At 35.0% G+C, this 72,089-nt stretch overlaps 1 protein-coding gene across 2 annotated transcripts; it reads right to left on the bottom strand.

Moving 5' to 3' along the window:
* Nucleotides 1-22,937: 22,937 nt before the first annotated feature.
* Nucleotides 22,938-48,980, bottom strand: LOC145271007 (uncharacterized). 2 transcript variants are annotated; one of them, XM_080126572.1, is made up of 3 exons: nucleotides 48,875-48,980; nucleotides 34,979-35,095; nucleotides 22,938-27,788 (listed from the first exon to the last, which is right to left on the bottom strand). In XM_080126572.1, the coding sequence occupies exon 3, from the start codon at nucleotides 27,180-27,182 to the stop codon at nucleotides 25,980-25,982; it is 1,203 nt and encodes a 400-aa protein (XP_079982698.1). In that variant the 5' UTR covers nucleotides 27,183-27,788; nucleotides 34,979-35,095; nucleotides 48,875-48,980; the 3' UTR covers nucleotides 22,938-25,979. The 2 variants fall into 2 exon arrangements, with proteins under 2 accessions (XP_079982698.1, XP_079982697.1); XM_080126571.1 differs by lacking the exon at nucleotides 48,875-48,980 and adding an exon at nucleotides 43,328-43,436.
* Nucleotides 48,981-72,089: the final 23,109 nt, after the last annotated feature.

The following is a 72,089-nucleotide window of genomic DNA, read 5'->3' as shown; positions in this document are numbered from 1 at the left end:
CATTATAGTTCCAAAATATTGCAACAATGGTTTATACACAAAGTTCATTAATACGATGAGGGAGACAATGTTCATATAAAGACTATTACACATTACCTTCAATTTGATAGAATGGCGACACGAAGACTGCTGTTACAAAATATGATGTGTTCTTTTATTACATTCGACCGGTCACAATGATGATGACATCCAGGAATTCAAAGTCGAATGCATGATTAAAACTTTCTAACCCTTCGCTTCCAAAGGGGGACCCTCCTCTGATTCGATCTGATTCTGTCTCCAACTCAGTCCAACTCTCTCTAATCTCCTAAAACTAGCAAACTATATTAAGAATTCCTTTTCTCCTATGACGTCATGTATGGCTTCAAACACGTGCCACACACACACACACGTGGGAAACGCACGTGGGTTAAACATGCATGGTTCGCACATGTCCAAACCATTTCTGCAGACAAAGAATTCTTCTAACCTATTTTTCAACCTAACTTATTTTTCATCATATTTAAATTTGCCATTGTTTGTTCTATTAACGGACCTTATTTTAATTTAGTTTTCATAAAAAAGAATTGAACAATCAACATTCCTTTTACACAAACATATCTACTATTTTATATTAAATTGAACAATGAGATGGGTATATATGCTGATGACACCACACTCTATAGCAGGCACGACAGGAAAACAAATGAACATATATCTAAAGTAATGGCAGAAACACTAGAGGATGATCTCAAATCAGTAGTGGAATGGGGACAAAAATGGATGGTAACGTTCAATGCCACCAAGACAAAACTGGTTTCATTCAATAATTACAAGAAACCTTCTCTACCACCTATAGAAATGGCCAACAACTCTTTAGCTGAGAGTACGTCTTTCAAGCTCCTTGGCCTAACGTTCACAGGAAACATGAGCTGGAACAATTACATCGAGGGCATTGCCAGGGCCGCTGCGAGGAAGGTGGGCTCTCTCTACCGTGATAGAAAACTTCTAACACCCGAAAGTATCCTGTACCTCTATAAGGCCACTATTCGCCCATGTATGGAGTATTGCTGTCATATTTGGGCCGGTGCATCTTCTACTAGTCTCTCGCTCCTTGACAGGGTTCAAAAGAGAGTCGCAAATCTGATAGGCCCTAAACTGGCATCAAAACTTCAGCCTCTGTCCCATCGTCGAAACGTTGCATCCCTCTGCCTGTTCTACAAGTATTATAATGGTGAATGCTCTGAAGAACTGCAAGCACTTGTGCCCCCACGACGTGAACACCCTCGACAGACCCGACAAGCTACAAAATCCCACCCCCACACTGTAGAGATCCCTAGATGTAAAAGATCTTTCTACTCCAGTAGTTTCTTCCCCAGAACTGCTAGACTTTGGAATTCCATTCCAGGTCACTGCTTCCCCAACTGTACTGACATGCATAAGTTCAAGTGCAACGTGAACTAACATCTCGCTGCCCTAATCCCTACATAGTACCCCAGTAGATGTTTCCCCTGATAGTAGCCCCCTACATTAAAGTGGCAATGTGCCTTGTTTGGGGTGAAAATGTAATAAAAAAAAATTTTAAAAAATTCTATATTCTATTTCCGACTCTATTTCTGAACCTATTTCCGAACCTTGTAAGCAAGGTTCGAATCTCGGTCTATCTAATCTCATTTTTACTTATTTAATGTTTTTCTTACTTACAAGAAAAGGGGACCTTTCTTGTAACATTACACTATGCATGCATATTTGTAATGCCATCGTTCGACCATCACCTGGCAAATTCCATTTTTTCATGTTCCAGATTTTCCACTGATTTTCCTCGGTTAAAACCCAGATATAAAGTTTAGCATGGGTTTGAATACCCTATATATGAAGTTTCGGGTTTGTATTACTGTACACATAGATTCGAAAAAGTTGTCAAAAAACAAATATATAATAAATGTTATCAAAGGCAAGATAAGTTACTTTTCTACCCAACTGGATATGTTTTTAGTGTTTTTTATTCAATGTAACATGTTTATTCAGCTCGAAAAACATAGTGTTTACCGATGTATTGGAAAATTCAAAATGGCGGCCGACTCTCTCTCTCTCTCTCTCTCTCTCTCTCTCTCTCTCTACCAAACACTCTATAGCAGGCACGACAGGAAAACAAATGAACATATATCTAAAGTAATGGCAGAAACACTAGAGGATGACCTCCAATCAGTAGTGGAATGGGGACAAAAATGGATGGTCACGTTCAATGCCGCCAAGACAAAACTGGTTTCATTCAATAATTACAAGAAACCTTCTCTACCACCTAACGACTCTTTATCTGAGAGTACGTCTCTCAAGCTCCTTGGCCTAACGTTCACAGGAAACATGAGCTGGAACAATTACATCGAGAGCATTGCCAGGGCCGCTGCGATGAAGGTGGGCTCTCTCTACCGTGCTAGAAAACTACTGACACCCGAAAGTATCCTGTATCTCTACAAGGCCACTATTCGCCCATGTATGGAGTATTGCTGTCATATTTGGGCTGGTGTATCGGCTACTAGTCTCTCGCTCCTTGACAGGGTTCAAAAGAGAGTCGCCAATCTGATAGGCCCTGAACTGGCATCTAAGCTTCAGCCTCTGTCCCATCGTCGAAACGTTGCATCATTTATTCACCTCGAAAAACATGCAGTGTTTACCGATGTATTGGAAAATTCAAAATGGCGCCCGACTGTCTCTTTAACATTGTAAGTTTGGGAAAAGATGTTATAAATAATAAACTAGACAAAATACTATTAAAAAACAACCGAATATATGTCAACTTATGTCACGGTAACATATATTGAGCGAATTTCTAACAGTATTTCGTCTAGTTTATTATTTATAATACCTTTTCCCAAACTTATCCTCTCCGAGAGAGAGTCGTGCGCCATTTTGAATTTTCCAATGCATCATCGGTAAACACAGTATGTTTTTCGAGCTGAATAAACATGTTACATTGAATAAAAACACAAAAAATATATCCAGTTAGGTAGAAAAGTAACTTATCTTGCCTTTGATAATATTTATTTGTTATATATTTGTTTTTTGACAACTTTTTCGAATCTATGTGTTCAGTAATACAAACCCGAAGTTTCATGTCTGTAAACCAAAAACTGACGGAGAAGATTGGTAGGCAAATTTTTTATAACAAATATGTAGACGCATACATAAATATATATAGCAAGAGGTGTGTGTTTACTATAAGCTTTTTACGCAAATATTATAAAAGTACATACCATGTAGAACATCTGCATGAATATAATTACACGTAATACTTAACTAAAGATGATCATCCCATAAGAAAACCGGAAAAAAATTAATAGGGAATTAATTAAAATGAATATGCAAATTAGCTAGATCTTTTGCAGAATGGATGCAATTCCACGACCCATATATAACAAAGTTGTATTTACATTTTAAATACGTTAAATACGGTTACACTATTCAGCTACTGCTAAGATGGGCGTGTGAATTAACAATGTTCAAACATTGTCCAAATAATGGTTTTCAAATTAATCCCAATGAAAATAAGACACAAATTTTAGTCTTCGAACCGCGATATTTATCTTTCAATGCAGGCACAAGGTACAACTTTTTTTAATTACTTATTTTTTACTTAAAAAAAAAAAAAAACAACAAATTAATAAGTTAAATGTTACTATAAATCATGTTCATTATTTTTCTCTTTCAATTTAATAAAAAAAAAATTTCATCCTTTTTTATTTTTCAAAAAGCTGTCATCAATAGTCTGGCAGCTCGACCGATCTTGCTTGCTATGCGTGACGTCATTTCCAGTTAAAAAGCCTGGGCCTCGCAAGTCATGTCATCAACCGAGAAGATAGGTTTGATGACGGAACCCGATACTCGGACACGAGCCAGAGGCCAACAAGGCGACGACTATTTTTAAATTAAAGGCGCTGTTTTACATTTACATTCCAATCTCCAATCTATGGTCCCCCCTCGCCAATCTTTCACGAAAAACACCCGTGCGTCTAGCTGAATCCACTGTGAAAAATTTCCCCCACTCTATACCTGTGCCTAAATCAAAACGCGGATTCCATGAACAAAGCTTCTTTCTTAGAACTGCACGCCTGTGGAACTCTATTCCGTCTGCCTGCTTCCCACCGGACTACAACTTGGATGTCTTCAAGTCCAATGTTAACAAATTCCTAATGAACCGCCCCCTTAAGTAAATACTTCATCAAATCTCCACACTAACGTAAGTACTTGCAATAACCCTTATCCCTGAGTGGCTTCCAGGCCTTGATAAGTGGTGATCACTGTGTAAAAAAGAAAAAAAAACACACAAGGTCACTGTGTAGAGGGAGACGACTGACCATTTCTGAGTGGTATGTAATGGTTTCGCTCCTTATTGTCTCTGCTCGATGTTGTAGGCAGCGTGCGATTCCATATTTGATACTGTATGGGTGATGGGAGTTGAATTTAAGGTATTGTCCGATGAAGGTAGGCTTGCGATATACAGATGTCTTAAACCTATGCTCTGTGCGTGATATGAGTATATCAAGGAAGGCCAGTTGGTTATCTTTTTCTTTCTCCATTGTGAACTGTATCGATGGTCTTATTGAGTTCACATGGTCTAGGAGAGCCTGGATGTCTTCCTGATGGGGCCAGAGTATGAAGGTGTCATCAACGTATCTTAGCCACATGGTGGGCTTTAAGGGAGCTGAACCTAAGGCCATGTCTTCGAAATATTCCATGTATATGTTCGCCATCACTGGTGATAATGGTCAGCCCATAGCTAGCCCCTCCTCTTGTCGATATAGGTCAGTACCCATTCTGAAGTAGGTTGTTTCTATGCAGAATATCAGCATTTCCATTAAGTTTGGCAATGGTACACATGTGCCTCTTCTATGGAGAGGTCCGCAGCTAGTTTGTCTTGAATTACTGCTAGTGCCTCACTAGTTTTTAGTGAACAGACTAACCACATCTAGGCTTACTATTTGGGTTGTACTGATGGGTGCTCCCTTGATCAGTTCCATGAAGTGGGCAGAATTCTTTACTTGCCTGCTAATGTTGAATAACAACATAGGTTTAACATTAACAAAAACCAACTAAGAATCGTCCTAGTGACATATGTCGAGCGGTCCTAGACGTTGTATTAAAGTTTACAGTTACCCAAAGGTGCTGAGTTCAATCCTGAATGAAGGCAGTGAAAAGTAACATTCAAAACAGAGAATCAGCAACTATGTCCCAGAACCCCGTAATAATAATAAAGGGTTGGGTTCCAGTCTCCTAACAAATGGTTCCCCAGTTCGACACGAAACATCTGATGAAGGCCGGAGGGCAAAACGTTGAGACTATAACAACCAAGATGAGGAAGTCAGCCCGACAATCTCAATAAATAACATTTATTTGTTCATTTAAAAAAAGTAATACTCCTCCTCCCCCACAAAAAATCTTACCGTAACATGTATTTGTTCATTTAAAAAAGTAATAATCCCCCCACAAAAAATCTTACCATAACATTTATTTGTTCATTTAAAAAAGTAATACTCCCCCCCACAAAAAATCTTACCATAACATTTATTTGTTAATTTCAAAAAGTAATACTCCCCCACCCACAAAAAAGATCTTACCATAACATTTATTTGTTAATTTAAAAAAGTAATACCCCCCACAAAAAATCTTACCATAACATTTATTTGTTCATTTAAAAAAGTAATACTCCCCCCTCCAAAAAACTTACCATAACATTTATTTGTTAATTTAAAAAAGTAATACTCCCCCCTCCAAAAAACTTACCATAACATTTATTTGTTAATTTAAAAAAGTAATACTCCCCCCTCCAAAAATCTTACCATAACATTTATTTGTTAATTTAAAAAAGTAATACTCCCCCCTCCAAAAAAACTTACCATAACATTTATTTGTTCATTTAAAAAAGTAATACTCCCCCCTCTAAAAACATTTTACCATAACATTTATTTGTTAATTTAAAAAAGTAATACCCCCCACAAAAAATCTTACCATAACATTTATTTGTTCATTTAAAAAAGTAATACTCCCCCCTCCAAAAAACTTACCATAACATTTATTTGTTAATTTAAAAAAGTAATACTCCCCCCTCCAAAAAACTTACCATAACATTTATTTGTTAATTTAAAAAAGTAATACTCCCCCCTCCAAAAATCTTACCATAACATTTATTTGTTAATTTAAAAAAGTAATACTCCCCCCTCTAAAAAAATTTTACCATAACATTTATTTGTTAATTTAAAAAAGTAATACTCCCCCCTCCAAAAATCTTACCATAACATTTATTTGTTAATTTAAAAAAGTAATAATCCCCCCTCCAAAAAAACTTACCATAACATTTATTTGTTAATTTAAAAAAGTAATACTCCCCCCTCCAAAAAATCTTACCATAACATTTATTTGTTAATTTAAAAAAGTAATACTCCCCCCTCCAAAAATCTTACCATAACATTTATTTGTTAATTTAAAAAAGTAATACTCCCCCCTCCAAAAATCTTACCATAACATTTATTTGTTAATTTAAAAAAGTAATACTCCCCCCTCTAAAAAAATTTTACCATAACATTTATTTGTTCATTAAAAAAAGTAATACCCCCCCCAAAAAAAAACCGTAGTTGTAAAAAATCCATTTCTTTTGTAATGTTTTCATTCTATGGGTTTAAAACTTAAAGACTAATTTTTGTTATAGAACCTCACCATATTATTTACTTTTTAATAAAAATATAGTTGAAAAAAAAAAAAAAAAAAAAACATAGAAAAAGCCGCGACTTTCGTTTTCAAATGTTTTCATCTAATGAAAATATTGTTGGTTTTAGCGTCGTGAATTATGATATGAAAACAAAAACGATTCTCTTAATAGTTGGGCCCTGTCGGTGGGGCATTAGAATACGCCGACTGACCCCCCCCCCCCTGCAGAGGGTAAAAGTTCCTCAATGGGGGTCCTGGATATGACCTTAAACTATATCCAGTGGTGAGGCCCCAGCTTGTGGGCTCTGGGGAGTGTGGAGGCAGGTCCACTCTGACCCGGAGTGGTAGTACCTGTTAGGGTCCCAACTATGGGTTAAATAGAAACCGCTGTGAAAACAACAAATATATTCTATTAAAAGAATTTTTCTTAAATCTTTGGATTCGGCATTAAATAACCCGAAAATGGTTGATATGCCGTAAAACAAAAACAACCAACCAACAATCTTAATAGTTGCGTAAAGACTACGTTTTGTATTATTAATGTTATCAACTTTATTACATAAAAAAAAACGCCGCAGGTTTCTTTCTTCTTCTTTTTTTTTTTTTTTAATGTTTTGACTTAATAAAAATATCGTTGGTTTTCTCATCCTAAATTATGAGATGAAAAAATAATTTCTCTACAATTATCGTTGCATTTTCATTTTTTGTAATATATTCGATAAAAAAAACAAAAAACTGTGACATGAAAAAACGATTCTCTTAAAATACTACATTGGTCGCAGCTTTTTTTATGTTTTGATTTAACAAAAAAAAAATATCGTTATTAGTAGCGTCCTAAATTATGAGATGAAAAAAAAAAACCCGAACGTATCGTTATTTTCATGGAAAGTGTTCGACTGAGCTTCAGTCTATGGTCCCCCCTCGCCAAACTTTCACAAGAAACACTCGTCTAGTTGAAAACACTATCAATAATTCCCCCCCCACTCTTTATCTGTGCCTAAACCTAAACATAGATTCCATTAACAAAGCTTCTTTCTTAGAACTGCACGCCTGTGGAATTGTCTTCAGTTTTCCTGCTTTCCAGCTGACTACAATATGGTTGTGTTCAAGTCTAACGTAAATAAGTTCTTGATGAGCTGTTCCATATTAAAGTTATCAAATTTACCGAATTTTCATTACTAATGATTACTATATTGTCCAAGTTCTACTGTACACTCTTTAACCCTTATCCTTGAGTGGCATCTTGGCCTTGATAATGTGGTGATGCCTGTGTAAAAAAAAAAAAAAAAAAAAAAAAAAATCTCTCAGTAAAATGGAGTTGTCTCCCTCAGCAAAGTGACCTCATGTAAAACAGCGCCTTTAATTAAAGATGAGGTATAATTTGGGAAAAATCTTTCAGTTGGACCATAACTTTCCGATTAAGATGTTTCCCAAAACAAAAGATGAAAATTAAATTAAAGCTAAAAAAAATAAATAAATAAATAAATGCATTGCGTCTTTTTCTAAAAATTCCACTTTGTTTTCTCATTTCAAGAATGTAAAGAAGTAAAACTAAGTTTAATAATTCTAAAAATTGATTTTAAAAAAGGAGAGAGTGAATAGTAAGGGGAGATAGTTCATCGTCAATTTCGGGTTTAGAATAATCTGAAATACTAAACATATTTGGTGGCAATGTAAGATTTGTATTTAAAATTTACAAATCATACAGTCTTTATTGTATTCTTTCTTTTGAAACACTAAACGTATGTACAATTGTGCGTGAAGATGTCTAATCTGACAGTGAGTATTAATTCCCTTTATTTGTACGTTCTTTTTTTTTTAATTTTATAAGATATACGGAAAAGACACGAAGTAAAAATAACGAATGAACTTTATTAACTGAAGTGGAAGTGCCGTTTAAAAATGATAATCCAGCTTTGTATGTAACACGCTATATTATTTGCCCACGACGTCGTATATGTAAGACGCTTTGCCACAAAATTTTAATTTTAAATTTACAAAGTGGCGGTAATCGTGAAGAAAGAGAGAGCCTGTTTCCTCCGTTTGACTATAGGTGGCGTTACTGTCCGTCCACCCAGTTACGGAAGCACAAAATGTATATAATGCCACCCTTGAAATAAAAATAAATGTTTTTGTCATATTTTAATTTTAAACATGTTTTTTTTTTGCAAACATATTTAAGTTTTTTGTTTTTTTTCAAACATATTTACGTTTTTTTTTTTTTTGCAAACATATTTAAGTTTTTTTTTTTTTTTTTCAAACATATTTACGTTTTTTTTTGTTTTTTTTGGGGGGAAACGTATTTAAGTTTTATTTTTCCAAACATTTACGTTTTGTTGCTTGTTTATTTTCAAACATTTACGTTTTTATTTTTTACATTTTTTTTTTTTTTTTTTTTGCAAGCATAAACTTAATGTTTTTGCTATATTTTTCTTTCAAACATATTTATGGGTACAACCGTTTTTCCACGAGTATTTTTTACGCTCTTATAATAATAAAAAAATCAACGTTTTTTCTGTTATCTTTTTTTTTTCTTAATTTTTCTGCACTTATTTTACCTTTTCCGCGAGTATTTATATATATATTTGAAAAAGGATATTGTAAAACCTGGATCTTACTTGAAACTACTATTAAAAAATAGCGCGGTACAATAAGTGCATAACTTTTCAAAAAGAAAAATATTTAAAAGTTTATGCTTGCGAAAAAAAAAACGTAAAAACAAAAAAGTAAAAACAAAAAAAAAACGTAAATGTTTGAAAATAAACAAGCAACAAAAACGTAAATGTTTGGAAAAATAAAACTTAAATATGTTTGCAAAAACGAAAAAAAAAGTAAATTAAAAACCGTAAATTTAAAATATAACAAAAACATTTATTTTTATTTCAAGGGTGCCATTATATACATTTTGTGCTTCCATAACTGGGTGGACAGACAGTAACGCCACCTATAGTCAAACGGAGGAAACAGGCTCTCTCTTTCTTCACGATTACCCAAAGTGGCACGTGTACAGCTTTGGAACCGGACGTAAATCGGTTTATTTCCGGATAACTTTATGGGTAAAATCTCTTGAGAGCGTATTGTGGTTACATGACAAAATAAAGCTGTATACACATTACAAATGTTTCTTTTCTGCGCCTTATGTTATACATTAGTACATTAGGGGTCATTTCGAGTTAAAAGTTTATTTACTGCACCCATCTGAACTAGAGAAAATCCTGATTAAAATGTGTATGTCTCGTGTGAATAAGTAACGATGAATATCTAATATGGCCGACCAGACGGGTGATCAAACAGTCAGATCGAGCGTACCGGAAAACGAAATGAGACCAAATTAACAACTCGGAAATTCTAAAAGAAACAATTTAAACAAATTTTATTTTCTACTTATGCAGAATAAATGCAACAACAACAAAAGAAAATATGGAAAATAGTTATAATGAATGAATGAATTAATTTGTTTTCAAATGTTTTTTTGATTATTATTTTTTCAAATATTCTAAAAAATTGTTTTTTTTTCCAATGTTTTTATGTAAAATAAATGCATGCGATGCAACAAAGGATTTTGCTGAATTTATTTGTTCTCACTCGCTCTCTCTCCACATGAATTCATCAAGATAGGAACTAAACAGATTACCCGAAGTTCCGTATTTGTTGTTAATAATTACCTATAACTATAATTGCTGCCCCACCCCCCAAAAAAACGGCAAAAAAAAAAATCCAAGAAAATAAAACATAAAATAAGCCGAAAAGTGCAAAGTTCAAGCAAAAAAAAAATTTTTTTTTTAAAAGGCCAATTGTCAATTTGGTCTCATTTCGTTTTCCGGTACACTCGATCTGATTTATTGATCTCTCGTCTGGTCGGCCATATTAGATATTCATCAAAGTTCAAGCCAAATTGAAATTTTTATTTGTTACGTTTGAATAAAAATAATTATTAACACAAAAACAGTCGTGTTCTTGTCGAGTAAGTTTGTTTTTTTTATTCAAGAAAATAAAAGGTATTCATTTTTGTTTTCAAGTGCTCCTAATTTGGACTTGCACCAGTTTTGTTGTTAATAATTACCTATAACTATAATCTCTGGCCAAAAAAAACAAAAAAACTTCCCCCCCCCCAAAAAAAAATATCCACCAAGAAAATAAAACATAAAAAAATAATCCGAAAAGTGCAAAAAAAAAAAAAAAAAAAAAAAATTAAAAAAAAAGGCCAGTTGTCAATTTGGTCTCATTTCGTTTTCCGGTACACTCGATCTGACTGTTTGATCACCCGTCTTGTCGGCCATATTAGATATTCATCGTTAGTCATTTAGATGAGACATACACATTTAAATCATGATTTTCTCTAGTTCAGATGGGTGCAGTAAATACACTTTTAACTCGAAATGACCGCTAATGTACTAATGTATAACATAAGACACAGAAAATAAACATTTATAATGCGTACACAGCTTTATTTTCTCATATAACCACAATACACTCTCAAGGGATTTTACCTATTATTATTATTATAAGAAGGCACTTCTGTACGCAAGTGCCATGAGGCGAATATGAGTATTTTAATTTTAAGAATGGTCGATAGAGAGCGTTTCTCATCCAAAGAACTGGGGTTGATAACTCGTACCTTTCTAAAAAAAAAATTTTTTTTCTTTTTACATGGAGGTCACCACTTATCAAGGCCTGGAAGTCACTCGAGGATAAGGGTTATTGCGTGTACAGTAATCAATGGGATGGTATCGTAGTAATCATTAGTATTGGAATTTTGATAAAGTGTCTTATGTAAGGGGGCGGTTCATCAGGAATTTGTTTATGTTGGACTTGAACACATCCAAGTTGTAGTTAGTTGGGAAACAGGCAAATGGAACAGAGTTCTACAGGCGTGCACTTCTAAGAAAGAAGCTTTGTTCATGGAATCTACGTTTTGATTTAGGCAGAGATAAAGAGCGGGGAAAATTATTGACAGTGTTTTCAACTAGACGGGTGTTTATCATGAAAGATTGGCGATTTCATGCCAATTTCTCTTATAAATTTCATTTTGAAATAAGTGTCTTCAAAAAGTGTGTGACCTTTTTTTCCTTTAAATTCATGTTTGGAAACTGAAGCATGAGACACGTGGATTTACCGAAATAGGGTGTACATTTCTCTTCTCTTCTGCTCCGAGGTATTGCCTCCACCATAACACCAAGATGAAGAAAAGTCAAAAGAATTTAAAAACAAACTTACGGATCAGAATTCCTACTCTTAAGAGGCTATTTTTTTTATAGAAATATCGGCTTACAGCAAAAAATTAAATAAAAAACGATATTATCATTATATTCAGCAATTAATAGTTTTTCAAATGTCTCTTTTATATATATATATATATATATATATATATATATTTATATATATACAAGCATTTCAGACCAGCATTGCCCGGATGTTTGGAGGTGTATGCTGAGCAAAAAAAAAGAAAAAAAGCGGTCAATTTTTTTAATTTGACCCCTATTGTGACCCCTTAACATTAATTGTTTTGGGCTCAAATCAAGTTATTAAGTTAGATCCATGTCCAAGGAACCTATATCTAAAATTTCAAGTGTTTAGACCCAAAATTGTCGGAGGAGTTTGGTAGAGTTCTCAAAGGTCAAATCGTTGAACTTTGACCCCTTAACAGCCAAATTTCTGGCCGAAAATGGATTACAAAGATTTTCCCAAATCTTAGTACCCTGTATATCAAATTTCGAGTCTGTAGACATAAATTTACAGAGTTATTGCATAGGGAAATGATCCGGAACAAGGAAGTTAAGAGCTCGGTAAAAAATAGTGATACTAAAGAGAGGCTTTATAAATGTGTATGTTATGGCCATAAACCTATTTCTTTCATTTTTAAAACTATTAGATTATATTTTTAGGTTGCATAAGTTATAAATTTTATAAATAGGCTTTTGATTATTTTCATGATTTCACAGGTTTTATTTAATTGTAGATGATTTCTTTAGAACCATTTACAAACCAAATTTAATAACATATGTTTATTTTCTCTTGCTTCTTTACAGATAGTACCATCAAAAAAGATTTGTCAATATTTGAAATGATTGTGACTTCATAACTAAAAGAAGAGGATCACAGAAAACATCAAACACCAAAATATGCCGAAACTTTCAAATGAAAAAGGCAATGAATTCATCTTTTAATTGATTTTGACAACAATGCTAACTAAATCCTAATAATTTGTGTATATGTTCAATATCTTTAAATAATTTTCGCAGTGTATAGGAAAATGTAGAAATAAATAAGGGTTTCTTTTGAAATACGTGTACGGCTTTTAAACTATTCATCTTTACAATGTATATTTCAATTATAGTCTACATAAGCAAGGAAAAACAAAGAAACTATTTTATTGAGAAGAGTGATATCCTATATCATCTCAGATTTGACTTTGATTGACTGGGTCTACGTAATCCTCTTGGGAAAAAGAACTATATTTGAAATATTAAATTGTAAAGGATGTGAAATGAATTTACTTGATTAGCCATACGAAAATACACACTAAAGATAAACCAGATATAGTGATTTGGGACAGAGCAAACAAAAAAGCGACCGTAATAGAGGTCAGTGTACCCAATGATACAGGGCTTAACAGAGTTGAGAGGGAAAAGATAACAAAGTATCAAGGACTTATGTATGATATGAAACGAAATTGGAAATTAAAAGACGTTTCAATTATACCAGTCATCATAGGAGCAACTGGGCTTATGAAAAAGAACTTTAAAAAGTACATAGCAAGCATACCCGGTGAACCAAGTGCAAGTGAAATACAAACGATTGCACTGAAAGGGACGGCTAGAATCCTGAAAAGATCTCTTGGTTGGACTCACTAAAATAGGGGTATTGTCAGACATCTGGTTGGATGTCCCATCCCCTAGAAGAAAAAGTTTAAGAAAAATGAAAAAGATAAAAGAACTTGAATACCTACTAGATACTATCTTCGAGTGTCTACGGTCTCTCTGTACAAGGGTTTGCCAAAACAACCTGGTATGAGGATACGTTTCCCTAGAAGTAAACCCTGACCAAATATAGTATTCGCTGCCCAAATAAAATCTCGTTATGGCTGACTTAAATAAGCTTTTATGAGGAACGGTGCATCTTCTCCAAGTTATGTTACCTCAAATAATGACACAAAGCTCAATACTCCACCAGACTAGATAAATTTTTGTCCTGGAATCCAGTAAGACGAAGAAACCAAAATGAAAGATATACTACAACGTATGAAAATGGATAATTGGGGAAAAGAAAATTATGTTCTCAATTTCTTTACTAATTCTGTTTGAGAGATAAAGAACTTTAATGGAACATTCGAATATCTATGTATCTCATATAGAGTTCAAGTGTTAGCCCCAGGTTGTGGGCCCCTTGATTTCTGAGAACTTAGATTGAAGTAAAATAAAACAAACAAAAAAAAGATAAACCCTTTTATTGTGAAAATGACTGGCGCATTATTGCTTGGTAAAATAGGTGAACAAATAAGGTCAGAGGTTGATAAGAGTTCTGTTATTGTAAGGGATGTAGATGATGATGTTGGAGAAAAGTAATTGAGATGAAGATATGAGAACATTCTTTCAAATATATTGAAGAAAATTACACCAACGTATACTGAAACCAAGAGAGAATGTATATTATTGTTGAATATATGGTTTTACATTTTCAAGGACAAAAATACACACTAAAGATAAAAGAACTAGAATGCCTACTTGGCACTTTCTTTGTGTGTCTAAGGTCTCTCTGCACAGGAGTTTGTTAGAACAACCTGGCATGAGGATACTTTACCTTAGAAGTAAACTCTTTTGTAAAAAAAATCTTGGACGACATATCTGAACATCTGGAAATATGTCTTATCCATGTGAACAATGTGCCAAGTCATTTTCAGATCAAGAGAGTTTAGCCCATCATTTGCAAACACATGTGGTTAACAAGCAATATCCATGCGATTTTTGTGATAAATCGTTTTCATTTAAATGTAATTTAGATCGGCATATCAAAACACACACTAAAGACAAGTGGCATGCATGTAAAATATGTGGTATTTCATATTCAAGGAAAGATAATCTAAAACGACATGTTCAAACACACACCGGAGAGATGCCATATTTTTGTGAAATATGTGGAAAATCATTTTCAGAAAAACGAAATTTAAATCGACATATAAGAACACACACTGGGGAGAAACCATATTCTTGCGATGTGTGTAATAGATCATTTTCAGATAAAGGGCATTTAAAGCGACATAAGACAATACATTCTGGACAGCAACTGTATTCTTGTAAAGTGTGTAGTAAACAATTTTCAGAACTATGGATGTTAACCCGGCATATGAGAGTACACACAGGATATAAGCCATATTCTTGTGAAGTGTGTGGAACTTCCTTTACACAAAATTCAACCTTGAAAATACATATGAGAGTACACACTGGAGAAAAGCCAAATTCTTGTGAAATATGTGGCAAATCATTTTCACAGAGAAGTAGTTTAAACCAGCACATCCGAACTCACACCGGAGAGACGCCATATGCATGTAAAACATGTGGAATTTCATGTTCAACAGAAGATAATCTTAAGCATCATGTCCAAACACACAACTAAGAGACGCCATATTTTTGTAAAATATATTGTACATCATTTGCAGATAAAATAAAATTTAACTCAATACATGTGAACACATAAATTATGTACGACATGAAAAGAGACTGGAGTCTTAAGATATCACTCATACCAATCATTATGGGAGCAATACAAAAAGAATTTCAAAAACTATCTGGCGAATATACCACGTGAACCAAGTGCAAAAGAAATACAAACAATATCGCTTAAAAGGACGATTTGAATCTTAAAAAAGATGTCTTCATCGGAGTAACTAAACTAATGGGAGAATGTTTGGCATCCGGTTGAATGCCCCATCCCCAGGAAAAACAAAGTGATAAGAAAATTAAGTAAAAAAAATAGAGAACTTGAATGCCTACTAGACACTATTCTCGAGTGTCTAGGGTATCTCGTTACAAAGATTTGTCAGGTCAACTTGTATGAGAACTTGACTACAAAAAAAACATACTGACTAAATTTTCAAAGTCACATAGTATTTACAGCTCAAATAAGATCTCGGTATGGCTAACTTGCATTGAACTTTATTAGGAATAGTGCACCTTCTTCAAGCGATCTTATTTCATGCAACAGCACAAAGCTGAATATGTAATCAGACTAGATAAATTCTTGTTCTGCTATCTGGTTGCCAATCTTCATCTTCTACTGCAGGGTATCTAATCTTTACTTGGTCCCGACTTTAATAGGTTGGTGCAAAAATAATGTTGTTTTAATATATATAGTTGAATGTAAAAAAAAACATTATTTTTTCACCAACCTAATAACACTACACTGCATGTTCAACCAGACAAGATTAATTTTTGTCTTTGTGTAAAGAAACAACATATACTGGTCATATGGCAACAAAATGTACACCTATGGGTTGAATATTGGCATGTGACCAACCCATGTGTTACATTAAATGTCTTGAACATGGAGAGACAAAAAAATATATGTCTTACCCTATGCCGTCTGGATGAAGAAGAAGATCGAGAAAAGGACAGAGATTGTTGGATTGCGTTCTGATTGTTTATTTCCGTGTATCTTTCTGCTTACGGTTAAATCACCTCCTGGCCATATGCTGGGAGGGGGTGGGGATGTTAACAATCACCACAACTGGGGCACAAAGATATAGTGGCACATCTGAATTCGAGTAAAGCAAAAGAAATATTTGCTTCAAAATAGATGATCGAGTAAGGAGAAACGAATCATATGTTTATTGCTTTAATAGCAACATTGATGAAATTTGAATGGATACTCGGATTCTTGGCCTTTTGGTCAAGATCAAAGTGTAGTATCTGTTCTTCAGATGCTGCACTTCCATATCTTGTTCTCTTTCGGTGGAGGAGAAATCCTTCACGACTGAGACAATTTTTATTTTTGTACCTTTTCTCCACGTTAAAAAACGACCCTGGTGTCTAACTCTGCCCCGTGGGGAGGCATAGTAAATAGGTACTCGGATCATTATATATACTAGGCTAATAAGGACATCAAGTATTATCCTAGGAAATGCTCATTAATTTTGTAGAACTTATTGAAATTGAATAAAAACAAGACATTTTTGTAAACTGTGTTAATTTTTTTCGTTTGTATAATCATTAGGACTAGGACAACAGCATATTCTTTTTATTGTTTTAACTCTCAAGTGTGTATCCTTTGATATCTCATATGCTTTTATGTTGAGTGATGTTCTCGGTTTATTAACTGTGTGTGCAGTCAGCACCAACCCTATTCAGGGTTTAACTGGCTTCCTCCAAAGGAGGAAGTTTCATGGGAGTATGAAATTCACAAGCAGTCCCCAGTTGCATGTATATCCCTGTCAGGGGAGATGACGACGTTAGGTTTTTGCAACTTTTTGTAGGGAGGTGTCAACGTCCTCCTACATACAGCATCTGGACTTCCCAAATTGGTCACCCATTTTTAGTAATGACCAGGCTAATAAGGACATCAAGTATTATCCCAGGAAATGCTCATTAATTTTGTAGAACTTTTTTTTTTTTTTACACAGTGATCACCACTTATCAAGGCCCGGAAGCCACTCAGGGATAAGGGTTATTGCAAGTACATTACGTTAGTGTGGAGATTTGATGAAGTGTTTACTTAAGGGGGCGGTTCATTAGGAATTTGTTAACGTTGGACTTGAAGACATCCAAGTTGTAGTCCAGTGGGAAGCAGGCAGACGGAACAGAGTTCCACAGGCGTGCAGTTCTAAGAAAGAAGCTTTGTTCATGGAATCCGCGTTTTGATTTAGGCACAGATAAAGAGTGGGGGAAACTTTTGACAGTGGATTCAGCTAGATGGGTGTTTTTCATGAAAGATTGGCGAGGGGAAACCAGAGATTGGAGTTCAGACGAGCACCTGCCATGGAAATAACGATAAAACAAGGATAGGCTTGCAACGTCTCTTCTGTGGGAGAGACGTTGTAGGGCAGAGAAAAGGGCATCCCCCACTAAGCCACAAAGTCTATTTTGTACTCTGTCAAGTCAGGATATGCTGTTTTTAGCAGCTCCTGCCCAGATGTGGCAACAGTATTCCATCCTTGGCCGTACTTGGCTTTTATATAGATAGATAACTTATTGAAATTGAATAAAAACAAGACATTTTTGTAAACTGTATCAATTTGTTTCGTTTGTATAATCAGTAGGGCTAGTACAATAGTGTGTTCTTTTTATTGTTTTAACTCTCAAGTGTGTATCCTTTGATATCTTTTATGTCGAGTGATGTTCTCGGTTTATTAACTGTGTGTGCAGTTAGCACCAACCCTATTCAGGGTTTAACCGGCTTCCTCCAAAGGAGGAAGTTTCATGGGAGTATGAAATTCACAAGCGGTCCCCAGTCGCATGTATATCCCTGTCAGAGGAGATGACGACGTTAGGTTTTTGCAACTTTTTGTAGGGAGGTGTCAACGTCCTCCTACATACAGCATCTGGACTTCCCAAAGTGGTCACCCATTTTTAATAATGACCAGGCTAATAAGGACATCAAGTATTATTCCAGGAAATGCTCATTAATTTTGTAGAACTTTTTTCTTTTTTTTTTTTACACAGTGATCACCACTTATCAAGGCCCGGAAGCCACTCAGGGATAAGGGTTATTGCAAGTACATTACGTTAGATGTTCTCGGTTTATTAACTGTGTGTGCAGTCAGCACCAACCCTATTCAGGGTTTAACCGGCTTCCTCCAAAGGAGGAAGTTTCATGGGAGTATGAAATTCACAAGCGGTCCCCAGTCGCATGTATATCCCCGTTAGGGGAGATGACGACGTTAGGTTTTTGCAACTTTTTGGAATTCCCAAATTGGTCACCCGTTTTTAGTAATGATCAGGCTCAACGTTGCTTAACCTTGGTGATCTGACGGGAACCGGTGTGTCAATGTGATTATGCCGTTTATTAACTGTGGCGGATATATACTCGAGAGTCAAAACAATGATAAGAATATTCTGTTGTCCTAGCCCTAATAATCAGACAAACCACAAAAATTTCTGTAAAATATGTGTTATGTTATTTTCAAGGTAATTTAAACTGACATGGATGTGCACTGCACGTACTTAATAACGACATGACCTGAAAGAAATAAACATCATGTTATAGGAGCAACTAGCCTAATGAAATAAATCTTAAGAAATACTTGGAAACAATGTTTGGACGACCAAGCTATAACAAAATACAGATAGCAACCATAAAGAGAAGAACAGCCACTTCTGTATGACAGTGCAATAAGGTGACTCAGACGAGTTATCGACCCCTGTTCCTTGAATGAGAAATGCCTTCTATTGGTTGTTCTGTGAACCTCAAATATAAACAAGTGTCTCCGAGAACGCAAAAATATATAACGAAATTAATAACACAAAGCATATGAAAAGCGAAACATTTATTGTATAAAAAATATAATTTTAATGTTTTAATATTTCTTTTAAATGAGTGATTTATAATTGCAAATAAAATAAATGTTAAACACAGGAAACATTTATAAATTGTTTTTAGAATTATTTGGGGGGTTTTCCTGTACGATAGTATAAAATGTAGCAACATATAATTGTTTTTTTTTTTCACAATAAGATTGTATAAAAATATATCAAAATATAATTTAGCAAAATATAGCAAAATATAATTAAAAAACATGAAACATTTATAGAGGTTTAAGAATAATTATTTTTTACATAAATATAATTTCTTTTTTTTTCACAATAAGATTGTATAAACATATAGCAAAATATAATTTTAATATAGAAATTTTTATTTATTTATTTATAAAAATTTGCACAGGTGTTTGGAGGTTATTGTTGAGAAAAAATAAAATAAATAAAATAAAGTGGTAGTAGGCAGGCAGGCTCGAACCCCTATTGCAAAGGAGGAAAAGAAAGTGAAATAAAGAAAACGTGACTTATTTGCTGTTGCGTCCATCGCCAAACCGGAAGTGACGTAGATTTAAATTAAGGCTAGGCAATCGAAAAGAGGGATGACTTTCGAAAATGTCGGCGAAAAAAGCGACCCGTACCTGTAGAAAAACACCAAGTACATGGTGAAAGAATTAATGTTTTAAGCCAATTTTCGATATTTGTTGTTCGAAGGGTCGAGCTTGTGTTGGAATTATTTTTGTACCAATACTAGTGCATATTTTATTATTTTATTTTTTATCTGGTTCTTATTGTAGATTTTCTGTATTTCGTATCTTATGATTCTTAGTTTTGTATATTTTTTGGTTTGTACAAAACTCCCTTTAATTTGAAGAAAAAGGAAATGCTAGCTCCTTGATGACGTCATGACCCCAGCATAAAATCCGGCTTCTTTTGAATTCCGGCGATGAGGATGTTGAACGCCGTTTCATTGCCCGGCGCTGAAAATGGAATTTTGACGAGCCTCCTTTAAAGAAGAAAACCCGGCAAGAATACACCGGACATGCAACGAGGCATGCTTTTGAAGATTATTTGCGTGGCTATAGTCTGCACGTATTTGGAAAGAGTGTAATTTTTTTAAAAAAAGATCTTATTTTGCGTGACTACGGTTTGCACATAATTGGAAGGAGTATAATGATTTACCAGGACTTTAAATCGAGAAAAAAAAGAAAAAGGCACGTGCCTGACTGGCTTTCAATTTGTGAGTACGTTCTTAAAATTTATTACATATGAAAGAGTGATTGGGAACTACTATTTTGACTCATAATATTGAGTTAATTGATGCGACATTTTTAATATAAGAACCTGTGTGTTGCTTTTTTCATTATATGTTACCTTGGCATTCTTTAAATTTAATGCCTGCAAAGGGAAAAATTTGCAACTAATTTTATTGTAAATAAAATCTCTTCTTCGTTTTAAAACAAGACCTTTATTTTTTATTCTTTACCCCCCTTTTATTTCATGCTTTTATTTTTTCAGGCTAGTTACTTTCACGTCGCATTTATCTGAAAGAGGATAAATTTCTGACATTTTGCAAATTTTTGTCCGTTTATGTAAAAGTAATTTGGAAAATTTCTGCTTTTATTTGAAAGCATTTTTCAAATTTTGTCCCTATATTAAATGCATTTTGCAAATTTGTTTTCTCTTATTTAGAAACCTTTTGTAAGTTTACTGCTTTCATTTGAAGGCATTTTCTAAGTTTTCTTCCGTTATTTAAAGGTATTCAGCAAAGTAATGTCCCTTATTTCAGTATGCTTTTCAAATTAAGTGCTCTGTTTGGATAATCTTTAGTGAATTAAGTCACTATTCGCTCTGTACGATACCCGTGCTTTACCCTTTCCTATGTCGAGACCCGTTTTATTCTCATTCTGTCAATGCGTTACTTAGCTAGGGTTAAATACACTCATATCACTGGCCCACTTGTTGACTCTTTCTGTTACCTCTCTTCCCACATTGTTAACTTGTAACTTAGCGTCCCCTTTGAAGTTTCGACGACTACTATTACCATTCAGTTAAGAAGACTTGTAGGTGTGTCTCGGACATTCGACATTCGCTTAACAAAAATTCCCAAATTTAACATAGTACATCTGTACAGGGATTGGAATGTTATAGTTAGTTTATTCCTGAATTTTGCCCTTTTATGTATGTCTAGTGTCTTTATTGATATCTGTCTAATATATTTTATGTACGCCTAGTGTAGCACACAATTTTTCATATATATTTTTCTTAATTTTTTTACAGTATTTCACAAAAATATAGAAAAGACTTTATATATAGAGAAAGTAAACAGGTTTTTAATACAAATAACCTGTTAAAATTTAGACAAGCCCGTTCCACAGCAGACATCCTAACTGTAATCTCTGAACGTATATACCACTCACTGGACAAAGCGGGGGAGGGCAGAGCGGTAGCTCTAGATATATCTAAGGCTTTTGACAGGGTATGGCATGAGGGCCTCCTCAGGATAATTAGATCATACGGTATCACTGGTAGAATACTTAACATAATTAAATCCTTCTTAGATAAGAGAAAAATCCAGGTAGTCCTCGACGGTCGTACATCTAAACAATATGATATAAATGCGGGGGTGTCCCAGGGTTCTATCCTTGGACCTCTATTGTTCCTGATATTCATAAATGACCTCCCCGACAACATTGCCTCTGAGATGGGTATATATGCTGATGACACTACACTCTATGGCAGGCACGACAGAAAGACGAATGAACACATTTCTAAAGAAATGGCAGAAACACTAGAGGAAGACCTCCAATCTGTGGTGGAATGGGGACAAAAGTGGTTGATCGCGTTCAATGCTGCCAAGACTAAACTAGTTTCATTCAATAATTACAAGAAACCCTCTCTACCACCTATAGCAATGGCCAACGACTCTTTATCTGAGAGTACATCTTTCAAACTCCTTGGCCTAACGTTCACAGGAAACATGGGTTGGAACAATTACATTGAAGGCATTGCCAGGGCCGCTGCAAGAAAGGTGGGCTCTCTCTACCGTGCTAGACAACTACTAACACCCAAAAGTATCCTGTACCTCTATAAGGTCACCATTCGCCCATGTATGGAGTATTGCTGTCAGATCTGGGCTGATGCATCTGCTACTAGTTTCTCGCTCCTTGACAAGGTTCAAAAGAGTCGCAAACCTGATAGACCCTGAACTGGCATCTAAGCTTCAGCCTCTGTCCCATCGACGAAATGTTGCATCCCTCTGCCTTTTCTACAAGTATTTTAGTGGTGAATGCTCTGACGAACTGCAAGCACTTGTGCCCCCACGACGTGAGCACCCTCGACAAACCTGACAGGCTGCTAAATCCCACCCCACACTGTAGAGCTTCCTAGATGTAAAAGATCTTTTTACTCCAATAGTTTCTTCCCCAGAACCGCTAGACTCTGGAATTCCATTCCAGGTTCCTGCTTCCCCAACAGTACTGACGTGCAGAAGTTCAAGTGTAACGTGAACCGACATCTTTCTGCCCAAATCCCTACATAGTACCCCAGTAGTTGTTGCCCCTGATAGTAGCCCCCTACACCAAAGTGGCAATTTGCTTTGTTTGGGGTGAAAATGTAATAAAAAAAAATTAAAATGAAGATTAATATTATATATTTTACAAAATGGAACTCAAAAAATAAAGTCAACTTTTTATGTAACATTTACGAAAAGCATTACAAATAATGTGTTTCTTACACAAAACATGCTTTTTAAAGTAAAAGCTTATAAAAGAGAACAATTTTTCACAAGATTGAAGTAATTTTTATTGAACCAAATGAAAAACAATATTTAATTAATTATTGAATAGTTATTAGTTTAGTAGACTATAAATCATTATTGTACTAGTAAACTGCATATTTTGAACTAATTTCGATGACAAACATTTAAATATATAACTCTTAATCTTTTCTTGAAAGGTTGGTAAAATATTTCTTCACGTTTTTCTTCATGTCAAAACAATTTTCAGGTTTGCATTGATCATATATCGCCGTATTTGACAGAAATACATTAACACTTTTTTCTATGAATCATATTCAAATAAAAACACAAAGATCATTTTAGAATCTGTTAAAGTCCGATTTTTACTTCTTTTGTATGAGTTCATGTTTTCAATGCTTTTTCAGGATTCAATTATAATTTCGATGATACAACATTTTAATATATAACTCTGGATTTTGGTTCAAAAGTTTTAAAAATATTATTTTGCTATGAATAAAAACTTTTCTGAAAGATTTCTCCACAGTCCTCTTTATTTTAAAACATTTTTCAGGCATTGATTACATATTGACGTATTTGAAAGATCATTTTCTATTGCGTTTTGAGAAATAACAAATAATAAAAACAGAAATCATTTTAGAAGTAGTTGAGGTACGATTTTTACTTCCCTTGTATCAGCATGTGTTGCAACAAACTTGGTTTTTATTTGTTAAAATGAACAAACTATTTAACTTTGAGATGTTACTGAAATAAAAGTGTCACATCTGATTACTAAAATTTATCTTCAATATTTGAAAGAAACTTTGTTCATGTAATCTACGTTTACGTTTAGGCACAGATAAAGAGTGGAGAAAATTATTGACAGTGTTTTCAGCTAGACGAGTGTTTTTTGTGAAAGTTTGGAGAAGGGGGACCATAGATTGAAGCTCAGTCGAACACTTTCCATGAAAATAACGATACAGCAGAGACAAACTCGCAACATTTCTTCTGTGAGATAGAGGTTGCAGGGAAGAGAAAAGGATATCTCCTACACGTCTATCTTGAACTCTATCAAGGTAAGGCAAGTCCTTTCTAGCAGCTCCTTTCCAGATGTGGCAACAGTGTTCCATCCTTGGACGTACCTGGCTCTTATATAGTGTTGCAACAAACTTGGTTTTTATTTGTTAAAATGAACAAAATATTCAACTTTGAGAGGTTATTGAAATAAAAGTGTCACATCTGATTACTAAAATTTATCTTCGATATTTGACTACACATTTTTCTACGAATTTCGATGGAGATTATTTTATGTTTGTGGCAAAATATTATTTTGCTATAAAAAAGGTTTCTAAAATATTTCTCTACGTTTTTCCTCATTTCAACACATTTTACAGGTTTGCATGGATCGTATATCGTCGTATATACAGAAATGCATTAACACATTTTCTGTGAATCATATCCAAATAAAAAAAACATAGATTATTTTAGTTAAAGTACAATTTTTACTTCTTTTGTATAAGTGCATCATTTTTTAATTCTTTTTCAGGATCCAATTATAATTGCAGCATGTGTTCGCACGTCTTGAAAAAAACTTGGTTTGTATTTCTGTTAAAACGAACAAACTATTCAACTTTGAGAGGTTATTGAAGTAAAAGTATCACGTCTGATTACTAAAATTAATCTTCACTGCATGTGTTGCCACCAACTTGCTTTCCTTGTAAGAGATTCGGCACATGCCTAAAAATAATATAGTGTTTCTCAACTCTCAGATTATATGTTGCAGGAGTAAGAATGCAAAATAATACAGTTTCATAATTGATTTTATTTAATTATTTAGACTATTATCTTCATCTTCTTGTTGTTTTCACGATGTTCCGACCAATTATTTCTCTGGCCTTCGTCAGGTTAACCACGACGGGATAGGAATGTCGAATCCTCCAACTACATCCACAGCAATTGCTAGTAATTGTTAGTAAGAGATGCTAACAACAAGGTGAGATAACAACAACTACGAAATGCCGCAATTGCTGTGGATGTACCTATTTACTATGCCTCCCCAGGGGACAGAGTTAGACACCAGGGTCGTTTTTTAACATGGAGAAAAGGTACAAAAATAAAAAATTGTCTCAGTCGTGAATTAAAAAAACAGAGATTATTTTAGTTAAAGTACAATTTTTACTTCTTTTGTATAAGTGCATCATTCTTTTTCAGGATCCAATTATAATTGCAGCATGTGTTCGCACGCCTTGAAAAAAAATTGGTTTGTATTTCTGTTAAAACGAACAAACTATTCAACTTTGAGAGGTTCTTGAAATGAAAATGTTAAGTCTGATTACTGAAATTTATCGTCAGTATTTGACCGCATGTCTTGCCACTAACTTGCTTTCCTTGTAAAATATAAGCACGTGGCTGAAAATAATATAGTGTTTCTCAAGTAACAGATGCTATATTGTAGGCGTAAACACGTCATTCATGCATGCAATGGAGTTTTTTAAGTATACATTCACATATGTAGCAGTATACATCGTTTCTCTCTTAAACTACATCCATATTTAACGACTATCGCTTCTGTCTATTTTTTCATTTTTCTTATCATTTTGTTTAAGCCAGGGATGGGGCATCCTACCAGATGCCAAACATACACCTGCTATTTTAGACACTCCAACCGAGAGATCTTTTTAAGATTCTAACCGTCCCTTTAAGTGCAATTGTTTGAATCTCCTTTGCACTTGGTTTACCTGATATATTTGTAAGATAGTTTGTAAAATTCTTTTTCATAAGTCCGGTTGCTCCTATAATTACTGGAATGATAGAGATCTTCTTAAGGTTCCAGTTTCTTTTCATGTCATACATAAGACCCTGGTATTTAGTAATCTTTTCCCTCTCAGCTCTGTTTAACCCAGCATCATTCGGGACACTAACTTCCACCAAGGTTGCTTCCTTCTCCTTCTTGTCCCATATTACAATGTCGGGTTTTATAGCTCCATTTTCTAGGTATGTGGCTGTAGGGATTGCATAGTCATAGTGGATGGTATATGACTTGTTTCCGACTGTTCTTTCGGGTATATGTTCCCATGACTTCTTACTGCATTCGATATTTAACTTATTGCAGATCGTCCAGTATGCGTTCTCATATGTCTTAACATATGTGGTTTTTGTATAAAAGACGCGCCACAAATTTCACAAGGATATGGTTTTTCCCCAGTATGTGTTCGCATATGTCGCACCATACTTCGTCTTTGTGCAAAAGAAGATCCACATACTTCACAAGTATATGGTTTCTCTCCAGTATGTGTTCGCATATGTTCAAGCATGTTTTGTTTACTTGTAAAAGAAGAGTTACATATTTCACAAGAATATGGTTTTTCTCCAGTATGTGTTCGCAGATGCTGCAACATATGATGTTTCATTGTAAAAGAAGATCCACATATTTCACAAGAATGTGGTTTCTCTCCAGTATGTGTTCGCATATGTTGTATCAGATTTTGGTTAATTGTAAAAGAAGATCCACATACTTCACATGAATATGGTTTTTCTCCAGTATGTGTTCGCATATGACGCACCATATGATGTTTCATTGCAAAAGAAGCGCCACATACTTCACAAGAATGTGGTTTTTCTCCTGTATGTGTTCGCATATGAAGCGTTATATGATGTTTCATACTAAAAGAAGCGCCACATACTTCACAAGAATGTGGTTTTTCTCCTGTATGTGTTCGCATATGAAGCATTATATGATGTTTCATTCTAAAAGAAGCTCCACACACTCCACAAGAATGTGATTTCTCTTCAATATGTCCAGTATGTGTTCGCATATGTTGCAGCATATTTTGTTTAATTGTAAAAGATGAGCCACATACTTCACAAGAATATGGTTTTTCTCCAGTATGTGTTCGCATATGTTTCAGCATATATTGTTTCATTGTAAAAGATGAGCCACATACTTCACAAGAATATGGTTTTTCTCCGGTATGTATTCGCATGTGCTGCAACATATAGTGTTTTCTTGTAAAAGATGAGCCACATACTTCACAAGAATATGGTTTTTCTCCAGTATGTGTGCGCATATGTTGCAACATATATAGTTTCCTTGTGAAAGAAGTGCCACATACTTCACAAGAATGTGGTTTCTTCCCAGTATGTATTTGCATATGTCGCAACATACTTTTTCTCATTGTAAAACGCGAACCACATACTTCACAAAAATATGGTTTCTCTTTGCAATGTCTTTGCACATGTAGCAACATATTTTTTTTCTGTGTAAAAGAGCCACGGGTATCAAGAAGGTGATTTCCCTCCATTGTGTGTTAACATATGTCGAAATATATTTCATTTCATTGTAAAATAATAACCATATATGTCAGTAAAATATGATTTCACTCAACTATGTGTTCGCATATGAATAGCCAAGTAGTGTTTATATGTAAAAAAACGTATTTCACAATCATGGACTCATTCCTGTATAAGATTTATAGTAATTTTGGAAGGCAGAACATTAAAGTTCTTTTTACAATTTTTTGCTCTTTATTTATTCAACTTTTGTGAGAATCGAAATAAATGAGTCTAATAGTGTCAATGTGTATTGATTAGAAATGTAATCATGTGAATAGATTTCTGGTTGTATGAATCAAATACAAGCATACGTACATTAATTATATGTATTCAACCTAGTGTTATACTTGAAAGACTAGCAATAGATAAATACATATACAGTTGTAAAACAAACGTTTTGTCAAATATGTCACTTTAAAATCAGGTTCTGAAATAGAAAAACATTTTTATAGTTCACAATATTATTATTTTTCTTTTACAAATGATTAGATATATTTCTTAAGACATTTTCATATTTCAAGTTTCAAGAGAATGTAGATCCATTCACATCCAATGTTTTTCTCGTAAATGATATTCTGCAAAATTAAAAACAGTTTAAAGTTAAATTTCAAGAAACTATATTAATTTTTGACATATGCTGAAAATATACAATAAATAAAAATAATGCAATAAAAAATACCGTCACATATTATGATAAATATATATTTGTGTTTAGTGGTTTAAAAACGTAAGAGTGAAGATTCTTAAATCATTTCTCAATTTATTTATGAAAATAAGATTAAATGTAAAAATATTTATTAATTTAATGAGATTTGTTTTATTTACATTTGGAGGGAAACATGAAAGCAATGAGGACTGTAAGAACATGTGAAAGCAATTACGGTTGAAGGATGATGTATTGACCAATTTGAAAAAAGTTTTCCTCGCAAATATAACGAATTATCTCAGTAGCACGAAGACAACTTTTACATTAAATTCCTACCCGAGATTAGTTGTGTAGAACCCAATCAATTTAATATTGGATGGAAAAAAAGTGGAGTTTATGACTTAGAATTTCTTGATTAAGAGAATTTACTTTTATACTGTTTTGATCTTTGGCTGTGATCTTAGCATAGTATATGTGTTAACTATGGCAGGCAGGGCCAAGAGTCAAAAAACTGATCACATATAATGATAGAAGATGTATCGAGACACAGGAATGGGTATGTTTGATCTGGCAGAACGGTGGTTCATTAAAATTGTGGGGTCTGTGTTCGCGCCTGTGCCAAAAAGTATGGAAATAAAAAATTAAAAAAAACGTTTACAAGTGTTTTTGATATAGATGTACATAAGAATACTTTGATAAATATGTTTTAACTTAAATAGGGATGGTATAATAAAATTGTGGGGTCTGCGTTCGCGCCTGGCCTCCATAGAATGGAAATAGGCACAACTTTAATAAAGACTTTTCATATCTATCTGTGTAAGTATACTTTGATAATTATGTTTCAGTTTGAAGAAATATGGTATAATAAAATTATGGGGTGTTTGTTCGCACCTGACCTCCATAGAATGGAAATATGCCACAAAGTTTAACAAGGTTTTTTAATATAGATCCACAGAATATTGTGATAAGTGTTTCAGTGTGAACAGGTACGGTATAATAAATTATGGGGTTTATCTATTTTATTTTTACTTTCATCATATTTTGCTTTGGTTTTGATACCCCCAAATTTGAAGCTATCTCTTTACAACCCTTCCTTTTCATAACCTATCATACTTTCATAAATCAGAGTCCATTATCTGTAGGCTGTTTTTGGACCCAGTCAACGACGGGTACTTTTGCTAGTATATATATATATATATATATATATATATATGCACATGTACATATATTTATATGCACACATACACACATATATATGCACACACACACATATATATATACACACACACACACACATATATATATACACACACAAATATATATATATATATATATATATATATATGCACAAATATTTTGAAGCGAGATTGAATTGTGAAATGTTTCATCATTGATGGCAAAGATGGAAGAATAAAGTATAAAACTGGCAGACCAAAGGTAACTTCACCACGAGATTTGAGAAAAATCAAGACAAGTGTGCTAGCAAGCCCACACAACACAAGCAAAGCTATTTTCGACCATGCAGGCCATCTTTAAAAAGACCCAAAATCATATGTTGAAACAAATAGCGGACCAGAGATCAGTGAAAAACTGTCCGCCTTGGAGTGATATCAACTGTCAGAACCGATTAGCATGTGCCAGTAAATATTTGAAAACCAATGTTTAAAATGGTCTATGGACAGACAAGACTAGAACAATCCTCGATAGCCCTGATGGTTGAACCAAGGGATGGCTTCTAAAAGGCAATAGCCCACACTTGCGATTCAAACATCAACAGAGAGGAGGGGAAGTGATGATTTCGGCTGGGATTATTGGTAGCGAGATTCTTGGCCCTTTTCTTGTCCCTGATGAATTCTGTGAAATACTGCAAGTTTTTGAAACAGAATTTATTGCCCTAGTTTAAATCACAAAATGAGGCTCTCAATGAGAATCTCATTATTCAACAAGACAATGCCCCAAGCCATGCTTCTCAGTTAACAAAAGCTTGGCTTTCAGCCCAGCGGATCTCTGGTGAACATCTGATGGATTGGCCACCTTAGAGCCCGGATTTGAATCCAAGAGAGAACCTCTGGTCGATTCCGAAGAAGAAGGTTTTATGAAAATGAGCATCAATTCAGCAGTACAAAAGACCTTTGGGAGATGATGTTTTAAAAAGTTGTATTGTTTGGTTGTTATTTGAGCAATAACAGTGGTTAGCTTGTAATATTTTATCGATATATAGAATTCTTATAATGATGCAATGTTTAAAATTAAATTATGTTTAAAAATGTTATATATTTTGAAATAAATAAGTCTTGCAAACTCTTATGGCTGATATTTTTTCCTGAAATTTTTTAAAAATCCATATTTTCCCCGAGAATATGATTATTTGGTTTCCGTTTGTAGGAATTTACTTTATATATTTGCATATCTGATAATGAGTAACATAGCTATTATATTGAAAAATATTGAAGCATAAATTTATCAGTATATGCTTTTTGCTAACACTTTTGACCTCCTGTAGTGAAGTAGAAAAAAAGAAATTAAAAAAAATATATATAAGATACAGCTGTTCCTTCCAAAAAGTCGAGCTCTTCAACGTCCAAAAATAATTCACCGTCACAAAAAGAATTCGCCGTCACTTCTTCCAACCGTCGTTTCACTCTCTGCGCTCTTCACCCCTGCTTAAAAAAAAGTACCGTTTATATGCTGCCCATTTCTCCACTTATGCAAATTGCCATTGATTGCAAATTGCAAAGAGCCATCTAGTTTTCCATTTCTCCAAACAGCCAATTTGCAAAGGGGGACAACTCAAACCACACAGAGCCATCTAGTTTTCCATTTCTCCAAACAGCCAATTTGCAAAGGGGGACAACTCAAACCACACTCCCACAGCAGTTACTGATATGGCAAAATCATGTTGACGCACCGGTTCTTGCAAGATCACCAGAGTTGAGCCTGGACAGTACCAGATGGGGGATTATTTAGGAAAGCAAGGCATTGTATGTACCATGAAGTAAAATACCAGATTGAGAAAGTGGCATGATCTATTCTTCTCGAGGTCAGATGGGACTCTCCTAAACCGTGGTAGGCACCCGGTCTAGTGATGGCATCACAATAAAAAAAAACCCTTTATAGCCCTGGCGAAGCATCAAGTATTCAGCTACCTACAAGATTTGAATTACACTACAAATTCATGTAGTGAGTTTAATCTCAGCTACAGCCACACTGGATGGATGGATATGGATTGTCCTTATTTGCATATATTGAGAATCTGGAAATTAGTTTCTTTATTTTAAAACGAGCTTCCAGATGTTTTTAATATTGTTGCCAAGAATAAGGTCTTATTTTATGAAAACTCCTTGTACATCACTCCTCCAAATATCTGACATCATACTAAAAAACAGACAAGTGCATTTCCAGAAAAAGATGACTGGGTGGACAATCACGGCCCTCTGTAATATAAAGATGGCCTTAGCACTAAAATCATATATCCTGGTGATATCATTTAATTTGGTCCTGTGAATCTGGTCATGTGTTTCAAGAAACAACCAGAGGTAGATAATGTCTGATGACAAAACCGTTTTCGGAAATTTAGCAGAAAAGCCAACAAATGAAAAAAAAATGTCAATAATAATAATTCAAACAAATGAACGTGAGATAACTTACTCTTCTACCTTACTGGATAAGTATTGCATATTTTAATAGAATCTTAAGTATTTATTCTGGTTCGAAAAAGAACTTGTGTCAACCTCCTAAAGTAATCAGGCAGACCGGAACAATAGGTACAGGCAACAAGAACTGAAAAAAAGAATGCTTTTTAAAGAGGCTTATCAGAATTATTATTTTTAATTTACGTCAAAATTTTCATTGTATCTGAAAGATAAAAGATCAAAGTTAATCTCTAAAATGAAAAAAAAGGTATATTTAGGTGTTGAAAAAATTACAATGAAAAATGTCGAAACAAGCACAACAGGATAATTGAAACAAGAGGTAGAGGCAACAAGAACTGAAAAAATGCTTTTTAAAGAGGCTTATCAGAATCATTTTAATTTATGTCGAAAATTCACGCTAAAATGTTACTTTATTGAGAACATGAAATATTTTTGCAATTATTTACGTTTTAAATATTAAATAAACAATGCTTAATTTGATGATAGTAATGTTAGTTTGAGAAAATAATTTAATAAAAGTTATAACATTATCATTAACACAGATTTTATGGAGTTTTATCATAATGTTCTTGAAAGAATTGATTTTTTTAATTGTTACAATCGACAATGCTTTATTTTCTATAAAGAAAACAAAATTAAATTTATGCAATTTTTTAGTATTAAAAACTATAATTTTAATAAACGTTTTTTTTACAGAAAATAGATTTCCAGCAAGATTAAAATAAATAATAACTGATTCATTATATTCCGTGATCATTAAATAAATACTAAAAATTTCATTTAGACTGGTTCATTTCCTGAAAATATTGTTCGTTTTGATTTTAAAATATTGTTGCTTGTTTGATTTAAAAATATTGTTGTTCGTCTTGATTTTAAAAAATATTGTCAATTGTTTTGATTTTAAAAAATATTGTCAACCATTTTGATTTTAAAAAATATTGTCAATTGTTTTGATTTTAAAAAATATTGTCAATCATTTTGATTTTAAAAAATATTGTCAATCGTTTTGATTTTAAAAAATATTGTCAATCGTTTTGATTAAATAAATTTTACTTAATAAATACTAAAAATTTCATTAAAACTAGTTGATTTCCTGAAAAATATTGTTGTTAATTATAATTGTAAAAAAATATTGTTGATCGTTTTGATTTTAAAAAATAATGTTTTTCGCTTTAATTTTAAAAAATATTGTCGATCGTTTTCATTTTAAAAAATATTGTTTTTTGCATTAATTTAAAAAATATTGTTTTTGGCATTAATTTAAAAAATACTGTCGATCGTTTTGATTTTAACAAATATTGTTTTTCGCATTAATTTAAAAATATTGTCAATCGTTTTCATTCAAAAAATATTGCAACCCGTTTTCATTTAAAAAATATTGTTTTTCGCATCAATTAAAAAAATAGATTGTCGATCGTTTTGATTTTAAAAAATATTGTTTTCCGCATTAATTAAAAAAATAGATTGTTGATCGTTTTGGTTTTAAAAAATATTATTTTTCGCATTAATTAAAAAATATATTGTTGATCGTTTTGATTTAAAAATATATTGTTTTTCGCATTAATTAAAAAATATATTGTCGATCGTTTTGATTTTAAAACATTGTTTTTCGCATTAATTAAAAAAATATTCGTCCTTTACTTTTAAGTTGATTGTTTAATATTTGTTTCTTGCCTAAATTCAAATTTCATGTTTGGCTTCATCTCATTGTCTTCCGTTTCAAAAATACGTAATTTTAGATGCATAATTTTTATAATTTATATTGAATAAAGCTCAGTTTTACAATAAATTGAATCGTGTTGCTTTCTTTTTACTTTTTAAATGTAATTTATAAATAAGTAATGAATGTATTTTAGTCTTTAAAAATCAATGAACTAAAATTGTTGGTTGGTTGTTTATGTTTTACGGCATATCAAGCCTTTTTAGTTTATTTAATGCTGAATCCAAAGATATTGAAGAAAATTTTTTTAATAGAATATATTTGTTGTTTTCAAGTCGGTTTCTATTTAACCCATAGTTGGGATCCTAACAGGTACTACCACACCGGGTCAGAGTTGACCTGGGAGCAATGGCAATTAAAGAGTGGCTCCACACTCCCCAAAAGCTCACAAGTTGGGGCCTCACCACTGGAAATAGTTTAAGGTCATATCCAGGACTTGTGAAATAAAATGTTTAATTACTTTTAATGAATAAACATATAGTATGGAACAATCACGTTGACACACCGGTTCTCACCAGATCACCAAAGTTAAGCAATGTTGGACCTGGTTAGTACCAGATGGATGACCATTTGGGAAGGCTAGGCGCTGTATGTACCTTCTGGGAAGGTTTGGCGTGGGGCCAGCACCCTCACCCTGTAAAAAGAACTCAGTCGCTAGAAAAACATATGCAAAGTTGTAGATGACCTATGCCCCCTAAGGGCTCAAGGCTATGGCAATGCACAAACATATAATTTTTCGGTTTTTAAATATGGAATGAGTTTCAGCACAAATCATGTTCCTCATTTTTATCTTTTTTTCAACGCAATTTTTATGTTTTCTAATATTTTTTTCTAAAATTTTTGGATTCATTACTAATAATATATATATATATATATATATATATATATATATATATATTAATAATATTATATATATATTACATATATATATATTTTATATATATATATTACATATATATATATTTTTTATATAAATATTATATATTATATATATTATATATTTTATATATTATATATATTATATATTTTATACATATATATATTATATATATATTACATATATATATATTTTATATATATATATATATATATTTTATATATATATATATATATATATTTTATATATATATATATTATATATATATTACATATATATATATTTTATATATATTTTATATATTATATATATTATATATATATTATATATATTACATATGTATATATTACATATATATATTTTTTATATATATATTTTATATATATTATATTACATCTATATATTATATATATTATATATATATTATGTATATATATATATATTATATATATATATTATATATATATAATGCATATATATATATATTATATATATACATTTTATATATATTTTACATATATATATTTTAGTAATCGTGACACCCTGCACTGAAGATTTCCGAAAGGATGAAACACTAGTGTCTGTAGGTATTTAATTATTATAGTAGAAAAATAATTATATATATATTTTATATATATTATAAATACATTATATATATATATATATATATATATATATATATATATATATATATATATAAAGTGTGGGAGTTGCTAGATTATTATTATTAACAATAGATTTTGTCTGCTAGGACTTCTTCAGGACCATGACTTCATTATTCAGCTCATAATCCCTCATTGATATATGCTAATGGAGACCATCAACAAAGTAGAAAAAGAGAATAGCAAATAAACTTATACATAGCTTACTTGCAAGCAATTAGGCATCAGACATGGCATGTGTTCCAGATATATATCTGTGTTCAGACGTATGTTGACAGTGACAGTATAGGCTGAATACCATCAATCCATTGGAACAGCGCTTACCTGGAATATAATGGAAAGTAACTTCAAGAATAATTCTGCTCTTACATGAAAAATTAATTTCTAATCAACAATTGCATTCTGTTGATAGTTAATCATGTGCAGAATCGATAGAAAAATGAGAAAACAAGAATCGTCAAATAACTGACAAAATTTGATATTGCTCCAAATAATTATGGAAATTATTGCCTCGTTTCTATTATAATAGAAAGGCACTCAAGCATAAGAATCACGATTAAACGCACAAGCATTTAACAACAGTAGCTTTAGAAAGTTCGATGACTACATTTTCATTTTGTATACAAACTGTTGAAGAAAGCATTGTTGAGAAATTCATAGATTATAGAGACCATCAATAGGGGATGAAAAGAGGATAGCTTACTTGCAAGCACTTAAGAATCTGCATTAAGTTATATGATGCTGCCAATGACAGTATCAGCTAAATTAAAAAATTTTTTTTTTTATTACATTTCACCCCAAACAAAGCACATTGCTACTTTGGTGTAGGCGACTACTATCAGGGACATAAGCTACTGGAGTACTATGTAGGGAGTTGGGCAGCAAGATGTTGGTTCACATTACACTTGAACTTCTGCATGTCAGTACAGTTAGGAAAGCAAGGAGCCGGAATGGAATTCCAAAGTCTAGCAGTTCTGGGGAAGAAACTACTCGAGTAGAAAGCTTTCCTCCATCTAGGGATCTCCACTATATAGGGGTGGGATTTAGCTGCTTGTCAGGTTTGTTGAAGGTATTTACGTTGAGGGGGGCATAAGTGCTTGTAGTTCGTCAGAGCATTTACCATTAAAATACTTGTATAACAGGCAGAGGGATGCAACATTTCGTCGGTGGGACAGAGGCTGAAACTTAGATGACAGTTCAGGACCTATCAGGTTGGCGACTCTCTTTTGGACCTTGTCTAGGAGTCAGAGACTAGTAGCAGATGCACCAGCCCAAATGTGATAACAATATTCCATACATGGGCGAATGGTGGCCTTATAGAGATACAGGATACTTTTGGGTGTTAGCAGCTTTCTAGCACAGTAGAGAGAGTCTATCTTCTTAGCAGCAGTCCTGGCAATGCTCTCAATGTAATTGTTCCAGCTCATGTTTCCTGTGAACGTTAGGCCGAGGAGTTTAAAAGAAGTACTTTTAGATAATGAATACAAAGAATCCATTGGAATAAAACCTATACTCAGTGTAAAGTATAATGGACAAAAAAAATCCAATAAGATTTCTGCTCCTACATGAAAAATAGATTTTTTAATCGACAACTGTTAATCCCATTCAGAATTGATGGAAAAATAAGAAAACTGGAATCCTGAAATAACTAACAAAATTTGATATTCCTGTTAATAATTGTGGAAATGATTGTCTCATTTCTATCATAATGGAAAGGCCCTAAAGCACGAGGATCCTGACACGATCTCACAGCAGCAGTAGCAGCAGCAGTAGCAGCAGCTCTAAGAGTAGTAGTTATAATAATAACTTGGAACCGGCGAATTATTAGCATATTAATAGTTCGATTTTCATCGGTTTTTAATTTTAATTAATAAATTCACCATTTTCTGCTATAAAATAATAAGGAGAGTTAAAAAAAAATTAGTTATTAAAAAAAGTTCGGTTTTTAAAAAATATTTATATACAAAAAAAAGTTATGTAAAATAAAAAAAACGAATCATTTAACGGTAGCTTCAGAAAGTTCGATGAGAGCTGTTTTAAATTTGAATATATTATTTATTGATCTTTTATCTCCAATTTGTGATATACAAAACTTTAGTGAGTAAATTAATTATCTACTTTTTAGTAGACATTTCAAAATGGGGGGAGCTGAATTAAAAAAAAACGTTTGTCCAAAATATTATATTCGGTTTATTGGAACGAGCATAAAATTTCACATTAACCCCGAAAATATCGTAAAAATTGAATCAATAGAAAAATTTTGATAGATTTCTAAAGTTTAAAAATTGAAAAATACTTAGCTCGTAAAATTCAATTGATTTAATTACTGTTTTTTTTTTTAAATAAAAAAATTATACTTCTGTTATTTTTTTATACAACTTTAATAGTTTATTTTCGAAGTATAATCCATAAAGAAAATAAACAACCCACTTTTAAGCAACGTTGGGCCTAGTTAGTACCAGATAGATGACCATTTGGGAAGGCTAGGCGCTGTATGTACCTTCTGGGAAGGTTTGGCATGGGGCCAGCACCCTCACCCTGTAAAAAGAACTCAGTCGCCACAAAAGCATCTACAAAGTTGTAGATGACCTATGCCCCCTAAGGGCTCAAGGCTATGGCAATGCATAAACATATAATTTTTCGGTTTTTAAATATTGAATGAGTTTCAGTACAAATCATATTCCTCAATTTTTATCTTTTTTTAATGCAATTTTTATGTTTTCTAATATTTTTCTAAAATTTTTGGATTCATTACTAATAGTCTGACTATTCAATAGATTTTGTCTGCTAGGACCTCTTCAGGACCATGACTTCATTATTCAGCTCATAATCATTGATATATGCTAATGGAGACCAACAACAAAGTAGAAAAAGAGAATAGCAAATAGACTTATACATAGCTTACTTAAAAAATAAAAAAATAATACTTCTGTTATTTTTTTATACAACTTTAATAGTTTATTTTCGAAGTATAATCCATAAAGAAAATAAACAACCCACTTTAAAAAGAGAAATTACTAGTTTTTTTATATTTTATTCGCAGTTTCGTGTTAGGAGTGTCAAAAATTCCCCCCAAAAAGCACGAGGATCATGACTGATTACAGCACAATCATTTAACGGTAGCTTAAGAAAGTCCAATGAGAGCTGCAATAGCAGTATCAGAATTTTTGTAGGAACTTTTGACACCCCTAACACGAAACTGCGAATAAAATATAAAAATCTCGTAATTTCTCTGTTAAAAGTGGGTTATTTATTTTCTTTATGGATTATACTTCCAAAATAAACTATTAAAGTTGTTTTAAAAGTAATAGAAATATTTTTTTTTTTCTAAAGCAGTAATGAATTTTCCGAACTCAATATTTTTCAATTTTTAAACTTTAAAAAAATCTATCAAAATTTTTCTATTGATTCTATTTTTACGATATTTTCAGGGTCAATGTGAAATTTTATGTTCTTTCCAATAAACCGAATATAATATTTTAGACAAACGTTTTTTTTAAAATTCACGCCCCCCCCATTTTCAAGTGTCTATTAAAAAGTAAATAATTAATTTATGTTGAATAGACTTTTGAAACACCCTGTATTGTAGACAAACGTTTTTTTTTTTTAAATTCACGCCCCTCATTTTGAAATGTCTATTAGAAAGTAAATAATTAATTTACTCACCAAAGTCTCAAAAAGTAAATAATTAATTTATGTTGAATAGTTTTATATATCAAAAATTGAAGAGAAAAGGTCAATAAATAATATATTCAAATTTAAAACAAAAAAAAAATCCCTTTTTTAGAAATTTACCTGTAAAGTCCGAAGTTTAAAACCTTATTTTATAAGAACACATTTTTTTTTTGTCTTTTTTTTTTAATGAAACCTTGGTCCTTGCTCCTTTAATTGAAAAAAAAATTAGGGCTTGAATTACATGTTTCGAGGAGTTATAAGCTTGGAAAGACAGGGGGTCGAATAATTCACGCCTCTCATTTTGAAATGTCTATTAAAAAGTAAATAATTAATTTATGTTGAATAGTTTTATATATCACAAATTGAAGAGAAAAGGTCAATAAATAATAAATTCAAATTTAAAACAAAAAAACAAACCCATTTTTTAGAAATTTACCTGTAAAGTCTGAAGTTTAAAACCTTTTTTTTTTTTTAAAAAAACACATTGTTTTTTTGTTTTTTTTTAAATGAAACCTTGGTCCTTGCTCCTATAATTGAAAAAAAAAAGTTAGGGCTTCAATTACATTTTTCGAGGAGTTATAAGCTTGGAAAGACAGGGGTGGAATTATTCACTATTTTCACAAAATTTCTGATACTGCTAGAGCTGCGATGCGTGGTTAGATTTCTATTTTGCGTAGAAACTGTTGAAGAAAGGATTCATAGATCATAATTAGTTAATTCTCCCTAAGTGACGCATTGCCTTTATTTATTGAAACAAAGCCAACACAGCATTTGAGTTTCTACAGTATGTCTTCAGTAGGTTGGTTAGTGGTTTTTGTTTTACGGCATATCAACCCTTTTCAGGTTATTTAATGCCAAACCCAGTGATTTTGAAGAAAATTCTTTTTAATAGAATATTTGTTTTTTTTCAAGTCGGTTTCTATTTAACCCATAGTTGGGACCCTAACATGTACTACCACTCCAGGTCAGAGTGGACCGAGGAGCAATCGCAATTAAGGGGTGGCTCCACACTCCCCAAAGCCCGCAGCTGGGGCCTCACCATCGGATCTAGTTTAAGGTCATATCCAGGACCGTCTTCAGTATGTTATGCATTTTATGGAATGAATTTATGTACTCACATTATTTATAGACTAGCAATAAGTGCCTGAGCTTGCCCAGTCATAAAATACTCTTAAGTATATTTTAATTTATGCAAATTTTTTATTAGTACAGAGTCAATTCTCTTTGAAATAATATATATATATATATATATATATATATATATATATATAAGTAGATTGTAGTTTGCTATATATATATATATATTAAGCGATTAAGCAAAGCCCACTGTTTGTAAACAAACTGACAGTTTGAGCACTGTTCAACGGGCAAATGCTATGTAATAGGCATTTGAGGAGAAATATTTACAGGCACTAATTCTTGGTCCGATGGTTTTTTGAGATGCTGACTGTCAACACGATGGTTGTAGGTTCGATCCACAGCTGGGAAAGGGTGTATCTCTAGCCACACTGATAAGTTATATAGTACTGTATGCGGATGACTATATATATATATATTTACACAGCATTTTTCTCTATGGCATATTTCATTAAATAAAATAGACGTTTTTTGCCTATTAATTCTATTTTCCATATTTTGTCAGTTTTCAAATACTGCAAATTTAAGCTAAATTGAATGTAACAGATAAACCTATACCTCACTTGATTTGCCTTTTATTCTTCTATAATTTTACCTGTTCATATTTGACTTTTACCTGAAGTATCCTAGTGTTCACGTCAATTTTAAAAAATTAGCTTCAAATCGAGAAGGCAAAAAGAAACACAGCACAATGGAAAATTGTCATTTAAATGTAACTTTAGAACATTAATGCAACACAAATACCACAGGAACACAATGAACTAGTTATTATTCAATATTATGCCCTTTTGCAATTGACAGCCTTCAATCTTTTGGACATTCCTTGAATTAGTCTGCGGCAATACTTAGGTGAAAGGGCATTTTATTTCTCTTTTTGTCCAAAGTTTTTCCAGATTTGAAATTTTATTATGCGTAGCTGTTGCTCGATGTAATGCCATACATTTTCGATGGGGTTGAGGAGATTGTGCAGGCAATCCAAACACTAAATATCATGCTCTTTAAGTAACCTCTTGACATTTTAGCTGTTTGAATGGGAGCATTATCCTGCATGAAAATGGGATTATCATCCAAATTCGGCTAAAGTCGGGTAGAAAATGCTCAGTCAATATATTAATGTACTTGGTCGAATTAATTTGATCTTGCAAGTGAACTATAGGTCCTGGACTATTGGCACTAATAACGCCGCACATCAAAACTGAACCTCCAGTGCTTTGCAGCATTGAAACTGTGCACCTAGCATTTAATTCTTTGTCCTTTTCTCGGCGGACGTGGTGCCTACTGAACTTGATTTTGTTGCTAAAACCATTTTTGACAAATATGAAGAGTCATGATCTGTATTGCATCTGACAAAGTCCAGACAGCACTTTCTGTTCTTTAAAGAAATCATTGGCTTTCATCTTACAACACAGCCTCGCAAATTAAATTTCTTCAGCATATTCTTAACTGTAGAAAGAGAGCACTTTTTAACAAGATTACCCTGTTGTTAGATTTCGGGGATCTGTTTCAAATCTGTTTCTGAGGCTGTGGATCTTGATAGCATTGTCTTCCTGCAGTAGATTAAAGGGGACAACCCCCGGATTTTAGTTAGAAATGAAGTAACGAGGATCTAATATTATTATTGAAGGAGAATTCTGGAATCAAACGCAGTTATTAAATATTAAAATACATTTTTGTTAATTAGATACGATTCCAGGAATGCAGTGAAATTATCCATTGTAGTGAGGAATGCAAGCTAGAAATAACTTATACAACAAATAATGCAGTAAACAGAAAGTTCTGTTGGTTTAATTTGGGCCAGAGCAGGAATAATGGAACAATGGAATCAAAGAATGTCCACAGAAAATCTGGAACATTTGTTGCCAGAGCATGTGTTGGAAGCAGGTGCATGGGCATGGGATTCACATGTTTGGCCCACGTGCTGACATCACAACTAAGTATAGAATTAATATATGCACTTAAATTAGACTAGAAAACATGCTCTGACAACATGCAAGCGGATAGTTCCTGTGCATGTACGCTGTAGGGGAGGTTTGGTGTGAAGGGCAATCGGAACAGGTTTGGAGTAAAGATAACGCCTTAATTCAGTGATCACTATCTCACACTCATTGAGTGCAGTCCATTATGATCTGCAAAAGTGCGATTTCTCCATGTATGCAAGATTCAGCAAGCATTTCAGCGTTTTTACAGAAGTGTAATTTAAAAAGGCACATGCGTATTCATATAGGGTAGATTCTGCCACACGAAATTGGAAAGTGCGAGTCATCTGGTATCAAGTTGCAAGGTTTTTTGGAGGATAACTACTACACAGCGAGGAGTATGTAACTATCTCCATGTATGCAAGATTCAGCAAGCATTTCACAATTTCAGTGCGAATATGAACGGGGGAAGAAAGTGTGGTTGACGTAAATTTGAAAAGCATTGTGGCAAGGAAACAATGTTTCATACCAGAGGTGCTTTACTGGTATACAAGGGGCTCCTTCAGTCTTTGACAGACTGTGGATGCCCACAAAAGGGTGCCTGCACGTGAAATTTTTTGTGACAGGAAGTGTACAATCTCCAACCACAGCTCTCCTTAATCGACATTGTTTAATACCAGTGGCCAGTGAAGTGTATGTACAGGACGACTGGAAACAAATGCCGAGATAAGTGTAGAGATCATACATTACCTCGAATTCCCAAATGGCCACCCGTCTGGTACTAACCAGGCTCAACGTTGCTTAACTTCGGTCATATGATGAGAACCAGTGTGTCAACGCGATTATGTCGTATATATAACTATTATACCAAAAGATACTGTATCTACATCCACAAGTATGCCCCAACTTTATATATATCTACAGTGTTTGCATACTATCAAGGTCTCATGTACGATATGAAAAGAAACTGGAATCTTAAGGAGACATGCAGTGTAGCAGCAAGTCCTGGGAACATCAACCTGAAATGACAGAGAGTTCCAAAGGCGTTCAGTACTAAGAAAGAAGCTTTGTACATGGAACATACGTTTAGGTTTAGGCACAGATAAAGAGTGAGAGAAATTATTGATAGTGGTTTCAGATATAGACGAGTGTTTCTCGTAAAAGTTTGGTGAGGTGGGGTTGGGGGGAACATACATTTGATCTTAGAAGAACACTTGCTATGAAAATAATGATAAAGCAGAAACAGGCTTGCAACGTCTCTTTTTCAGCTCAGACGTTGGGACCATCTCCGTAAAGGTTATCCAGAAAATCAAATGAAAACAATCGTAAGACACAGGAGAGTTAAAAAGGGAGGTCATTTTCCGTTTCCATTTAAACAAGATAGCGGAAAATTTTCACTTACTAACACGATAAAGTTGTTGTTTTTTTTTTAATAATTCAGAAATATTCAGGTAATTTCGACTGCATAATTTGAAAGCTACCATTGTAATTTATTAGAATTGACAAAAAACAAAAAAAAAAATCAGTTGAAATCTGAAAACTCCATTTATAAAATGTCGTCCTAATTTTGTAGAAGCACAAAAAAAAAACTGAATTCTATTAATCAAGTAAAATAAATTGTCCTCTAACATATTTGCATATTTGCTCCTCCTGAATCTGCTTACATGACTGTATTTCAACAATGTTGCCAGCCCGTTTGTCATGACACACGATCGTACATTTAAACATCCAGTGTAGCAGCAAGTCCTGGGAACATAAACCTGAAAGAACAGTTGGAAATGACTTATATACCATACATTACGACCATGTAATCCCTACAGCCACCTACCTTGAAAATGCTGCTGTGAAACCTGACATAGTTATATGGAATAAGTCAGAGAGAGTTGCAATCTTGATTGAAGTGAGTGTTCCTAATGATGGCGGCCTGAACAGAGGTTGAAAGAGAGAAACAGACCAAATATCAAGGTCTCATGTACGATATAGATATCAATCGTACCAGTTATCATAGGTGCTACTAATATTCCTGGTGAACCAAGTGCAAAAGAGATCCAGACAATTGCACTTAAGGGAACAGTGAGGATACTAAAAAGAGCTCTCGGTTGGTTTCAATAAAAAGCGGGGCAATGTTGGCAGCTGGTTTGGCTGCCCCATGCCCAGCATTACAATCTTCAAAGGAAGAAAAATGAATAAAAAAAGTCATTGATTGTCTAGCACACTCTGATTAGCAAGATGTTAAGGAGTGGTAGCAAGTCAAAGATGCTGTTTGGGTATGAATATCTAGTAGCACATGTATGAACAAGTAAGGAACCGGCCGGTTGACCAGTGATTGTCGATGGAATCCTTAATCATGTAAAAAATTTGCATCCCTTTTCTAGAACCTTGTAAACCATTCAGTACTACCAATTGCTCACCAGAAGAAAGCAAACAATTGAACAGGCCAAGGTTGGTATCAATAGATGATGCTTCTAAGATTAGTAGTTCAAAAATCCCCACATGATCCCCCTCCCACACCGTGCCCCCATATGTAAACAGAATTTTTGTAAAATTATTAAACGGATCTTCTGCTTGATTAATATTGGCACATTATGGAAAAATGGTTAATTAAACTGCAGAAGCAGCTGTTAAAAACTATACAAGTTCCATGATTGAATACCTCCTCAGAAAAAAAAGAAGAATGAAAAACAACACAAAAAAATGCTTCAGCCACACTAAGTTGCTACTATTGATAACTACTAGAGACAATGTTGGATTATGAAAATAACGATATCTTCAAAACTACTTGCCGGTCCCAATTTTGAATGTGATATTCGTTCATAACACACCCGAGAAAAATAGACATTTTAAAGGTAACTTGTGCGTTGGTGTATTATTGACATTGACTGATAAATTATTTTGTTTTCCAATAAAAAAAAATCAACAGCAAAAATAATCCATCAAAATATAATGTAATATTATTGTAGATCTTAGATAAGACTTTGGGGAATTTTCTTATAATTAATCGTTTGCTTTTGTTTTGTTTCCAAAATTTAAGATGCCACTGAAAGGATCCGATTTTGTGGACCGTGATGGCGGAGATGAACACCATTCCAAAAGAAGACTTCCAGAGGTTTTCCAGCAGTTGAAGGACCGGTGGGCTAAATGTGTGCAAGCACAAGGGGCCTACTTTAAAGGGGATTAGGGTCCGAACCCCGTCAGGTATGTGAAATATTTTTTCTACCTAAAGATGGTATTTATTTGCTCCCCCACTGAGCAAATTAGGCACAAGGCCGTTTTTAATGTGAGGTAAAAACCAGCTCCCCTAAAAGTAGGCAAAAAGGGGGCACTCTGGTTACCAAAAATAATAATTGTCCCAGTATAGAGAGTGTCCCCTCCATTGACTGGTACAAATTATCTTAAGTGCAGCATCTGCCGGAACAGATGGTATTTATTTGCTCCCCCACTGAGCAAATTAGGCACAAGGCCGATTTTTAATGTGAGGAGTGAAGGGGAAATGGGGACCAACTCCCCGGGGAGTAGGGGAGCTGGGTAGTGACAATTGGTATGAAGGGTTGCCCCTACATTGACCAAGGTCTTATATGTGGGGTCGCCCCCACATATGGTCTTTGCTTGCAGTATCTGCCGGAACAGATGGTGTTTATTTGCTCCCCCACCGAGCAAATTAGGCACAAGGCCGATTTTTAATGTGAGGAGTGAAGGGAGGGGGAAGGGAAAAAGGGGACCAGCTCCCGAGAGGTGGGAAATGGGAGCTGGTTAATGGTCAGGCATGTGGGGTTGCCCCCACATCTGGTCTTTGCTAGTCATAGCTTGCAGCATCTGCCGGAACAGATACTACACTTTGATCTTGGCCAAAAGGCCAAGTATTTTAATTCTAATTTTCTACCTAAAGATTGGATACTTTTTAGACAAGCTTTGTATGATATGGAAAACCACAAGACACTACAACTGAAAGGAATTCCAATAATTACAGTTGTCAGGAGTATTCAATAACTGCTCACCAACTAAGAGTCTTTTATTTTATTTTTTTTTTTTTACATTTTCACCCCAAACAAGGCAAATTGCCACTTTGGTGTAGGGGGCTACTATCAGGGGCAACAACTACTGGGGTACTATGTAGGGATTTGGGCAGCAAGGTGTCGGTTCACGTTACACTTGAACTTCTGCACGTCAGTACTGTTGGGGAAGCAGGGACCTGGAATGGAATTCCAGAGTCTTGCGGTTCTGGGGAAGAAACTATTGGAGTAAAAAGATCTTTTACATCTAGGGACCTCTACAGTGTGGGGGTGGGATCTAGTAGCCTGTCGGGTTTGTCGAGGGTGCTCGCGTCGTGGGGGCACAAGTGATTGCAGTTCATCAGAGCATTCACCACTAAAATACTTGTAGAAAAGGCAGAGGGATGCAACATTTCGTCGATGGGACAGAGGCTGAAGCTTAGATGCCAGTTCAGGGCCTATCAGATTTGCGACTCTCTTTTGAACCTTGTCAAGGAGCGAGAGACTAGTAGCAGATGCACCAGCCCAGATGTGGCAGCAATACTCCATACATGGGCGAATGGTGGCCTTATAGAGGTACAGGATACTTTCGGGTGTTAGTAGTTTTCTAGCACGGTAGAGAGAGCCTACCTTTCTTGCAGCGGCCCTGGCAATGCCTTCAATGTAATTGTTCCAACTCATGTTTCCTGTGAACGTTAGGCCAAGGAGTTTGAAAGATGGACTCTCAGATAAAGAGTCGTTGGCCATTGCTATTGGTGGTAGAGAGGGTTTCTTGTAATTATTGAATGAAACTAGTTTAGTCTTGGCAGCATTGAACGCGACCAACCACTTTTGTCCCCATTCCACTACAGATTGGAGGTCTTCCTCTAGTGTTTCTGCCATTTCTTTAGAAATGTGTTCATTCGTCTTCCTGTCGTGTCTGCCATAGAGTGTAGTGTCATCAGCATATATACCCATCTCAGAGGCAATGTTGTCGGGGAGGTCATTTATGAATATCAGGAACAATAGAGGTCCAAGGATAGAACCCTGGGGCACTCCCGCATTTATATCATATTGTTTAGATGTGCGACCGTCGAGGACTACCTGGATTTTTCTCTTATCTAAGAAGGATTTAATTATGTTAAGTATTCTACCAGTGATACCGTAAGATCTAATCTTCCTGAGGAGACCCTCATGCCATACCCTGTCAAAAGCCTTAGATATATCTAGAGCTACCGCTCTGCCTTCCCCCGCTTTGTCCAGTGATTGGTATATACGTTCAGAGATCACAGTGAGGATGTCTGCTGTGGAACGGGCTTGTCTAAATCCATATTGTTTGTCAGTCAGTAGTTTAGCATCTGTAAGATGATGGACTAGAGCATGGTTAATTATGGTCTCAAATATTTTGGCAAAAAGTGGGAGGAGGCTAATGGGGCGATAATTTGATGGGTCTGTCCTTTCGCCAGAATTCTTGAATACTGGTACAACAGAAGCAGTTTTCCAACAGCCCGGAAAGCAAGCTTCATTAAGACATTTGTTGTAGAGTTTGGAGAGAACTGGAGCTACTTCGGCTGAGCACTTTTTTAATAGCACAGCTGGGATAAGATCGGGTCCACATGCTTTTGAGGTGTCAAGGTTTTTTATGATAGCATGCACCTGAGCAGGGGTGGTTTTCAGATCGTCTAGTGTGGCGTCTGTCCGCATAGGAAAGTCAGGTAGGGGGTGGTTGGAAGGGTCCAGTGTGGAGTTTGAGGCAAACCGACTGGTAAGCATGTTAGCCTTGTCGGTTGCTGAGGAGACAACCTCGTGATTGTTGGTTAGTATTGAAATGGATGAAAACTTCCCCAATGATAAGTTTTTGCGCTTACCTTTGCAACATATACATTAATGATCAACTTGAATTTGATCAAATCTGCAGATTAATCAAGCGGCCTACTTTGAAGAGTATTAGGGTCCAAACGCCATCAGGTATGCGAAATATATTTTCTATGCTAAGGTCGGATACTTTTTAGACAAGCCTCGTATGTGACAGGCACACATAGAAGTGCCTAAGAAAGGTGTGTGCGCTCTTGCTGGACACTCTTTGTGGTACAAAATGCACTCGCCCTGGAGCAATATATGTATAGCTCTCCTCTCATTCAGGAGTGGGATCAAAGATCACTTGTAGCCCATGTGATTAATTGCTTTTAGATGAGTTGGTGTGGCAAATTAAGTTACAAGAAGTTGATGCAGAGAATTGAGTTATGAAGGTTTGGTGAAGCGAATTTTGTTACAGGGAGTGGGTGTGACAAGTTCAATGAAGAGGATTTGGTGCGGCCGCCACAACACCCCCTGATCCTCCACCGCCTACCGCCGTCTAATGTGAACAACATTTTTGTGAAATATTAAACTGCAGAAGCACCCGTTAAAAACTATATAAGTTCTATAATGAAAAAAGAATGGAAAAACAGAAGTATGTTTTATGTAAACCGCTTGTGTAAACTTACTGACAGCATTATTAGCGTCCTAGATTATGAGATGAAGTAATGAATGAATCTCTTCGTAAAAAAACGGCGCCAGTTTTCGGGGGTGCTGAAAACAAACATCATAGTTAAATTTGCTTTATGATATGAATAAATTACTAGGTGACCAGAAAGTGGGTGCTCATTTTACGTTAAATTTACATAGGAAAGTGTGATCCTCCACTTTTTGAAAAAGTAATTTCTTCATATCATGAAAACTACTTATCTGCCCCAAATTTAAATGTGATATTCGTTTTCAACACCACCGAAAACCTAAACAAGTCGTCATTTTAAAGTTTTTTGGGGAGTTGGAAAGCAACTTGACATTGACCACATTGGTCTTTTTTATAGGCTCAAATGTAGACAAGCTCAAAAAAAAAAAAAAAAAAAAAAACGTATATTATATACAGTTTTGGTCATCCGTACAAACAAATTTGTCTGATATCACTTCCTCAGAATGGCTTTGTAAACAAAGGAATACGGAACTTAACTAAAGCTTATATTTATTTATGTGTGTGTGTGTGTGTGTGTGTGTGTGTGTGTGTGTGCATATACATACAAATCGCTTAGAGACGATTATATAAAATTATCGCATTTCGTTTATATGTAAACTAGAGATGTTGCCTAATTTCTACATTAAAAAACAAAATGGTTCGAAATTATGCATGCATGAAAAAAAAAAATCGGTACTAGTGCACTACTTATTGATCCGTGCTGAAATAATAACGTTATTATTTAAAAAGCCATTCTTAACATGGGGAGGGGAGGGTGTTTTGTAACCATTCTATAATACAAAAAAAAAACATATAAATCTTTAATTAAACTTAGAAAAACGATTTTAAAAAATAGCGCGGATCAGTAAGTGCACTAACTAGCACCAACAGATCAACTTCAAGTAATACTTACCTTTTGTTTGAGAAAAAAAAAAAAAAGAAAAGAAAGAAAGAAAAAAAGAACCGATTATAAAATGTGTTGATTAAAGCGAGCCGAGTTTGTCGGGTGGAAATCTCATTTAACATCACGACCGGAAAAGCAAGTTCGCAGAAAATTAAAGTCCAACACTCCAACTTATTAAAAACACCATTATCAAATTTTCGATATTTTCGGTGAATATTACACATAAAATTATTATTTAATTTGTGACAATATATTGTAATAGGTTAATGGTTAACAAAAAAATAAATTAAAAAAGCAAAAAAAAAAAAAAACACGGGCTTGATGAAAGTTTTTTTTTTTTTTTACCGGGTTTTCCGAGACAACCCACTATAATAGCGTCGGTTGGCAGGTTGGCTTTTTTTTAAAGGCCAAATTCGTGAAATTTGGCCTTTTTAAAAGCAGTTTGGCCTTCGAAATTTCTGTTTGGCCTTTTTTCAAATTTGGCTTCAAATTTGGCCTTTTTCTGATCATTTTATATAAATATATATAGTAATTATTAAAGAAAAAGTCATAATTAAGTAATTTAAAAAGTAGTTTGGATGTCAAAACTTGTAGGTTTTTTAAATGTTGGCTTTGTTTTTATGGAATTGCATGAGAAAAACAGCCCTGGAATCATCAGCTAACATTTGTCATATCAGAAAAAATATCTTTTTCTAAAGACTTAGCCCCCCCCCCCCACGCACTGAAGGAATCTCACATCTATTGTTTTAATTTGTTTTCACACTTACTTACTAAACGTTTATATGGAACCTCTCAGAGTTCACAGTTGGGTATGAAACCGTTTTGAAGACTTTTTTAATGCTTGGCTCTGTCCAGTCAGTTCACTCAGTCAGCATTCACTGAGTATATCTCCTCTGAAATAATTAATGTTTGTGTTTTTCGTTTGAAATTCTTTAAACCTAGTACTTTGAAATTAATTAAAGCAATTTATGGAAATTTGAAAACTTATAACTGTTAAACTATCTCTCAAATAGCTATTTGAAGTTGTATTTAAAAAGAAATGTTTAAAAATAATTATATACTTTTTCCTGAGTAAGTCCCAAAGTTTCATTAAAAATCAATAATTATAGATTTTCTAACTACCTATCCTGTTTTGAGGTTTTTAATCAGCAAGGTTATCTGCTAACACCCCAGGGTTGCTCACATAAATAAAAGCTTTAATTCAGCTCTCATTCGCCTCCTTCTGAAGCAATTTTCGGCCAGTGGTTGGGTCACAACTTATCAATTTTAAAAGAAAATAAAAGACTATGGACGTGATTAAAAAATTCGAAAATTGGGAGAGAAGTTGCAATTATTTTTTCAATTTGTTACGCCATCTTTGAATTTTAATTTCCCGGCTACAGGTAGATAACTTACTTTAATTATGAAATAAGGGATCTCCTTTAGACGGATAATAAACCAATGCTATCGTCGTCATGAAATAGAGATATCAAAATAGGATTTTGGTCGGACTTGTAGAGAAGTGTTTTCCTCGTGAAATGGTTAGATTACAATACGATTCAGGTTGGAATGTTATTGTCGTGAAATGGAGGGATTAAAGATGCGACAAAACAGAGTTGAACTTTTGGAGTTTGTCGTCGTGTAATGGAGCTATTAAATACAATTAAGTTTGTACTTTATGAAATATGTCGTTGTAATCAAATAAATGGATCAAAATACAGTTGGAGGTGAACTTTTTGATAAGTGCCTTCATTGTAAAATTGAAGGATAAAAATAGGACTATGGTTGGACTTTTTGATAAGTGCCTTCATTGTAAAATTGAAGGATAAAAATACGACTATGGTTGGACTTTTTGATAAGTGCCTTCATTGTAAAATTGAAGGATAAAAATAGGACTATGGTTGGACTTTTTGATAAGTGCCTTCATTGTAAAATTGAAGGATAAAAATACGACTATGGTTGGACTTTTTGATAAGTGCCTTCATTGTAAAATTGAAGGATAAAAATACGACTATGGTTGGACCTTTTGATTAGTGATTCATTGTAAAATTGAAGGATAACAATAGGACTATGGTTGGACTTTTTGATAAGTGCCTTCATTGTAAAATTGAAGGATAAAAATACGACTATGGTTGGACTTTTTGAAAAGTGCCTTTATTGTAAAATTGAAGGATAAAAATACGACTATGGTTGGACTTTTTGATTAATGCCTTCATTGTAAAATTGAAGGATAAAATAGGATTATGGTTGCCCTTTTTGATGAGTGACTTTATTGTAAAATTGAAGGATAAAAAGGATAAAAATAGGACTATGGTTGAACTTTTTGATAAGTTCCTTCATTGTAAAATTGAAGGATAAAAATAGGACTATGGTTGGACTTTTTGATAAGTGCCTTTATTGTAAAATTGAAGGATAAAAATACGACTATGGTTGTACTTTTTGAAACATGTCGTCATTGTGAAAATTTGATTGAAATTAGACTTTATGAAACCGTTGATGTTGCGAAATGAAGCGAGTAAAATACGATTTGGATTGAACTTTATGAAAAGTGGCGTCGTCGTAAATTTGAGTGATAAAAATATGATTCGAGTCTGACTTTTGAGATGTGCATTATTAAGTAAATGGTAGGATAATATTACAATTCAAATCGGACTATTTTTATTAGTTGTCTCTAGCCATGTGGTGTAAACATTCAGGGTCAATGTGAAATTTTATGCTCTTTCCAATAAACCGAATATAATATTTTAGGCAAACTTTTTTTAAATTCACGCCCCCCCCCTTTTCAAGTGTCTATTAAAAAGTAAATAATTAATTTACTCGCCAAAGTTTTATATATCACAAATTGAAGATAAAAAGATCAATAAATAATATATTCAAATTTAAAACAAAATGTAGTGTTTTTTAGAAATTTACCTGAAAAAAAAAAAATTAGGGTTTGATTACATTTTTCGAGTAGTTATAAGCTTGGAAAGACAGGGGTCGAATTATTCAATATTTTTTCATGCATTCGTAAGGTCAGTTTCTTACACACCTAAATCAGCTCTAGGATTAACCATGAATCAACGTCCCTTTTTCATGAAAAGACGCTTGGGAATCATTAGTACTTTCCCGGAAGAAAATATTTTCTTTCATGCATAATTGACTAAATTATTACTAATATCAATTTTTTTGAAAAAATAGAAATTATTGTTATGCAATATTAATCCGTTTATAACTTTTCTTACCATTGTTACATTTTGTTATTGTCTTTGTTTCTATCAAAAGATACACGGCAAAGTATAATGCATTGTTTTGAAATCTTTTTAATTATAAAATTGTAAGACAAAATTTCCAAAAACAGTGTCTTTGTAGTAAATTTAATTTCATCTGTGTTACTGGCATCGCTTACACCATTCATTTTCTTAAAAGCATTGGCTATCAAGCCTTAATATTGGGCAGCCATTATAATTTTCTCCTGGCCGTAGTGGAGCATTATAGGTGTATCAGAATTTTTGACACCCCTAACACGAAATTTCTGACACACCTAGTAGAGCAATCATTACTTGTCAGCCAATACATTGAGTCTTCTTTTTCTAAATAGTCCTGGGATAATTCATCCAGAAAATGCTTTGCACGTTGCTGGTTGGCCCATTCTTTCATTTTTTTTTTTTTTGGAATGGAAGAGTTTTTGTGTATTTTTGGAAACTCTTTTAAGCCATTTCTATAGCAGACTTATTTTCTGATTCTGTCTCATTTAATAGACTGTCTTGTTCAAAATATTTGTCCAGTTTCGTGATGGACGTAGTTCTGCTGGGTTTTGTTTCATAGTGTTCCTATGCCATTTTAATGTTTGGATTATGAGAGCTCAGAAGATATTGTCAGGTGCTCACGACAGTTTCACAATGCTAAGAGTCAGTCTTTTTTTACATAGGAGTCATTACTTATCAAGATCTGGAGGCCACTCAAGGATAAGGGTTATTAAGTCAATGGGATAATATCGTAGTAATCTTTAGTAGTGGAAATTTGGTAAATTGGATTACTTAAGGGACGGTTCATCAAGAATTTGTTTATGTTGGACTTGAAGACAACCAAGTTGTAGTCATCTGGGAAGCAGGCAAATGGAAGAGAGTTCCACAGGCGTGAAGTTCCAAGAAAGAAGCTTTGTTCATGGGATCTACACGTACCTCCTGCTCCTCTAGATAGATACAGCCTTACATAGACACTGGTGTTGGTACGTTATCCTGTGTCAGCATTTTCCGAATTTTAATGTCCACTATGTTTATGCCATTTTGTGACTAGTCGACAATGCCAAAGCTGTGTTATCAGAGGCTTGGCTAGTTGGTAAATGACAGTAATCTTGCTTTTGTTTGTAAGTTTGTTTTTCTTACACAACGTCTGCCAATTTGTTTCATACCGACTGAATTGAATTATTCTTTCTTATGCCAAAATATTTGTCCAGTTTCGTGATGGACATAGCTCTACTGATTCTTGTTTCTATGATGTCCGTTCGCCATTTTGAGGTTTGGATTTTGGAGCTCAAAAGATATCGTCCAGTGCTCACAATAGTTTTACGATGCCGAGAATCAATCTCTAGGAGACCCATACATCCTGCTCTTTCAGACAGATACAACTTGACATACAGATATCGGTGTCGGTATGTTATTTTGTACAGTGTTAGCATTTTTCGTGTTTTAGTTTATGTTCTTTTATGACGACAATGCCAAAACTGTTTGTTATCACAGGCTTTGCTAGTTGGTTAATGGCCTTTGTACTAAATTTAGGTTTATTTATGTTGCACAACCTGCACTTGCTGTCATTGCTTTGACCACTCATTTTCTTAAAAGCATTTATCATTAAGCCTTAATCTTGCCAGCCATTAAATGAGCAATCCTTTTTTAGCTAGTCTATGGCACCTTTTTTTATATTGTCCTGGGATAATTCATCTAGAAAATGCTTTGCACGTTATTGGTTGGCCCATTCTTTCAGATTTTTGTCATGGAAGTTTTTTGTGTCTTTTGGGGACATTGTTGAGCTATTTCGGTAGCAGACTTATTTTTTTGATTCTGACTCATTTTTTAGAGTCTCGTCCAAAATATTTCTCTAGTTTCGTGATGGACATAGTTCTTGCTGGTTCTTGTTTCATGGTGTTCCTACACCACTTTGAGGTTTGGATTATGGGAGCTCAGAAGATATTGTCAGGTGCTCACAGTTGTTTCATGATACTGAGAGTCAGTCTCTGAGAGGCCCATATCTCCTGCTCCTCTGGACAGATACAGCCTGACATAGACACTGATGTTGGTAAGTTATTCTTATTGACTACTCTACACTCTTTAACCCTTATCTTTGAATGGCCTATCGGCCTTAATAAGTGGTGACGCCTATGTAAAAAAAAATCATTCCATCGTTAAGGGTGTTTTAAGTTCTTGCAGCGGGAAAGAACTAAAAACCCTATATCCTGAGTCAATTCTCCCCAAATAAAACCTGGAAGAATTGACTACCCTGCACTAGTTAATCCTTATCCACGAGTGGGTTCCGTGCCTTGATAAGTGGTGACTCCCTTGCAAAAAGAAAAAAAAACGTGCGCATAAAAGACTAGCACGTATGAATTTATTTCCTTCCCTCATCCCCATCTCGTACGTATACAGATTTTTTGTTTTTGTTATTGAAAATGTTACGTGTTCAAGATAGCAGTTGATCTGCATTTTCTGTTGCATGTCACAAACGTTGTGTCATCGAGCCGTGGTGTTAAAACATATATTAAGATATCTACTGCGTGACTTCAGATGTGGTTCACCTATTCAGCATTTTCCGCATTTTAGTGTCCAGTGTTGGTTGGCCCATTCAGTTTTTTTGTAATGGAAGTTCTTTTTGGAGACATTTTTGGGTTATTTATGTAACAAACTGATTTTCTGATTCTGTCTCATTTGTAAGAGAGTCTTATCTAAAATATTTGTCTAGTTTCATGATGAACATTGTTTTGCTGGTTCTTGTTTTATGGTGCTTCTTCCCCATTTTCAAGTTTGGATTTTGGAGTTCAGAAGATAGTTTTATGATTCTGAGAATCGATCTCTGTGAGACCCATACCTCCTGCTCCGCTAGCGTCAGTATGTTATGTTTTACAGTGTCAGCATTTACCCTGTTTTAGTGTCTAGTCTGTTTATATCCTTTTGTGACCAGTCGACAATGCTAAAACTGTATGTTATCACAGGCTGTGCTAGTTGGTAAAAGGTTGTGATCTTTTTGATTGTAAGTTTGGTTATACAGATTTTCCATACACAACATATATTTTTTCTTAACTTGACATGTTGAATTGAATCTCTTTTATGCCAAGGTATTTGTACTTTTTCCTGCTTTTCAAGGTCCTTTATATCAGCATCTTTAATTTGCATCTTTTCGGTTTGGTCTTTCATCCCAACTTTGACAGAGAAGTTGACACGTTTGTAAAAACCAAACTTCATTCTATATCTGTGGAGAAGTTATGTTCGACTTGCAAAAGTCGACTTAACTCAGAGTTGGCTTGAAACTTAACGTCATCCATGAAGAACAGATGGTTAACTCTTATGTTTGAGTCTTGTTAATGACACGTGTTCAGATTAATGGCAGCTCGGTTTTTGTTCCGACCTTTCTTAATGGATCTATTGCCAGACGAAATGTTTAAAGAGATTTGGAAGTTCCTCTTCTGATCTTGACGTTAGGTATGTTTACAGATCCGTTAGTATGGGTTAATGTCATAGTTGTTTTCCATATTTGCATATGTACCGCCATGGTCTCTTTGATGTCAACATGGATTTTAAATCAATTAAGCCACTGCAGGTACCACGTGTAAGACACACTATTATATTACTTTTGATAATCAATCCACGCCATATTTAGGTTTCTTTATCTATTCTTGCAGTGCCGTTAATTGTCTAAGCCATACCTCCTGCTCCACCGGCGTCAGTATGTTGTTTCTACAGTGTCAGCATTTTCCGATTTTTAGTGTCGAATCTGTTTATGCCCTTTTGTAGCTAGTCGACAATGGCAAACCTGTATGCTATCACAGGCTTTGCTAATTGGTAAATGGCAGTAATCTTTTTCTTTGCAACGTATATATTTTTTCTTAACTTGACATGCTGAATTGAATCCTTTATTTTGATGCGAATTTATATCAATTTTAAATCAATTAAGCCACTGCAGGTACCACGTGTAAGACACACTATTATATTACTTTTGATAATCAATCCACGCCATATTTAGGTTTCTTTATCTATTCTTGCAGTGCCGTTAATTGTCTAAGCCATACCTCCTGCTCCACCGGCGTCAGTATGTTGTTTCTACAGTGTCAGCATTTTCCGATTTTTAGTGTCGAATCTGTTTATGCCCTTTTGTAGCTAGTCGACAATGGCAAACCTGTATGCTATCACAGGCTTTGCTAATTGGTAAATGGCAGTAATCTTTTTCTTTGCAACGTATATATTTTTTTTAACTTGACATGCTGAATTGAATCCTTTATTTTGATGCGAATTTATATTTTTCCTGCTCTTCTATGTCCTTCATGTCACCATCTTTAATTTATATGTTTTCAGTTCGGACCTTCTTCCCAGTTTTGATAGACCACTTGACACGTTTGTTCACACATTCATGTTGGATTTTAAGTCAAATTGGACAATACAGTAATCGTTAGTAAATGGAAATTCGGTACATTTCTTTATTATATAGAACGGCTCATCAAAACCTTGTTTACGTTAGACTTGAAGACAACTATATTGTAGTAAGCTGGAAAACAGGAAAACGGAAGGCAATTTCATATGCATGCAGTTCTAAGAAAGAGCTTTGTTCATGGAATCTACGTTTAGGTTTAGGCCCAGATAAAGGGTGGGGGGGAATTATTGATCGTGTTTTCTGCTAAACAGATGTTTATTGTGAAAGATGGTGGACTACAGATTGGATCTCATCGAGCACTTGCCATAAAAATAAAGATAAATTAGAGACAAACTCGCAACATCTCTTCTGTTAGAAAGAGGTTGCAAGGAAGAGAAAACAGCATCCTCTTCGAGGCTACGAAGTCTATTTTGAACTCTATCAAGGCAAGATAAGTATTTTCTAGCAGCTCCTGCCCAGATGTGGCAACAGTATTCCATCCTTGGACGTACCTGCCTCTTATATAGATAGTGAATAACATCAGCAGTGACATATTAGTTAGTTAATTGTAGTCAGCTGGAAAACAGGCAAACAGAAGAGAATTCCACAGGTGTGCAGTTCTAAGAAAGAAGCTTTGTTCATGGGATCCACATCTCTGGACAGATACAGCCTAACATAGACATATGAATATGAATACGGCATAATCACGTTGACACAGCGGTTCCCACTGGATCACCGAAGTTAAGCAACGTTGAACCTGGTCAGCACTAAATGGGTGACCATTTGAGACTTCTAGGTGCTGCATGTGCTGTCCGCTTATCTCAGCATTGTTTCCAGTCGTCCTAGACTACTTGCCAGTGGAACCAAATAGTGCCGATTCAGGAGATGTGTGGTTAGAGATTGCGCAACCTTTGCCTTGCAATTACACATGCAGCTGCCTCTACAGAGGGTATCTTTTGTCTTTCGAAACTGAACGGAGGTATCGATATATATATATATATATATATATATATATTTTTTTTTTTTTTTTTTTTTATTACATTTTCACCCCAAACAAGGCAAATTGCCACTTTGGTGTAGGGGGCTACTATCAGGGGCAACAACTACTGGGGTACTATGTAGGGATTTGGGCAGCAAGGTGTCGGTTCACGTTACACTTGAACTTCTGCACGTCAGTACTGTTGGGGAAGCAGGGACCTGGAATGGAATTCCAGAGTCTTGCGGTTCTGGGGAAGAAACTATTGGAGTAAAGAGATCTTTTACATCTAGGGACCTCTACAGTGTGGGGGTGGGATCTAGTAGCCTGTCGGGTTTGTCGAGGGTGCTCGCGTCGTGGGGGCACAAGTGATTGCAGTTCATCAGAGCATTCACCACTAAAATACTTGTAGAACAGGCAGAGGGATGCAACATTTCGTCGATGGGACAGAGGCTGAAGCTTAGATGCCAGTTCAGGGCCTATCAGATTTGCGACTCTCTTTTGAACCTTGTCAAGGAGCGAGAGACTAGTAGCAGATGCACCAGCCCAGATGTGGCAGCAATACTCCATACATGGGCGAATGGTGGCCTTATAGAGGTACAGGATATATATATATTAATTCAAACATTGTAGTGAATATGGTAAAGTGTCAGTTTTTGTGGTGTTGGTATATTATTCTCTACAGTGTCAACAATACCAAAGCTGTGTTATCAGAGGGTTGGCTAGTTGGTTAATGACAATGATCTAGCTTTTGTTTGTAAGATTTGTTTTGCAGATTTTCCTTACACAAGAGGGTTGGCTAGTTTTCGGTTTGGAACTTCTTCCCAGTTTTGATAGAGCACTTGACACGTTTGTCCAGAGCAAACTTTAATGTGAAGAAGTTATGTACAGCTTGAAAGAGTCGACTTAAGTCAGTGTCTGAGTTAGCATACAACTTAAGGTCATCCGTAAAGAGCAGCTGGTTAACTCATGCAGATGCACCGGCCCAAATATGACAATACATAATACATGGGCGAATGGTGGCCTTATACAGGATACTTTTGGGTGTTAGTAGCTTTCTAGCACGGTAGAAAGAACCTACCTTTTTCGCAGCGGTCCTGGCAATACTCTTAATGTAATTGTTCAAATTCATGTTTCCTGTGAACGTTAGGCTGAGGAGTTTAAAAGATGTGCTTTCAGATAAAGTCTTTGGTTATTGCTATTGGTGGTAGACATAGTTTCTTGTAATTATTGAAGGAAACAAGTTTGTTGTAGCTAATAATGTGGTATTCCTGATGTGTCTTTTCACGATTCAAACTTTTTAAATTTTACTTTTGTTAGTTTGAAGAGATCAAGGGGCTCCTTCCTGGACTAACACTTGATTCTGCTACAATTTAAACTTATATCCGAGGGCTCTTTTAAGAATAGACACTGTTCCCTTTATGGCTGCTATCTGTATTTCCTTACAGCTTGGTTTTCCAGGGATTGCTTCTAAGTATTTTTGAAGATTCTTTTTTATTGGGCCAGTTGCTCCTGTCACAACTGGTATAATGTTTATTTCTTTCAGAGACCATGTTTTTAGATCATTTTTTAGATCCTGATATTTTGTTATCTTTTCCCGTTCTTCTCTATTAAGGCCAAAGTCATTTGGAACTGTGGCATCGATAATGAGCGCAGTCCTTTCGAGCTTGTTCCATATTACTATATCTGGCTTGATGGTCTTGTCTTTTATGTTTCTGCCCACCTGTATGTCTGTCATAGAACACGGTCACTTCACTGTAACTTTGCATGTGTCTTTTTAACGTCTGCCACGTGTAAAATGAAGTCTCACACATGACAGCAATGAGGTTTTTCTTTTTAGTTTTATTTTACTTCAGTCAAAGTTCTCAGAAATCAAGGGGCCAGTTGCTCCTGTCACAACTGGTATAATGTTTATTTCTTTCAGAGAGGATAGTTGGTTGTTTGTTTTTGTTTTACGGCATATCAACCCTTTTCAGGTTATTTAATGCTGAATCCAAAGATTTTGAAGAAAATTTTTTTAATAGAATATATTTGTGGTTTTCAAGTTGGATTCTATTTAACCCATAGTTGGAACCTGGGACAATGGCAATTAAAGGGTGGCTCTACACTCCCCAAAGCCCGCAAGCTGGAGCTTCACCACTGGATATAGTTTAAGGTCATATCCAGGACCATCTCATATTTAAGTCTTGTTAAAGATTGTAGGCACCTCGGCTTTTGTTCCTAATTTGCTTAACAACGGATCAATTATCAGGTGGAAAACTGAGAGGCAGTTGATACGTTTGGAAGATTCCTATTCTGATCTTAATGTAAGGTACTTTTACATATCCGTTTTCATATGTACAGCTATGGTCGCTTTGATTACTAGATGGATTTTATATATAAATAAAAGCACCAGAGTAGCCATGTGTGGGGCACACTATCATATAACTTTTGATAATGAATCCACGCCATACTTAGAACCCTTTGTCTATTCTTATTCTTACAGTCCTCAATAGTCTGTATGGTCCTGGATATGACCTTAAACTATATCCAGTGGTGAGGCCCCAGCTTGCAGGCCTTGGGGGAGTGTGGAGGCACCCTTTAATTACCATTGCTCCCAGGTCCACTCTGACCCAGAGTGGTAGTACCTGTTAGGGTCCCAACTATGAGTTAAATAGAAACCGACTTTAAAACAACAAATATATTCTATTAAAAAGTTTTTTCTTCAAAATCTTGGATTCGGCATTAAATAACCTGAAAAAGGTTGATATGCCATAAAACAAAAACAACCAACCAACCAACCAACCAACCAACCAATAGTCTGTAGAAGCAACTGGTATAATGACTATGCAGTGCTGTTAATCGTTTAAGCCATAAATTGGATAGGTTGTCTATAACAGGCTTTTCATAGTTCTGGAACTGAATTCGTTTCACAACTATGGCAGTTGATTAACACACACGTCGAACTTCTAATCACACTGATGCACTTGATACACACTGTCCTCGATCTTCTGAACATACTCCCTTTATTGTCCAAGCGTTCGTCATCAGCCAATCGGCGGCCAGAAAAACAGTCACGTGAGGGGTGACGTCATCACTCAATAATCTTACAAAAACCACAGCCACCATTTTTAATTTCTGCCCTCCCTGTGATCCTCCCAGCAGGTAAGACAACACGCGCAGACACGTGGTCGCTTTCTTCCTTCATTCTGTTCGACTTTACAACCCTCCCCTGGTCTCAAGATGGGTTATGTCCCTGCCTAGTCAGCTCCAATTCCCGTTGACTTCCAGCTGACCTTTCTGCCATTTGGGGGGAGCAGGGTCGATTGACTGGCATATTTGGCATTCCTTGACCACTGCTTCTACTTTGCTTTTGGACACTGACAGGTTGGTTAAGTGTATGAAATAATATGTCCGTTTCACTCCGGGGTGTCCACTGTCATGGTGTACCTTCTTGATTTTATCCGTCTCCTTAACAGAGGCAGCACATAAAGACCCTGGTTCGGCTTCTTTCTTCATTGCGTCGAACCATCTCTGGGGCACATGGGTAAGTCTATCAGCAAGATTGCAGGTTGAAGTGACAAGCACCGCATTCACCGATAGGTCGTACTCTTCCACCAACTTCCTTATTGTCTCCAACCTTCGTCTGATTAACATTTCAGTAGCCGCCTTGGTGCGCACTCTCGTTTTGCCTGTTAGTGTGTCAACTATCCAGTGGTGTACGCACAGCAAATCTGTGCGTATGCATAATTCTTTGACTTTCCACTGGAGTGCCAAGTTTGTTCCTTTTATTACCGCATCCAACTCTGCCAGGTTGATGTGAGCAGCATCATCCATTCGTCGCAACCAGCAGGCGTCCTCAATCACAGACCCGTTCATCTCCAATAGCGCCCCAATCGCGAGGGAGCTCGCATCCACCCACACATTTAACCTGTCTCCCTGGATGCACCAATCTCCTTTAGCGGGGTCCTCCTGCTTGACTTGTGATGGTCTCCTTCACCATGCACAGCAACAGATTGCCCACCGTTTCATCATCCCAGCCTTTGGTAACTGCACTCGCCCTCCTCTTCATGATGACTGTCGCGGCCCGAGTCCATCCACATACTGGTAAGTGTCCCACCAGTTTTCCACACAGGGAAAATATAGCCCGCCTCGTGAGGACATGGGGCACTTCAGGAATTGCAGTTCTACGCCCCACTTCAAGGTCCCTCACTCCTGTTGAATGCTCAACCCCAAGACACGAGCGCCATCCTCCAAGCGTTCTGGATCCTTACACATCAGTCCAAGTTCGGCTAGCTTGGCCCTCACACGTGATGATGGCACAATGTCTTCATTCACGTATATGTCGTCAAAGTATGCTGATGTCCCCTCTTTTACTGTCTTATCCTGTGACAATACAGTATTGACGATCGTCTTCATTATTTGGGGTGCAATGTTCAGCCCAAAGCCCAGTCTTATGAGGCAATACCTCCTACCGGCAAACACTACCGTCTGAAACTGCCACATTGTCTCGCTAACTCGGACCTGCAGATATGCTCTTCTCAGATCCAACAGGGACACATTACAACCCAGCTGGCGCCACTCTCGTAGTTTGCTAGCACACACGTCAGCATCAGCTGTGAATGCATCAACATATGAGTTCAGTTCTCGGTAGTCTATTACCGGCCTGACTTTGGCTTTGTTGTGCTGAGCAACCGCCATTAATGGGATCAGACCCTTAGGAGATCCAAGTTTCTTGTATGGGTAGGGAATCAGCCAGCCATCCTCGATCCATTTGCGAAGTTCTTCTTTGTACACAGGCCTCATGTGGTCGGGCATATGGTATTCAGTTATTCCATTCTGCAGTTGGGCTGGTTCCCAGTTTTCCGACCACTTCCATGAGGCAGTCCAAGCCCTCTTTTGCTCGTCAAATTCGACGCTGAAGTCTGGTTGGTGGATCCTTAGTGCAGCACACACTGGGGCTTTCTCCTGAAAATATACCGCCCCCGTCGCCATTATATAGACACCACCAAAGGCTTTGATGGCATCATATCCTAGAAGCAGATCAAAACTCAGGGGGTTTTTGAGCACTACCAGCGCCTCTAGGTTAGCGGAGCTTCCATTTTTCGTCCGAATGTTTACATTGCCCACCCCGCAACATGTGCGCATCTCTCCACTGATGGTAGTCACTCTGACATTCTTCTTTCTCCAGAGATCTGCACATACGATAGTGCAGGAGCACCCGGAATCAAGGAGTGCTGAGCACAGTGTTTCGTCGATATATATCGGGATGACCGGCAGCGTCTCATTTAGTTTCTGCATGGGGAAGAGGTCGACGCTGACACCTTGTCCCCGGTTCTATTTTCCTGACACTCTTGAGCTATATGGCCAGTTTCCTTACGCCGGTAGCAGCAAACAGCCATTGGTTGTTGCCGGCAGTTCCTTGCAATATGGCCCTGTCCATTGCATCTGTAGCATATGATTCCACCACTTGGACCGGGTCCCTGATACGGTTCTTATCATTCGATGTAGACTGAACAGCAGCAATTACTGGTTCCCTCATCTCGGAGTAATTCTTCAATACAGTCCTGGCCCAATCTACTAGGTCATTAAGAGCCAACGAATCTGAACTTGAGCTAGCTTGTAGTAGTTGCTTTGCTCCTGTCGGGAATCCTGCTAGGAATTTGCATGCTAAAGCCCGCTCAGGCAGTCCACCAAACAACAGTCAACTTCGTCAGCTCTGCCAAGTACACGTCGACCATTTCGCCTGGACGTAAGGTCCTTGCCTCAAGTTGCTCCCAAGCAGTGGTGGGGTCAATCGCAAACGCCTTGAATAGTGCCGCCTTGATTTTCTTGTAGTCCTTTTTGCCCTCATGGCTGAGCTGTTGATACACTGCAAAGGCGCCGCAGGACAAACACAGAGGAACAACACATTCAAAGTTTTTTACGCCAGACAAAAGGCAATGTAATTCCACCTTTTCCACCCAGTCAAGTACCGGGGTCGATCCATCAAACTCTGGTATTAATTTGAGGTCAATTTTTTCCCCCATTTCGCCAGAATAGCTGAATTCGTTTCACAACTTGATGCACACTGTCCTCGATCTTCTGAACATACTCCTTTTATTGTCCAAGCGTTCGTCATCAGCCAATCGGCGGCCAGAAAAACAGTCACGTGAGGGGTGACGTCATCGCTCAATAATCTTACAAAAACCACAGCCGCCATTTTTAATTTCTGCCCTCCCTGTGATCCTCCCAGCAAGTAAGACAACACGCGCAGACATGTGGTCGCTTTCTTCCTTCATTCTGTTCGACTTTACAGCATCATATTATTGTATTAGTTCATGGATACGACATCTTCATTATAAGAACCAGTGTTATTTTTTTCATTGTATGTTACCTTGGCGTTCTTTAAATTTAATGCCCACAAAGGGAAAAATTTGCAACTAATTTTATTGGTGTAGGATGTGTCCACAAATGTCTCAACTGTTTCTTTGTAAAATAAGTATGCATTTGCATATGTTGCAACATAGACTGTTTCCATGTAACCCTAACCACATACTTCACAATAATATGGTTTCTCTCTTTTTTGTTTTATTTTACTTCAGTTGAAGTTCACAGAAATCAATTAACATTTGAAGTCTATATGAGATACATAGATATTCGAATGTTCCATTAAAGTTCTTTATCTCTCAAACACTGAATTAGTAAAGAAATTGAGTACATAATTTTCCTCTCCCCATTTTTATATGTTGTAGTATATCTTTCATTTTGGTCTCTTGGTCTTACTGGATTCTAGGACAAGAATTTATCTAGTCTGGTGGAGTATTCAGCTTCATGCTATTACTTGAGGTAACATCACATGGAGAAGGTGAACCATTCCTCGTAAAAGTATTCTTTCTTTTTTTTTTTTCATTTTTCTTAAACTTTTTCTTCTAGGGGATGGGACAACCAACCAGATGTCTGACATTTACCCCTATTTTAGTGAGTCCAACCAAGAGATCTTTTCAGGATTCTAGCCGTCCCTTTCAGTGCAATCGTTTGTATTTCACTTGCACTTGGTTCACCGGGTATGTGTTTGCATATGTCGCATCATATTTTGTTTCTGTGTAAAAGAAACACCACATACTTCACAAGAATATGGTTTCTCTCCAGTATGAGTTTGCATATGTCGCAACATACTTTGTTTTATTGTAAATGAAGTACCACATACTTCACAAGAATATGGTTTCTCTCCAGTATGTGTTCGCATATGTTTCAGCATATATTGTTTCATTGAAAAAGAAGTACCACATATTTCACAAGAATATGGTTTCTCTCCAGTATGTGTTCGCATATGTTGCAACATATAGTGTTTCTGTGAAAAAGAAGAACCACATACTTCACAAGAATATGGATTCTCTCCAGTATGTGTTCGCATATGTTGCAACATATAGTGTTTCCGTGAAAAACAAGAGCTACATAATTCACAAGAATATGGTTTCTCACCAGTATGTGTTCGCATATGTGACAACATATGATGTTTCAGTGAAAAAGAAGCACCACATATTTCACATGAATATGGTTTCTCTCCAGTATGTGTTCGCATATGTGATAACATATGCTGTTTCAGTGAAAAAGCATGACCACATGCTTCACAAGAATATGGTTTCTCTCCAGTATGTGTTCGCATATGTACCAACATATTTTGCTTCTGTGAAAATGAGGAACCACAAACTTCACATGAATATGGTTTCTCTCCAGTATGTGTTCGCATATGATTGGCCAAATAGTGCTTTTTTGAGAAAAAAGAATTACATACCTCACAAGAATATGAATCCTTTCTGATATCTGACATATAATCCATGCTTGAAGGCGAAATATTTAGTTTTTACAATTTCATGTATTTTTGTATTCTACTTTTATGTTAGAAACAAAATGATTTTTTTTTTACATAGGCATCACCACATTATCAAGGCCCAGAGGCCACTCAAGGATAAGGGTTAAAGAGTGTACAGTAGAAATTGGACAATATAGTAATCATTAGTAATGAAAATTTGGTAAATTTGATAACTTATATGGAACGGCTCATCAAGAACTTATTTACGTTAGACTTGAACACAACCATATTGTAGTCAGCCGGAAAGCAGGAAAACGGAAGACAATTCCACAGGCGTGCAGTTCTAAGAAAGAAGCTTTGTTCATGGAATCTACGTTTAGGTTTAGGCACAGATAAAGAGTGGGGGGAATTATTGATAGTGTTTAGAGCTAGACGAGTGTTTCTTGTGAAAGTTTGGCGAGGGGGGACCATAGATTGAAACTCAGTCGAACACTTTCCATGAAAATAACGATACATCAGAGAAAAACTCGCAACATCCTTTCTGTGAGATAGAGGTTGCAAGGAGGAGAAAAGGACATCTCCTACGAGGCTACGAAGTCTATTTTTGAACTCTATATTATATTTAACATTTTATATCTATTAGAAATTATATGCTATGAATAAATTCTTAGATGTATTGATCAGATATGTACATTTGTCAATAGCATACGAGCTAGTGTTGTAATAAATAAAGCTAGTAATATATAATATCCGTATTGGCAATTAATGATTGAGAAGATTTCTTGTAATTGTTAAAGGAGAGAAGCTTAGCCTTAGTAGCATTGAATATTATCATTCATTTGCGTCTCCCTTCCACTGGATGTCTTTCTCTTAGGTTTCAGCCATTTCCTTAGATATGTGTTAATTCGTTTTTCCCTCGTGTGTGTTAATTTGTTTTTTTTGTTTTTTGTTTTCTTTCCTTAGGTGAAAACATGCCGAATACTTCCAAGTTTTATTCCTTGTTGCACTCTGCTGACCCGAAACGCATCAGTCTGTAACAGAGCGTAGACGCACGTATGCAAATGCCGAGCCGTGTATGAATGAAAAAGTTATAGAAAATCGTGTGCGCCGGCCGACGACCATGCTCAGCACGTTCGAGATCGCTTTATAGACGGGGAGGACGTTTTGTCCAATATATCATAAATTATACTTCTTCAAGAGAAAAATATTTATATAGTTAATAATAATGTTATTATTTCTCTAGCTTAAGGCAATTTACATTAAAATTGTTATCAATTTTTAAATATACTTCATAAGACATTTCTATATTTAAAGTCTTTAAGGCAATATATGTCCATTCAAATCCGATGATACTGGTTTTGCTCATGAATGATGTTCTGAAAAATTAAAAACAATTAAAAGATAAAGTTTGAGGAAATATATTAATCTTAAAAATCCTGAAAAATCAAAACAAGAAAAAAATTTGCAATATTTGTTATGCAATATAAACGTATGATGAGTGGAAAATTTAACTTGTAGACACTGGCGATAGGAACTTACTAATCAAATAGAGAAACGTTATGCTAGTAACCAATCAGAAACCAGAATGGTTCCATAAAAATATTGGATCTTTTAGAATTCCTACACATAATCTTTCATCTATCAACCAGAACAATCTTTGCCCTTTGTCTGCAAACGTTTAATGTTCAAGACTTAGTAAAAGTGCCCATAAAAGAGAATAGCAACAGGAACGTTTAATAAGAACAAATAAATAAATAAATAGAAGGACGCAAAACCATTTTGGAACACACACACACACACACACATATATATATAGGAGAGAACTTGAATGCCTACTATCCTCGAGTGTCTAAGGTCTCTCTGTACAAGGGTTTGTCAGAACAATCTGGCATGAGGATACTTTTTCCAAATATTCAAAATCACATAGTATTCACTGCCCAAATAAGATCTCCTCACTACGGCTACCCCACAGCTTTTCCGAGGAATGGTGCATCTTCTCCAAGTGATATTACCTCAAGTAATAGCACGAAGCTTGATACTCCACCAGACTAGATAAATTCTTGTCCTGGAATCCAGTAAGACCAAAATAAAAGATATACTACAACGTATAAAAATGGTTAATTGGGGAGAGGAAAGTTATGTTCTCAATTTCTTTACTAACTCAGTGCTTGAGAGATAAAGAACTTTAATGGAACATTCGAATATCTATGTATCTCATATAGACTTCAAGTGTTAGCCCCAGGTAGTGGGCCCCTTGATTTCTGAGAACTTCGACTGAAGTAAAATAAAACAAGAGAATATATATATATATATATATATATATATATATATATATATATATATATATAATGGGATTATTTATATTTTGGAGCACACACACACACACACAAAGCTCCTCTAGTCCAGTAAGTTTTCCTTATTTTTCTCACACCTATGCAGAATTTTTTTTTTGTAAAATGCCTACATTTATTTGATTTTACAAGGCAAGCAGGTATGTACGATTATGTATTTGCACGTACACATCGAGACCTTTCAAGGCAACAACTAAGAGCATACACACACCCATATAAGTAAGAACATCTATGTAAGAACACACAGACTTTAAAAGTAACTTCAGTAAAAGTGCCCAGAAAAGAGAATAGCAACAGGAACGTAAAATAGATAAGTAAATAAATAGGACGCAAAAACACATATAAATATTCAAAATCACATTTTGTATTCGCTGCCCAAATAAGATCTCCTCACTACGGCTACCCCACAGCTTTTCCGAGGAATGGTGCATCTTCTCCAAGTGATATTATCTCAAGTAATAGCACGAAGCTGGATACTCCACCAGACTAGATAAATTCTTGCCCTGGAATCCAGTAAGACCAAGAGACCAAAATAAAAGATATACTACAACGTATAAAAATGGTTAATTGGGGAGAGAAAAGTTATGTTCTCAATTTCTTTACTAACTCAGTGCTTGAGAGATAAAGAACTTTAATGGAACATTCGAATATCTATGTATCTCATATAGACTTCAAGTGTTAGCCCCAGGTAGTGGGCCCCTTGATTTCTGAGAACTTCGACTGAAGTAAAATAAAACAAGAGAATATATATATATATATATATATATATATATATATATATATATATATATATATAATGGGATTATTTATATTTTGGAGCACACACACACACACACACACACACATATATATATATATAATGGGATTATTTATATTTTAGTTTAGGATTTACTAAAACATATGGGATATAATTAAAATATTTTAAACATAACTAATTGTAACAGAACCATTATTTAGTATGGCATGCCCCCTTTAAGTATCTGGTTATGAAATACTTAACATAACTTTGAACTTTTAACAACTTAAGAAACCAGGCATACAAAGTTAATCACGTCTCTCAAAACATAGGTGTAGTACTCTCCCTAGACACTGACAAGTACATACGTTTGGTGTACTTTAATGTCCATCACAGTAATTGGTTTGGCTCCTCACACCTGGTAGCATTACACATAACGTTGCTACATCCCATCCCCTTACACAGAGAATAACGTTCCCAACGTGCTTCCAGATCGTCAGGACCAACAAGCCTTATTTCTAAACCTATTTCTGATTACAGTTTCTGAAGACTGTAACAAATGCCCATTGCACTCTCAGAATGTTGATCATGCCATGATGGTGATTATATATACAGTGATGATCATATTTATCGGCACGGTAAAATAAAAGTTAAATTTTGTCTAATAAATTCTAAAAAAGGGATTAAATTAAAGAAAATAACAAAGTATATTATGTATTTTTAACTGGCCTTTCCGATGCAGCAATCGGATTTTAGAAAAAATAAATAACAAAGAACAACACACATAATTGCAAAAAATCCTTGTTCAAAATTATTGGCACGGCTTTGTTTTTCTTTTAGTATCAGTATAATATCAATCAATTTCCGGTTTACGTGCTTTCTGAACTTTTTTATAGCCATATTATGCTTGTTTAACGCTAATTCAGTGAATAATTTTTTTCAGATAATTTTTAGATAGCGATTTATTTAAACTATTATAAGTGACTAAATTATAATTTTCAATCGCCATGGTTAAAACTAAGGAACACAGCGAAGACGTCAGGAAGGCTGGGAAGCCATCAAGTATCAACTCAGAAATGCTCCATGGGGAAATAACTTTTGTCTTTCTGTAGAAGAGTGTGCAAATGAGATCACTGAATGGTACAAAGTGGTAATTGAAGCACATGTTCCCACATGGAAGTTCTATAGTAAACCTCAACTTCCACAATGGCTTATTTCTATCTCAGGGCTCTACGGACAAATGTATCTTTAGTTGACCTTTGACAACTAAATAATTTCGTTTATTAGCCAAATAGAAAAGTTACTAGCCAAACCCACATGATTTTTGGAATATGGCATCTTCGTTCTGTGACGAGTATGTTTTTTTTTTAATAAATGTAATTCTTGAAGGTATAAATATTCTAATTTCTTCAGATTTTTTTAAACAGCTTTCATTTAAAAAAAAGTATATCGTTCTATTAAACTTTTATTGTTTAAATAATTTAACTTTGTTTTATTTAAAATGAAAATTGAAAAGATATTTTTCACTCAGTAGTGAGCTGTGGAAGATTGTTAGTGAAAGAAATATAATCGCCAAAAGATAAGTGTTTTATTCTTTCTAGTCGCCACTTGGAAAAATCACTCGCAAATGCGACTGTTTCACTCACAATGTAGAGCCCTGTACCTACACAGCTACCACCGTTCGAAGGCAGCATGCATACCGGAAATTTATCCCAGATAAGCACAGTACAAGTAGACAGAATTTTACAGAAGCTAGAAGTAATTGTAAGAGAGAAATAGCTAAGGGAGAATATACTGAAACCACCAGAAAATGCATTGATGTGCAGAAATTAGAATTTCTAAAAAAAATTATAATAGTGTAGCAAATAATAAGTAGTTAACAATTCCCGATTATCCAACAATCTTGAGGGGGGGGGAGCAATTTTTTTATTTGCTATATTTTTCTTTTTTTTTGCTTATTTGTAATTTATCTGTATGGTCAAATAAGGCCAATTTAGCTTTCTATGTGGTTCTATAGTTTTCTTTGTGTTCAAATAGATTTGGAGAAATGAATTTAGTTTTAAAATTGTTTTTTTTTTTTGTATTAAAGCTTGTTTTAATCGAGGAATCTGAAGAAAGAGAAGTCTAAAATAATATTTTCTTGAGTGATTTCTCAATTTATTTGCCTGTATGTCCAAGTAATGCCAATTTTTTTGGTGGTAGTTTTGTAATTTTGTTTGCGTCCAAATAGGTTGGATTTTTTGGATCTGCAAATTTTTAATTAAGCAGTCTGAAAAAAAAGGAGACTGAAAAAAACATATGCTTGATAGGTATCTCAATATAATCAATTGTTTGGCCAGTCAACGGCTGTATCCTTATGTAAGGCCAAGTGTTTTTAGTAAACAGATGGCTTGTACGCTATATGCATGTGAGTAAGAAAATGGTATTGATTTGCGTAACACAAAAAGCAAAAATCATTTATAAGAAGATGTAACACTGTTTGTAGTGAATTCATTCCAAAATTCCAGTTGTTGTTTTCTATGACGTTTCGACCAATTATTCCTTTGGCCTTCGTCAGGTAAACAAAAAAGCAAAAATCATTTATAAGAAGATGTAACATTGAAAATCGTCAAATTGTAGTGAATTCATTCCAACGTGTATTCTACCGAAAATAAAATTTGGACTTCCAGTTGTTGTTTTCTATGACGTTTCGACCAATTATTCCTTTGGCCTTCGTCAGGTAAACAAAAAAGCAAAAATCATTTATAAGAAGATGTAACACTGAAAATCGTCAAATTGTAGTGAATTCATTCCAACGTGTATTCTACCGAAAATAAAATTTGGACTTCCAGTTGTTGTTTTCTATGACGTTTCGACCAATTATTCCTTTGGCCTTCGTCAGGTAAACCACAACGGGATAGGAATGTCGAATCCTCCAACTATGCTGTGGATGTAATTGGAGGATTCGACATAATCTTGAAGTTGTTTGCATGGCAACCGAGAAGGTTAACCTACTTCCCTGTCAGTTTTCCTTCAACTTTACTTTTAATCCAACAAACTATTGCCTCTCAGATTGTCCTTTGCAAACAGAAACCGCACTGGATGATCTGAAAATTATCCCTTCTCAAGTACATATCATAACCTAGACAACCTCTAAACATGTAGCCTGATCTCATCCTAATTATACTATTTAAATATGCTGTGATGAGGTTGCTTAAGGTGTCTCCAAACTTTACAACAAATGCCTAAACAAATCTTGCTTCCCTGACTGCTGGACAACTGCTTCTATGGTACCAGTTTACAAGAATTCTGGCGAAATTAATTTCCTCTTTCTTTTCACTAAAATATTTGACTCCTTAATCCAGCACTAATTCACCACTTTACAGTTGCTAAACTTTTGTCCGACGACAACAGTGTGGATTTAGCTATGCCCTTTCTAAGGCGGCTCTCGTCTTCAGGAGGCCTCAAGTTTTGACAAGCTTCTGGGCTTGACCATTACTCCTGATCTTAAATGGAAAACGTACATCAAATCTGTTGCCAAAGCCGCTGGAAAAATGGTGGGATCTTTCTATCGATCCGGTAAATATCTCACTGCTGATGCTATTCTCTATCTATATAAGAGCCAGGTACGTCCAAGGATGGAATACTGTTGCCACATCTGGGCAGGAGCTGCTAGAAAGGACTTGTCCTGCCTTGATAGAGTTCAAAATAGACTTCGTATCCTCGTAGGAGATGTCCTTTTCTCCTCCTTGCAACCTCTATCTCACAGAAGAGATGTTGCGAGTTTGTCTCTGATGTATCGTTATTTTCATGGAAAGTGTTCGACTAAG

This window comes from Euprymna scolopes, chromosome 46 (assembly GCF_053919585.1).
Source record: "Euprymna scolopes isolate OS-2025 chromosome 46, ASM5391958v1, whole genome shotgun sequence".
NCBI classification, from domain to species: Eukaryota; Metazoa; Mollusca; class Cephalopoda; order Sepiida; family Sepiolidae; genus Euprymna; species Euprymna scolopes.
This window is presented reverse-complemented; position numbering and strand designations above follow the sequence as displayed.

Excerpts from the sequence above, each read along its gene's own strand:
- LOC145271007 (XM_080126572.1), bottom strand. The coding sequence starts at position 27,182 with ATGGAGGGAAATCACCTTCTTGATACCCGTGGCTCTTTTACACAGAAA.